The sequence below is a fragment of the Cricetulus griseus genome, chromosome 2 (genome assembly GCF_003668045.3).
Source record: "Cricetulus griseus strain 17A/GY chromosome 2, alternate assembly CriGri-PICRH-1.0, whole genome shotgun sequence".
Taxonomy (NCBI): domain Eukaryota; kingdom Metazoa; phylum Chordata; class Mammalia; order Rodentia; family Cricetidae; genus Cricetulus; species Cricetulus griseus.
This window is the reverse complement of record NC_048595.1, coordinates 124138308-124210396: the sequence shown is the minus strand read 5'-3', so window position 1 is coordinate 124210396 and position 72089 is coordinate 124138308. Positions and strand designations below refer to the sequence as shown.

General features: G+C 44.1%; 1 protein-coding gene across 1 annotated transcript; it reads right to left on the bottom strand.

The window, feature by feature from the left end:
* Positions 1–25118: 25118 nt before the first annotated feature.
* Positions 25119–41936, bottom strand: LOC113834414 (growth/differentiation factor 6). Its single transcript, XM_027403492.2, has 2 exons — positions 41528–41936; positions 25119–26917 (listed from the first exon to the last, which is right to left on the bottom strand). The coding sequence occupies exons 1-2, from the start codon at positions 41934–41936 to the stop codon at positions 25968–25970; spliced, it is 1359 nt and encodes a 452-aa protein (XP_027259293.1). The 3' UTR covers positions 25119–25967.
* Positions 41937–72089: the final 30153 nt, after the last annotated feature.

Genomic DNA, 72089 nt, shown 5'->3' with positions numbered 1-72089 from the left:
TAAGAGGAGAAGGAAAGGAATGATGGAAGAGAGAAGGAAGACAAGGGAGGGAGGGATCAAAGGAAGGAGGGAGGGGGAGACGAGAGGAAAGAATGGAGGGAGGGAGGGAGGGAGAAAAGAAAGATATGAGTAATCTGAAAAATGGGAATAGCTGCAATTTTTCAAAATTAGAAGAGAGGGAAACAGTATCTGCTTGGGCAGAGCTTTCAGTTATGGAAAATAACAAGCTGCAGGCAGTTCTAGGAGAAAAGCTCATGATCATTGACAGTTTTAAAGAAAATCCATCCTTTCTCTGTGAGACAGAGTTCTCTGGAGAGATGGGGTCTTGGTAGGTCTCATGTGTAATGACATGTGGCAGCCATGTGGCAATTCAACCCTAAAGGTCATCTGAAGAGACTCTTCGTTCCATTGGGACCTTCAAGTGATCTGATAAACGCTGCCCACTTGATGGAGGCAATCTTAATTCAAAGATATTAATCTCACCTTACCTGCAGCAGATTGGCAAAATGGAGCATGTGAAGTAAATTTAGGATGCAGAGCAGCTGCTTCTTAAACTCACAAAATCCACATGAGTTAGATATTGGGGTCTCAAGTGATACTATGACCCTTTAAGTCAGTTCTCAAAACGAACAAAACAAAACAAACTCCCACCATTCCGATAGGAGTATAACTTTGGAATCACCTAGGCCAGAGCTCTGGCTGTCTCAAATAGTAAATGAACAAGTAATTTAGTCATTTGAAACAGACTTTTATCATCTGCAAAGGGCACAATGATTAATAGCACTCACCATATGCTAGATCCTACTGCAGGGCTTGCTCTGTGCCCAGGCTACAGTGAGAGCCCAATGAACGCTAATTATAAATGTTCATCCAAGTCTCTCAAACCCTGTCTGTTCTACTCCCAAGTCCTTGACTCATTGTGCATGTGTTTTCATGCATGGATATTAGTGTGAGTGTGTGCACACATAGATGTGTGAGTGTGCTTGAGCACAATGCTAAGGGAGGGCCATGTCCATAATAAAATTCCCTCCAGCAAGCCAGGGAACCAAAGTCCCCGGTCCTGTCTTGTTACATGTGCTTCTTTAGAGGAAAGTAACATGGGAGACATCCTGTGCACAATGCTTTCCCTTCTTCTTTCTCTCCTTCACATCCATCTCTTCCGGACCTTCATAACTTCTTTTCTCTAAAGGTTTCAGGAAATTCTAAAGGCCAAAACAACTGTTTTCATCACCAGAAAGCCTGGCTAACTTGACCGTCTCTATTACTGAAAGGATAGGCTGCAGCTTTCTCTGACAGCTCTGCAGAAAAGCTGAGATGCGAAGAACAGCTTTCTAAATATTTTTATCTAATCTCTAAAACGCAGTTAGTAAATAGTAATTCAATCTCGCTGCTATATATACACATATGTGTTTTATAGGCAGTCTCATTGTGTGTAACCTGACCACAACATACTCATAAAACCAATATCTTGCTGTTAAAATATTACCATAAACATGATAAGTTAAACCGTTCTTGTTACCTGAGACACTGAAGAAGAGAGGGGCACAGGTCTCTCCCCTCCGGGTCAGTGCATACTTTTCAGTAGCCGGTACCTTGAAAGAGAAAAGAAGGCTCTGAATGTGATGAGTCAATGCACCCTTGCAAGTCAGGTCAAGTTGGGTCAGACAGGGAGCATTACCTGATCTAGCCTTGAAGCCAAAAGCGCCCACACACTGCAAGAATTGGACATAATTGGCCTGGTTTGCTTTGTTGAAGGCAAGGCAGTTTATTCAGAAGCTGTTGCACTAAATGGGACAGCTTTCTAAACAGGCCACCCCATAAGAAAGTGAAAGGAAAGGGCAATTACTGTCCCAAATTGAGTATTTAGCAACTGCCTGTGGGTAGGGTCAATTGAAGAGGCCATGAACAGCCAACTCATCACTAAGCAAAGACAATCTGATAAGATTTTTAAAAGTACTCTAGCCCAGTTTAAAAAAAAAAAAAAAAAAAAACTGAGGGAGGAGGAAGGCATCTTGGATGAGACTGGCTTTTCAGTACTATAACTCAGAAAAACATTGTTGACTGCTAGATTAGAAGAGGTCCAGAAATGACAAGCCAGAAGGGGATGCTTTGGGAGCCATGCTTTGGCAACTGTGTCAGGTTCTGTGTGACTCTGAGAACGTGAGGTTTGTGGAGAGTAAAACCCACAAATAATCCCCCAGTGATAAAGGCAGTTCAAAACCAATGTCCTGTACTAAACCACCCTGTGAGTAATCATACTTGGATTGCTGGGATCTCCCAATTGAATCTGTCTGAGATTGATATGTGTGCCTGTTTGGGTCCGTGAATTCCTTTTTAGCATTCATTTATTACTCTTGTGTCTTGGGGTATGTGCCACAGAGAACATGTGGCGATCTGAGGATGCTTTGAAGGAGTCAATTCTCTCTTTCTACCATGTGAGTTTCCAGGGATACAACTCAGACCATCAGCCTTGGCCGCAAGCACCTTTGTCCACTGAGCCATCTCACCATGAATCTTTAGGCAAATGATGTCAGACCTAATCCAAGAGAAGCAACGTTAAACAATTGTTATGAAGCAAAAGCAATGTCTGTTTTATTGGATTGGTGGGCTGTTGCCTCACCTCTTACCATCACTAGAAATAAGCTTTAATTTGCCTTGTGTCTGTGAGATCCCCCACCCACCACTTCTTCTTTCAGCTCTGTGTAAACTACTTGATTGTTTATACTGAACATAACACATTTTTTATTGAAGAGTAAATGTATGCAATCATCATAACAGAACAGGCTGTTAAACTTAAGACTCATGGAAAGAATGGTAGTGAAAGGAAAGGACAGGTGAATTTGATTGCTGACTCTCAACCTTCTCAATATCAAGAACTTGTCGTAGTCCCTAAAAACAGCAAGCAAAGCAGCATTTGAAAGGCCCCTTTTAAGGGATTTATGCATTATTTTTTAACTTTCTTTTTTATTTATTTTTGTGTCTTTCCCATCATGCATCTCCATCCAATTCATTTCTCTGTCCCTTCGTATATGCACTCTGCCCTTGCATCCCCCCCCCCGCCAAAAAGATAATAAAATAAAATTTAAGAGAAAGAAAATTAAAAAGAAAGAAATATCAATCTTGTCAGGGAAGCTGTAGTGTGACGCGGTGTGATTATTTTAGATGTATTGGTGTTTGGCCTGCATGATGTCTAAGCACCACCTATGTGCAGTGCCCACAGAGGCCAGAAGAGGATGTCATGTCCCCTGGAAATGGAGTTACAAATGATTGTGAACTGCCATGTGGGCTCTGGGAATCGAACCCAGGTCCTCTGAAAGAATAACTACTGTTCATAACCACTGAACCATCTCTCTAGCCCCTGAAAGCAATTTATCATTTTAAATCACTCATTTGAGTAAAACCAATGGGACAATGATGTAAAATTCCGAGCAAATAAAAATGCCAATTAAAAAAAAAACTATCACATATGTATTCATATATTCATTAAGCTTTTGTTAAAAAAAAAAAAAAACTTAAAAAAAAAGAAATTGAAGATCCCCATTATGACTTCAAATTCCCCTCAGAAGACCTCAGACTGGGAATAGCCAAACTAGCAAGTTGACATCTAACATAACTTAAAGTCAGCAGGCAGTCTTCAAGTGGGCCACAGCATCCATGCCCTCTGTGTAATGTGACCACATGAAGAAAAAGAATATTTACAAACAGAAATGTACAATAATTAGCACCTCTAGGGAGTCGGTTAGTTTTGCTACTAACCAAAACCCCCAAGATTTGGGGCTGATAAATGACAGCAGTGTAGGTATTACAATACTTAACTTCTGCGTGGTTTTGAGGAAGCAGATATTCTCATGCATTCCCTGGATGATTTGAAAATACAAATTTCCTAGAGAGTAATTGTCTCGTGTCTTAGAAAAGGATCTCAGCACACCCAGGGTTTTTGTTCCTGCACTTCAACATGTGGCTGTTTTCTCCAGAAACTAACTGTGTAGAGGAAGGAGTCCGTGAAGCTCTAACTGGGCTGTTCTCACAGTTCTGTGATGATGGCAGGAAAAGGATGCGACTTGGTGACTTCATCAGCAAACTCTTAGGGAGGGGAAGGACACTGGGGAGATGGCTCTATGGTGGTTAAGAGCCCTTGCCCTTGCATAATATCCAGGTTTGGTTCCCAGCACCCAAACCAGAGAATCTGACCCCTCATGTGTAAGCAAAGCATAAAACAAATAGATCTAAAAATTTAAGTGTATAATGGAGGGGCTGGAGAGATGTCACGGTGCTAAGAATGCTTACTGCTCTTACAACGGAGCAGAGTTCACTTCCCAGCAACACATCAGGTGACTCACAGCTGCCTGTAACTCCAGCCCAAGATAATACAACACCCTCTTATGGCCTCTGCAGGTACCCCACATGCAGGTGTTGGATACACACAGAAAGACACATAAATTTGAAAAAAAAATCAATTCAGATTTTTAAAAGGAATGTAGTTTAATAAGTAAGATAATTTAAAAAAGGAAAGAAATAAGAAAACTACCACTCCAAGCCTTACTGTCTTGTAGAGATTACATCAAAATAACCAATTCACATCTCTTAGACTATAATTTTAGTGGTAACTAGGTGTGTAATACTTTCTATTCTACCTGGTGGAGTTGAAGAACTTCTTTACCATGACTGTGCAAAACACTTCCAGGTATTTGATGGGTCTGGCAATAATAGAGGGGTTTTGAGAAAATGGGAAGAGTTTAATAGTACCAAACAGAAAATACATCTGACCAAGCTGATCTCAAAGCTAACCTCAGCGCTGTTCCACTACTGTGCTAACTGTTCACCTGGCGATTAGCTGGGACCCACAGTCAGTGGCGCTTTCCTTCAGTTTTGTTTATTGTATTGTCAGTTTTACATCATGTAATGTGCTTTCTAATTACAAAGAAAGAGCTTTTCTACCTCCCCTGTGAGAATGTCCTGTTTGTGATTCCCAGATAGGCGTGTTCCTGTGAGAAGTGCTACCATATTGACTGCCTATGTGACCCAGAAAGTCACTCTCCTAGACCTGACACTGTCCTCATTTGCAAATTGTTGCTGTGGGTTGCCCATTGTACCCAGATATCTGGGCCTTTTATGTCTGTCTTCAGTTTTGTTCCTTCCTTTTCTCTAGGCCCAGAACTGGCAGTATTAGAATTCTGGGCTTATCTTTGAGCCTCTACTTGTAGCTACTTTGAAGATGACCTCTTCCAAATCTCTTCCATCTCTGCCTACTCTGTTTCTCTGCTCTCCACTCATCAATTGACTCCTCTAGGTAGAACCTCATCACCCAATTCTAGCATACGTCATGGTCATGACAGGTGGCTGTTGAATGTGCAATTGTAATATCTGACTTCATACAACTAGATCGTGTCTGCTCCCTTGTTGCTCTGCCTAGTTCAGTTGACTGACAGGAACCCTGTTCTTTGGGTTGCCTGGCACAAGCAACTTGGGATCACCCATGGTTCATTTTTTCTTCCACACATTTCTAATTCATCAAGAAACTCAATGGACTTTTTTCTTCCATGTTAAACCTGGAATCTAGCCACTTCCCCAAACTACCACTCTTCCTTGAATCCAAGGACCATTCTTTCCTTTGGAGCCTTGTGGTAGAGTCTCTGGCTTCCCAGTTTCCTCTGTTGTCACTCTGGTCCTCCCTCAGCATGGAAGATGGAGGACCCCAAGCTTTCCTGTGGCTTAGCCTTGGGGCGAGAGAAAAGCTGATCCTCAGGATGTCTCCACAGTCAGCTTAAGCCCGGGCTTCTCTGCCCTTCCTAGGTTGGCCCACTCCCCTCCTGGCCTTCAAAGATATCAAGTCACTATTAGGCACAATCCTATCTGCAACCTTGGCCTTGCACACACTTCCACTCCACTGTGAGCCCCGAGCCCTCACTCCACTGTCACTCTGCTAGTGAATCTAATCTTATTTCAGGTTGCAGCACCAAATTCATCATGGATACCTCTTCCCTGCCACTAGCTTCATTTTGTCTTCAATGCATGCATCATCTTCTAACAGTCACTGTTTACTAATTTGTTCATGTTTAATAACATGTAATAAAACTTCCTATCTTAATTCTTTTCAGTGGCTAGTTCATCAGGCTAGTTCATCAGACCTAAAATCTCTCCCTATTAAGCACCAATTTCCCAGTCACATCTTTCTTTGGCCCCTGGTAACTACTATTTTATGATTTGGATGAACAAATTTGATACTAGAGATAATTTATATAAGTGGAATTGGATTTTGTTTTGTTTTGTTTCACAGCTAGAGTTTGTCACCTAGAATAATATTTTTAAGGTCAACCCCATGTTGGATCAGAATTTTCATCTTTTTAAAAGCTGATTAATATTTCATTGTGTATATACAGCACTTTTGTTTATCCATTTGTCCACTAATAAGTACTTGTTTTGCTTCTCTGTTTTTTTGTGTTTGATTTGGTTTTATTTTGATGCACAACCCCAGCTGCAGCTGGGGCTGTCTTGGAATTCATGCTCTTCCTGCCTCAGCACTCAGGTGCTCAGATAACAGATGGTGCCACCACACCCAGGGCGGCTACTTTTGACTCATGTAAATGGGTTATTCCATTGACTTCTGTCAGTGGCTGTTGTGAACATGGAATGACAATTGTCTCTGAGACCTTACTGTAAGTTCTCCTGTGTCTCTGCCTGGGGTAGACCTGCCGAGATACTTGATCATCCTAGTTTTCCCTCTTTTTTTTTTTTTTTTTTTTTTGCCAATCTCTCTACTCTTTTCCATGGTGGCTACCCAATTTGACGGTCCTTCTACCAATATCCAAAGGTTCTAATTTCTGCATATCCTTGACAACACTTGCTACTTCTTGTATAGTAGCCATCCTAGCTGGTGTGATGTGGTATTTCATTGTGGCTTTGAATTTACCTTTCCCTAATATCATTAAGCATCTTATCTTGTGTTTGTTGTCCAACCACATATTTTTTTTGAGAAATACCTATTTTGCCCATTGCTAAATTGGGGTTTTGTTGCTCTTTACTTATTGGAGTTCTTTATATACTCTGAGTCTTAACTCCTGATCATATATATATGGTTTGTCAATATGTCCTTTAGTCCACAGGCTACCTTTCATTCTGCTGATTGTGTCACTAATACACAGAGTTCAATAACTTCTCTGTTACACTTGTTCCTTGCCTCTGCCTCTAGAATGCCAGCTCCATCTGGGTAGTCATTCTTATTTTGTTTACTGCTGTATTTGTTTGCTACTATCCTTTGAGCAGGGCTTGACACTTAATGGATTGCAATAGATACTTGCAGAATGAATGTATGTGTGATCAGACAGATTAAAGATATGCTAGCTCTCTGAGCTTCTTAAATGCATTAAACAATTCAGGAGTGAATAAAATCTGAAGTATAATTAATAGTTTTTAAAATATATAATTGCCAAGTAGATTTCCCGAATGAAGAAATTTTTTGAAATTCTTTTCTCTTGTACAGCTAGTTTCCCAGGCTAGATAGGGAGTCTGTCTGTGCCTCTCTTTGGAATCCACTAAAGTGACAAGTCTGGATAAGTACAGGCTCCCTCTTGCTCTACTGTGTTCCCCCCACACACACACTGCCAGATTATTGACTTTCCTAGCCCCCACCCTGCCCTCCAAACCTGGCCTCTCTCCCATCCTCTTCCCTGGTCTCAGCTGCTCCCCAAGGCCCTCTCTAACATTGCCCCATATCTGCTTTATGTCGAAGGTCCCCTGGCTCTGTCAGAGATTACTTTGCTCCCATTGTTCACTGGGGACCACACACCAGGGCAGGCTCAGGTGCTCTTCACACTAAGGAGGCCTGTGGGAATCTCCAAGAAAGGAATGAGAAGGCCGGTGATTGAACAGTACTTAGAGGGGGCAGTTCAATGTCAGCCCCGATTAATGATAATGCTGCTTTAGAATCTGCTTACGGTTTCCACAAAGAAGCTGTGTCAAGAAGTTTGCAATGTGCTAGTTCAAAGGGTGCAGGGCCTAGCTGATGCTGTGGACTGGCTTTTCACAGCAGAGAGATCAGCGAGCTGGGTGTGTGTGCCCCAAAAGGCAGAGACATGCCTGACAGTGTGCCCTGTCATTAATGAGGTCCTGTCTAGTCAGGTGTGCCTCTTCATTCATGTTCATGGTAGCCACCCTCCTCGGGGCAGCCAGTTAAAGAGATTTGGAACATTCTCATTACAAAGGCAGATTGTTGAATTTGCTTCTTCTCTACTCTTCTGCATGTCTATGTTTATCCAAGGCAAGAAAAAAAAACAGTAACTATTCTTCCCAACTGAGAAGACAAACCGTACTGTCCAGAGGCGAGGTATGAAGAATAGCCTTGGACTCCCAAAGTTCAGATCCCATGCAGGCTGCTTTCTCACACTGGAACTTCAGCAAACCACTTCCTCTCTTAAAGTCACCTTGTCTGAAAAATTGGATCCTTCAAAGACAGCCTTGAAATCTGTTATAAAATAAGAGAGAGAGAGAGAGAGAGAGAGAGAGAGAGAGAGAGAGAGAGCAAGAGAGAGAGAGAGACTTGGCATGTGAAACCCAAAGAACAGTGTCTGGCATGTAGTAAGTACTTGACAAATGTGTGTTGTGATTATCGTTGCACAATTAAGGCAGGGTCAAAGGTCTCTTCCTTCAGAACAGGGTTTCTCAACCCCAGCCTGTTGACACTGGGGCCTGATCCCTCTTGCTTGTCAGAGGTGGTCTGTGTGTTGAAGGATGTTTAGCAGCATCCCTAATTCCTTGCTGCTAAATGCCAGTGATGATCACCCTTCCCTAACCCTCACCCAGCCCCCATTTATGACAACCAAAAATGCCTCATGCCAAGTATTCTCAACAAAGCAGTGAGAGAAGAAGGCAAGGAGAAGAAAACTGACAGTCAAAAACCACTGGAGTGAAAACCACCACTTTCTGGTAAACATCAAAATACACATGGCCATGCCAGCTAGTAAGAAGTGAGGCAGCGTTTCAGGTAAGTGTGGAGTTTTCATCCTTCCCCCAGAGGCTCTGAAGGTGGGAGGCTAGAGAAAAGGCTCCTAACACACTTCCCAGCATCAGGGTCCTGAGTAGCCAGTTCTAGAGGGTGAGCACCGCCCTCCTAATGGGGGCCACCACTCACTGGCTTCCACCTGACTCAACAGCCACCTAGGGAAGGATCTTCTGTATCTGAGTATACACATACGCATACATACATGCCTGTATGTGTGCATCCCTGCCAAACACAGCGCCTGGCATACTTAGTGCATAAGGAAAGATCACTGAATGAAAACAAAAGGGCTGCCTTCACTCTGTTTCTTTCCAGCCTCCCCTTTTCTTTTTGTTTGCTTTGTTTTGTAAAACAGTATCATCCTTCAAAAGGAGCATATTCCACATAAAATAGAAATCTAAGTGGCTGAAGAGGGAGACAAAATAAGTGTGGGGTTGGGAGGAATTGATATGGGAAGAATGTCAAAAAAAAAAAAAGGCAACGGAGTTAGGGTGGGCTGTTCTCATCCCCAAACTCTGGGAATGTTTTTATTTTCTTTTTAGTTGCCAACACATTTCTCTCTGCACTTGAGGGTTCTAAGGAGCAGAAAGAATAGGAGGGGCGCCCGTCCTGGGGCTCCTATAGCAAGACACTTCACTGTGCCCCTGCTTCTTGGATGCCCAAGAGAGGAGTTGAAGTATGGGGGCCGCATTCACAGAGTAGGGCAGATATAAAAATGGCCATTTGGAAATGATGGTAATGGTAACAGCAGCCTGCTACAGATTACATGTTGCATCTGACTTTGGGACAGAGACCTTTCTTGAATGCTGAAGTAGTCAAAAATGAGAACCACCATTTTCCTGGCCTGGTGAGTGAAATACGATGTAGTATAAGCAGGTGAAATGAAAACTAAGGACAATGCCAATCATGGAAGTCAGCGGTGAAATGCCCAGGGAAATGGACCAGGCTGTCTAAAATAAGATGACCTGAGTCACTGTCTCTTTGTGTGCTCAGCCTGAGGTGTCAGGAACTAATACAGTGCTCCATTCTTCTACTTCTGTTTGTTTGTTTGGTTAGGTCTAGTTTGGGTTTTTTGTTTGTTTGGCTGGTTGTTTTTTTGGTGGTGGTGGAATAATATATATATATATATATATATATATATATATATATATATATATATTCATTGTGTAACCCTGATTGTCCTGAAACCTCCATATGTAGGATGGCCTTGAACCCTCAGAGATCCACCTACCTCTGCCTTCCAAGTACTGATATAAGAGGTGTGTGCCACCACTGCCTGGTAGAGTGCTTCATTTTTGATAGTCTCCATCTACAAGTAGACGCAGAAGGTGGTATTGGCAAAGATACCTAAGACTTTTGGTGAGGACACCTTGCTACAGGTTGGGATGAAATTGTCAAGATCCTGATCACAAATCTTGCCAGTGAGAAAGATGCCTTTGCCAAAGTCCATGTCCAGTGAATGAAACCTTAGGAAGCAATGAATTCTGTAACAGCTTTATTTGCTTTTTAATAATGATTCATGTTGGTTATCAGAATAATATCTCATGCCAAATCATAGCAAAGCCTCTTGGTTCTTCCTTCTTCTTTTCTGTAGCTCTAGCCTGCTCCAGACTAAAGACTAAAGATGTGTCTGGCCTGAAGATATAGCTAAAAGGATCTGAGAAATGCATCCCATAGTCTTGGTTTTAAAAGCTCTAAGTCACCCAGGACAATTCAACTACCTTTAGCTTCACTGCAACCCTGGCTATCTGGCATGGCCACAGATCCCTCCTCCAAAGCACCCATGGAGCCCATGTTAGCTCATCACAGCATCTGTCAGAATTGACACCCAATCTGTCTCCACACTTGATATCTGAGATGTGCAATATCCCAAACAGGAACAGAATTTGTTTCATTTTCCACTTAAGTCAAGGCAAAAAGAACAGTTTTTCTGTTGTGCTCCATGCACACTGTAGAGTAGATGGGACCAAGAATTGATACCCAAATGCACAATTCTAAGGTTAGTACGGCTCTGGTTCTTAGAATTATTTTCTAATTCTTTCTGCCCATTTTCATTTTGGAGCTTCTGAAACACAAAAATAAAGACTGTCTTCCACATTCTCCTCAATTGCCAGTGCATGTGGAAGAGTGTGCAAGGCTGGCCAATGATTCAACAATAAGACTGACTTAAAAGAAAAGAACTTTGTAGCTTGTCAACTTGACAGATGGCCCCCATGCTCTTCATTTCTCAGATGTGACTCATGGTGACTTGGCTGAGAGAAGAGCTCTTGCGGTATCGGGTATAGCGATTTTTCAGGACCCCTTTATTCTCTGTTGCTCACTTGTTTTTGTCAGAACTGAAGAAGCACCAGCCCCACATACATCAAGATAAGAGCCATGCATCCATTAATGCAAAGGGAGGCTTTGGCAAGAATCAAGGCAGATTTTACATTGCAGATGGTAAAAGGGAATTTGTTCCAGGACCTTATCTGGCTTCTGATCATACGGACAGACTTGCAGAAGAGACACATTGGTATTTATTTTAAAGGCAAAAATTGCTACTTCACTACATCAAATATGCATTGCAGATCCTTAGACACATTGCTGTACATAGATAGATACATTGCTATTCAGCCTGTGCACATGAGACAGGCAGTATACTGACAAGGAAACCATACGAAGGCAGTCAGTTAAAGAAAGGCAAGTCCACATCTGGCTGCTTAAGTGAACAGCATTCTACAATAACCAGAGGGAAACACAGTTAACAAGCAAGTGTCTGTTCACATTAAGAGAAACAGAACAGGAAAACATAGAGAAATGCCTTCATCTGGTTCCTCTTTTCCACTGTGAGACCAGGTCTCCAAAAGAGAACAAAGCTCACCTAGACCACTAAAGCCAAAACAGCAGCCACGTCAAGAAGCCATGCGCTGGAAACCTACAGGAACTTATTTTTTCTGTGTGCTCATCTGACACCCACCTGAACCATACACTCCCTTTCTTCTGTCTCACTGTCTACAGATTCTGACCTGGCAACACATCAGTTCCATTTCTATTTCTGGCTACTCTCTGCCTCCTTGGAAATTCCTCTTTTCCTTAATTCTCCCAATTTTTCCTGGGTTTCAGCTCATCACCACGATCTCCAGAGTACCTGCTGGTGGCAAGCCTGAAAGCAGAACTGTAACATCAGCTGGGAGCATTTGCTTTCTCTGGTGGCCAAAGAAACTCCCTCATTTTTCATCAGCTTTTTCCTTCTGTTTCTATAACCCCATCAAAACCAAATATACCCAGGCTTCCCCATCCATCTTAGGAAACAAGACAAAACCACTCTCATTTAGCCTTGGCAGCATGCCCACCCCCACCTTTCTCCTTCCCATTCCCTGTCCCCTCCCAACCATCAGATTCTCACTCCATCTCAACCCTCCCTCCAGGCTTAAGCGCTCCCAACTTGTCTCTGCTTTCTTTCACCAAACTCATTTCTTACGTCCCTGAAGTTCTGTTTCTGGGGCTGTCTCATTTCACTGCCCTCCCAAAGAGTTCCTCATAGTCAAAATATTTGAGTCCTCTCTCTCCCTCACCTTCTGTTTCCAAATTGCCATTTAATGGATCTTTTAAGTGTCCCTGAACTCTGACTACTCTCTATAGTCTGTATTTTGTCACATGAGGGATTCATACTCCTGTGTTATCCTCCTCATCATCAGCATCATCATCTCCCACCCTCCACCCCCCAACTCCTTTGTCTCCTTCACGCCATCCACTCTCCCCATATTGAGTGTTTTCCCAGGCATACTCATGCTCAGGGTACATCTGTAAAACACTTACCTTTCTGAATGGCTGTGCATAGTGAACCATGGGAGAAAACTCATGAGCTGTAGCTCTGCAGAGCAGGGCCTCAGCCACTGCCATAGTCTGGTAGGAACTCTGATTCTGGTGGTAGCTTCCTCTGTGTGCTCATACTCATTGTTCTGCCTACAGCAATGCTTTTCCTGTCCCGTTCATCATGTGTGCAACTGCAAAGTCCTTGTTCTTTCTTCTGGGCCTCCACCCACCATCTTCAACTCTTTGACACTAATTTACTTTTTATTTTATTTTATTTCATTTATTGAGATTGACTTTCATTGTGTCTCCCTGGCTGATCTCAATGATTTTCCTCCTTTAGCCTCCTGAGTGTTGGGACTTAGGATGTGTGCCTGTGTCTAGCTTTGACACCAGCTTTAGCTTCTTCAGAAGGATCCTTCTCCCCGTTTTGAAACAGAACAAATACCTTCCTGACTGTAGCTCCCTACTGCTTCCCACTCCGATTTTAAGATGCTTGTGATGAAACTGGATTGATGGCTCTACAGTTTAAAGCACACACTGCACTTACATAGGACACAGTTCAGTTTCCACCACCTATGTGCTGGCAGATTATGGCAGCTCTGCTTCCTATGCCTGTGTGTAATGCCATCCATCTACTGAGCATTCGCTGTTTATCCTGTGTCTTTATGAAGATGTAAAACATCCCAGGTGTCTTACATCTTCTTGGAGTCTGCCTCATTCATTGTGCACTGCTCTTCCTTGTTACAAGGCATATTCGTGTAGGTCATGTTTCACTATCTCCATGTCTTTGATGGTTTAATGGCCACCCATCTTAATTTATTCTTCTCCTTCTCTGTGTATTTGTTGTTTAGCACCAGCCACCTGTGAACTAAAGCTAGTGTGGCTGCAGTTCCCAATAAGGAGGACACTTGAGCAGTGAACAGGGAGTGTTCAATAGTTCACCTGGGCAGGAGATATGAACTGGTCTTTCCTGGCCAATCAGTGCATCTGTCCACCTCAATTGTTCTCTTGTCACTTGAATTCCCCGGAATGAGGATCCAGGAATCAGTGCATCTCCCTTGTCTGGTGCCCATTCTGGCTTCCATACCTCTAAGTAAGTCCGCACTGTTTCAGTTTTGGAATCATGGTATTCCCCCTGGAGTTTACACCAAGATTTCTTGATCCAAATTCTTTGTCCCCTTCTGCTGTCTCGTGGTGCTAGAGAATGTTGTTGTTGTTGTTGCTTTTAACCTGTCTCTTCCTCCATCCCATTCTCACCTATGGAGAGTAGCTACTTTCCTGAGTTCAAATTAACTTCTCTCCTCACAACCAAATCCTACTCTAAGCTCATCCTCACTAGAAATTCTTGCCAAGACTTTAAAGACTCGAAGAAGGAAATATTCCTACCCAAAGTGAAATATTAGCTCCTCAGTTTATTTTCATTCCACATTATTTAGAAGAGAATGCACCAAGGTGGATGGAAATGCCAATGGAAATGCCGGTGTTTTCCTCATTATGCCCCTCACACTGAAATCTCTAAACACCTTTGGGCCAGAATTTTCACCTTCTGTATGTTTCAAATTCTAACATATGCATTAGTACAGGGAACTTTTATTCCAAGAAAGGAGGCTCACAATTTCGGAGGTCCATGGTATCACCAAGGATAATCCGTGCCTCTGGAGGAGGTGACACACCCTGGTCACTATGTGTGGCTAAGTTTTGAACTGATTCAAAGAGGCAGAAATCCCACAATTCCTTTTATGGACACATCCTCAATGACCTACAGACCTCCCACTAGGCTCCACCCTTTAAAGGTTTGCCTTGCTCCCGGATCTACCCATCCTTGAAACCAAGCTTTTACTGGTAGACTGTTTAAGGAGCTCGTACAAACCATCGCAGGAGCTGAGAAGACACAGAGACATGGAAGCTCCTGACTGGGTGAACAGGGTGCTGTTAGGGGCAATAGCAGTACCAAGGATTCTAGAGACATTCAAGTAATTAGTGAACATTTGGTTAAAGCTTCTATCTACACGATTTAAAGGGCTTATAGCTTGCCCAACCACCGCCGCCGCCCCCCGCCCCATTGGTGTTTTCTGTTCTCGCTGATCGTTTTCAGTTTTAACAAGTGTTAGTCCTTAGAGTCAGCGGTCTGGGAGCTAAGTGTCATTCGCAGACCCCAGTGCGAACTCTATCTTCCTACCGAAGCTGCTCCCTCTTCTGGCCAACCTCGAGAGCCCTCGGAGGGACGGGCTCTGGTCTCCAGCGGCGGGGAGCCACTCGGTGAGCAAAGTCATCGCCTAGCTTTGGAAGACAAAGGCGGAGAGGTCCTGGCATTCGCTCCTCTTCAAGACAATTATCACGTTTGCTTTAATCGGCTTTGTGCGTCCCCTAGCCGGAGTATACCGCCGCCACCGCGTGCGTGGGGAGCAGCAGCAGCGTCCTCTCCCACCGGAGGAAGCCAGCGTTGTGGCTTCCTTGATCATGTCCCTCCCGCCCGCTGTCAGCCCCAAGCCCCTGAGCCCTGCCAAGCCACGGGAAGGAGGCTGTAGTTCGGGTCATTAGAAAGAGTTGCCAAAAAGCGCTCCGAAAGTGCACAATTAATTTCGGCTGTCAAAACAGATACTGGAGGAGCGCTTTTAGATTGCACGCATTTTTTCTCTTCGAGCAAATCCAAGGCTTTGTTGGTGATAAGAGATGGAGCAGATTCTGGGGATGCTTGTGAGACCATATTACACAGTGGTTAGACTGCCGTGGGCATGGGGATCGGATGGCCTACTGCGAAGCCAGCTGGGCCTTTCTCTGGCCTTTTATTTAGCTTCTCAGACTAAGGACATAGTACAGGTAGAGGAAGTTGGGGAGGGCGTGCAAGAAGAGCACTTAATGTGGTAAATCAATAAATGAGTGGCTAGGGCTGTGAAGATACCTGCTGCTCAACCTGTGTTTCATCCACAACTCAACTTAAGAACAAACAAAAATAAAAAATAAAAAACAAAAGCAACAACAGCAAAACGCCACGCGGTGACAGTGACGTTTGCTGGTGATCCCAGCCCTGCCACAGCTGACAGGATACCTAGGGCTCCCTGGCCAGCTAGCCATGGAACAGGAGAGTTCCAGGCCATGGAGAGCCCCATCTCAAAGAGGAAAATGGAAAATTGGATGATTCTGGCTGAGGAATGACATCCGAGGTTGACCTCTTTGAAACTGACTAACATACATACGTACATACATACATACATACATACATACATACATACATACATACATACCATTACTGGTAGGTAATATCATGGGTACCCTGTTTCTCTTGAAATTCAGTCCATTGTTTGTTCTGTCTTCCCAAGTGCTTAGTGCCTTGACCCCCCCACCACACACACCCCAAATTTTTCTGAGGATCAGTTCCTTTGGGGAACACTTGCTGGTAAGCAGTAATTTATGGATTCAGTAAAAGCGCTCCTTGTGTATGTAAAACCTCAGAGTAAAGAGAATTCATCCATGGTTGTTCTCCCCCTGTGAGGCTGTAGTGTAGACGACACATACATAAGTAAAATGGAATTTGGGAGAGCAAGGAACAGAGTATTTTGAAAAAATTAAAAGTTTCTTATAAATCTTTAAGAAAATGCATCTGTGTCAACACAATAAAAATTATATCCCAGCCTACTGGTTTTCATCTTCTAGCCCCAGGGAAGCCCCACACCCTTAACCCTTTCACTGACACTGCTCTTTGGAAACATAATGAGCAATGGACCTACTGCTTTACATGGATGGTAAGGACTGTCTCCTCATTTGGCGTGATTACCCAGTAATTCAAGAAAGCAGCATCTTAGAGGCATGTTGCATAGTAATAATCATTATCCAGGATAACTCATCTTCATAATTGAGAGGAATGTATATTTGTTTTGTTTGTTTTAAAGAAAATACAAGTCCCCTCCATGGTCTTCTGTGTTCCCATTGATGTGTCCCATACAGGCAGGGACAATATATGTCAACCATCTTCCGACAGACTGTCGAGCTATGCCATGGTCCAGGCCTGTTGCCTGTCATCCCAGCCACTCGGGTGCCTGAGGCAGGGGATTGGGAGTCCAAGGCATATTGAGACTATAGAGTAAGCCCAAAACTGGTCTTTGTATCTTAGGGAAACAGTATTAAAACAAAAAGGGGAGTGTTACTCACTTGCTGCACATGGGTGAGGCCCTGGATTAAAAAACCTGGAGTCTGGCAGTACATGCTAATCTTGTTGATTCTCAGACCATCAGCACCCGCCCCCCCGACACACACACCCCTCCATTTTCTTTTATTTCATGGTCACAGAACCTCCATTTATTTACAGAAATCTTGTGGACAAGAAACATGGCACTGCCCACCTTCTTCTGTAGCCAACGGAAGCCCCATGACTAAAGACTGACCAATGTGATGGGAGTGTACCTGGTGGGCTTTCCAGAAAGACTCCTCAAAGGCAGCTGACCCTGTTGGACTGGGGATGTGTTCTCTTCTTGTCTTTCATCTTTCTCTTTCTTGCTTACTCTGCCACAGATGAGATGACCAGAACTCCAGCTGCTATTTTGGACCTTGTGGCAAACTTGAAGATGGAGTCATGTCAGTTAAATGATGAAAAAGATACCGTGCTGATTCCCCAGGAAGGAAGGCCTTACTCCTTCTGAGGAGTGAATGGGAAGAGTGGGAAAGGATGGAGGCAGGATGACAAGAGAAAGGGAGGAAGGGGGAAATGGGGTTAGTATGTAAAACAAAAAATAATTTTTAAATAAAAAAAAAACGTTAGACCTGAAAAAAAAAAAGAAACCCTGGTGACTAAGAAATCACCACAGCAATAATAAAATGGCAAACTTCATGCTGTGCTCTTGATTTTTAACATAGGAATAAAGAATTTTGTTTAAGCTGCTGTTGTTTGCATGGTTTCAGTTTTAAACAGATGAACTTGATCCTATGAACTGTACCTACTTTTTTCTTCTATTTTGGTCCTAATATAAGTGTTCTGCTTTGGTTTATATGAGAATCTGTTTCCAGAGTTCATTGTGCCAATGTAATGTAGTATGACTGATTGCTATGGCATTGGCCAAACCTGTAAGACAACTTATTAAAACATTTGAGTCTAAGTGTGAGTTAGCTTTGCAGGATTAATATGATGTAAATCACAAACCAATTCTCAAAGGGAACCACTGATTTTACATGGAAAAAGATAATTTTGTGATCATACACTATAACTCAGCTTGGCAACTTGTCTTATCAATAGGAAATTAAATAATGAAGGTAAACAGGCCAGTAAAACCCTCAGAAAATGCCCTCTGTGTCCTATTGTATAAGGGAAACCTGCCTCTTCCTCTTCGGCATGCTGTTTGGGGTCAATAACATTGCTAATGTCATTGTGCAATTATATCAGCAATTTTCTTTTGGAGAGATTCTTATTTAAATTTGTATTCATTCATAGTGCTGAGCATCAAACCTGCCAAATGATAAGTGAACAAAAGATACACACAACTATTGGATAAATGGATGATGCTTTCAAATGAACACACCTATATCAGGCAACTCATAACTACCTGTAACTCCAGCTTTAGGGAATCCAATATTGTCTTCTTGCTTCCGTGGGCATTTACGTGTTGATGATTTATACTTCGGAATTATATTCACCATATAATTAATAATTGCTGAGTACTCTCTATATACTGGGTCATTGCTAATTTTTTTTTTTTGGTGTCTGTGTGTGTGTGTGTGTGTGTGTGTGTGTGTGTGTGTGTGTGTGTGTGTGTAAGTGAGATTCCACAGTATGTCAACATCTATGCTGACAGTCCTAAGTCACACAAGTCTAAAAGAACCCATTTGATCTGGTATCAGAACCTTAAAAGTGTCCCCTCTCCCCTTCCTTCCTCCCTCCTCAATCCCCCAGTCTCCATTCTCACTCCCCAAAGCCTTCTACAATGCCAGAACTATTTGCTGTAAAGACTTTCTGGATAGAGCTTTTCTATATTTCTGACATGCTCTTTTGGGAGAAACACTATGCTCTATTTCATACCTTTGGGAGATAACATATGTGGTTAATGTGCATGGTGCATGCAAAGCCTGGCCTGAGGAAGGACTCCATTGCTGATCAGGCCTTATTTGCCATTTCTGCAGGTACACCATTTTTGCCTTAGACGAAAAGGTGAAATCATAAACAATGGAGACGTTTTAAATGTGGAACAAACATGTAGCTGCTAAAGCTCCAAGACAAACACTCAAGTTCAAACCTTTAAGGTCGCCTAGAGGATGCTGAGATGCAATGGCTGCTAAGAACAGACCCACAGGGGTCTCTGACCACTGGACTGGCCCCTGAGTCATCCTCATTGCCAACTAGGGAACTGAACTAAAGACATGCTAGTTAAATTTCACTTTGTAACCAATACAAATAAACTTGCAAAAACAGACCATTGCTTCTTGTGAGAGCATTAACTGCTTATTGGAAAAATAAGTTTCTTCACTGAAGGGCAGGGGTTCCAGGTACCCAAGAACTCATCACCAACAAACTCCAAGAGTAGGTTTCTACTAAAAGATGAAACCTGAAGTGAACACACAGTTTTGTTTAAGCCTAAGCCAAAAATTCTCATAAGAATAAAGTCTGCTCATCCTGACAGAAGTTTTAAAGTGAGGAAAACAACGTTCTTTCTCATATAGCTAAAGCATGAACTGAACCATCAACCCCAAACAGCCCTGGATCGTCTTCAACTTTGGTCCGCATGTCTCAGCATCCAATGAGCATTAGTAACTAGTGAAGGGGAGCTAGAAACATATCTCAGAATAATCCTCCCTGTAGTTGTCTCCACTTCTCCCATGCTGTGGTCAAAAACCTGAAGATAAAGACATCCACAGTTGACCCTAGACCTCTAGTATTTTGAGACTATCACAACACAGACAAGAGAATATTCCCTGTGTAGATATCCAGGGTTACCTGAGTAATTTCAATGTACAGGCTTGGAGACATGGCAGCCCCAAGTGCCATTTTCTCTAGTGAACTTGACCTATCATCTTCACTGGACTTTGGAAGGAAGGAATAAAACAGGAGCCAAGTTGAACTTTGAGAGAATTTGTGAGTTAGACAGAACAAGCCATACCAGTCAGGATGCAGGTAGAGGGGGCGGCGGCTTCTAGGAGCCTGAGGAATGTTGGAAGTTCAGCTTTAGATTTGTATTTCTTTTATCTTGTCTGCTACAGGGATGTTTCCCAGAGCCTTGAACAGTGCCTGCCACACAGTGGTAACTCACAAAATAGCTGCTGAACTCCTCAAGAAAGGACCATGTTTTCATAGTTACAGCTTTAGAATGGAGACCATAGAACTAGGCAGGAGGTGAGCAGAAAGCGGACAGCTTCCATTTTAATATCTATGAGCTTTGTAGTTCTTCTCCAGAGGGAAATTATAAGGGGGAAATGGAATTCTGATTAAGAAAGTTTCGTAATACATTTAAAAGAGGCATGGGAGAATTGTATAAAAACGGGTCTAGTTCAATACAGTGAAACCCTAGAAAAGTCTGAGAAGCATAAACATCAATTGATCACTAAGGAAAATGAGTTATCCTCTTGATACTGAATGTAGAATGCTACTCAAAACAGGAAGAAAAGTGAAACTGTCTGTCTGGAACCTAGGAGAGGAACCCCTGAAAGACAGGAGCTTGGGGTTCTTGTTCTTCTAGTGACTTTTAGAGGAGACTTGATTTGCTGACTAAAGGGAAAATTCACTTCTTTTATTGACCAAATAAATCCACAAGCAGATTTGCAACCACTGTCAGCTGAATTGGGCTTTCTTGTGACATTTTAATTCTTTAGTAGTGGACTAGCTGGGCAGTCTGTGTTTGCTTGCTTGTTTGTTTGTTTGCTTGCTTGCTTGCTTGTTTACAGGGCTTTGATCTGTAGCCAAGCTAGCTTTGAACTGTGTGTGTGTGCACGCGCTTGCACACTCACGTGTGTGTGTGTGTGTGTGTGTGTGTGTCTGTGTGTGTGTGTGTGTGTGTGTGCATATGCACATGGTATATGTAAGTAAATCCATGTGCTGACCATACAGAGGCCAGAGGGGGATATTTAAGTGTCCTGCTCTGTCCCTCCCTGCTTTATTCCCTTGAGATAGTGTCTGTCATTGAACCTATAGCTCCATGTTTCTCTGGATAAACTGGATGAACAGCAAGTTCCAGAAATCCTATAGAAGCAGTGACCTCCAAGCCCCCCCAGTGCTGAGGTCGTAGGCTGGTTTTCACATGGTTGATGCTTGGGGTTGAATTTGGGTCTTCAATGCTTACACAGCAAGTACTTGGATCCACCTCTCCAGCCTCTGGCCTTGAACTCTTCCTCCTTCTTTCTCAGCCTCCAGAGTGATGGAATTACAGTCATGGACCACCATAACTAGCTGGTTAATGTTTTTAATTCAAAGAAATTTCAGACTGTAGTAAAAAAATATTAGGTAAGTGAGATCTAAATATCAATACTTTCATATTAAATTCAAAAATGGTTTTTGAAATTAATGGGAAAAACTGTGTGTATTTAGTGCTTAAAACATCTGTAGAGTACCATGTGTTTATAAGAAGCAGTGTTCTCAAAGGACCTAAGGAGTTTCCTCTCTCAACTTTAAATGAGTAATTGAGTAATTGGGTTTCTGGTATCCAGTCAAAAGTTGCAAACATAACTGGAATACTCACTGTAACTTACAAAACATCATCCTTAGAAACTGACTTTATTAGTTTTACATGAAAAATGTGAGTAAATAAAAAGGATTTGTTTAGCTTTTCTCCTGTTATAAAAAGTTGAAGTATTTTTAAGTAAAATTTGATTATATGATTTTTAAAAAACAATCTATAAGATTTGAAGGGCATTTATTAGCTAAGGTTATAACTAGATTGCTTAGTTTTTAAGATTTTTTTCAAAATTGCGTATGTGTGCCTATATGTGTGTATATGTGTGCACATGTGTATTTATGTGTGTATGTGTACCTATATGTATATATGTGTGTATATGTGTGCATACGTGTGCATGTGTGTATGTGTGTGTATGTGTGTATGTATGTGTGTGTATGTGTGTGTATATATGTGTGTATGTGTGTGTATGTGTGTGCATATGTGTGTGCACATGTGAGTACAGATGTTCCTGGAGGACATAAGAGGATGTTAGATCACATAGACTTGGAGTCACAAGAGGTTGTGAGCTGCACAATGTGGATGTGGGACTCTGAACTTTGGAAGAACAGTACATGCTCTTAAACATTGAGCCATCACTCCATCCTCTAGAATGGAAGGAAGGTTGACTCATTCAACTTGTGCTGAGACATTAGTCACACATTTCCTTGAATGTGACTGCTACAAGTAGATTGGTAAACAGAACAGAATTTGTGAACATAGTCATTTAGTGTATTTACTAAGCATTTTTTAGGTGTCAAATGTACCACTGAATGCTAGGAATATAGCCATGAATGAAAACAAGGACCAAGAAAGCCACTATTTTAAGAAAAAGGTCACTGTTGAATACTTTGCTTTTATACATTGAGAATTAATGTTAAATATATTGATCAGGAAGCCACAGGGGCATATTCCTGTCATCACACCACTTATGAGGCTGGGGAAGGAAAACCATAAATTCAGGACCAGTCTAGGCTACATAATGAGAACTTTTTCCAATGACAAGGATAAAATAAAATGTTCATAGTTCATTTTTCATTACAAAAACTCCTCTGTGACAAGTGTCTTCATCCATCCATGTACCATCAGTGACTAACCGGTTCATGCGTTGAAGCTTCTAGTGTGTTGCCTAGAATTTACTATTGTTACTATTATTGTTATTTGTTGTTGTTGTTGTTATTCAGAAGAAATCAAGTGAAGCAAGATTTTTCTTAAAATGCAAATAAATATCTCTAACATTGAGGACTAAGATATAGTTACATCTTCAGATAATCAATTAGATTGTGTTTCTCCTAAGTTAAGGCATAAAGTTTCTGATAGAAAGAAGAACAGAATCTAACCTTTGCAGAAAGGGAAAATGGAGATATGTATGTATATAGTAAGGCTTGGGGATAGAATTAGGAAGTAGAAAGAGTGGTAAAAATACAAAAAATTCTCAGCTCATTGGAAAACAACCTGCATGGACAGAGATTCCATGGGGAAAAGTTTAAGCATCCTTCTTATATATAAGTAATCTTTTGAAACATCCTATTTGCAAATTGATCATTATTTTGATAACCAGAACTCACAAAAATAACATCCAAGGCAGTGGCAAGGTCAATAAAATGCCAAATCCCAGCAATGACCTAAATTATCAATTCTTCTAGACAGTCCAAAACTAGCAACTCTGGGTTGTGTAACCCCTGCAGCATTTTCCAGCTGCCATTGTCTGAGCTGTCACCATGTACAAACCAGGTGGGGTAGCATGCTACAAGACCACAAGCATCGCTGCTGGCCCTTATGGTGGGTCCTGCTCCATCCACCAGCTGCTAATCCTTTAACACTATAGTTAATACACATTCTCATACAGGCATCTCATTCGGGCATGTGGGGACCAGTAGACAAGTCTAGAATACTGAGCTTGACAGCCACTGCTTGACTGACACTCACAGCAAGCTTCTTAAGTTCTCTTCTATAAAGAGTTTACAATGACACCTCCTTGGTGGGGTTTCTAGATGGTTTGGGTAACACAGTTTCAACAGCCCTGTGTCTGACATATGCTGAACTCTCTTAGTTGAATTTATACAAGAGTTCTCCAAAGTGCAGCAAACACAATAAAAAAAAACACATTGTATGTACTACCTGTGATAATTGTAGATGTAATCAATAATCAGTAATTAAAGGAACTCAGCAGGACTCAGGGATGCAACTAGCTGTAGACCTCCTGTAACCTGCAGGAGGTCCTGGGTTTGATTCTTGAGACCCTGTGATGAGGCATGGGTTTATTAACAGTGTGAACAGTGGGCCAGGATTTTACTTTAATTTTATGAATAAAAAAATCATTTCAACAATTATTGAACAGTTTTGAAGAAAAATAATGCTCATATCAGTGACCTTTAAAACAATAATATCTTCAAATTGTCTAGTACTGGAACAAAACACTGTGGACAATAATTCCTTTAGAAAATGATTTCTATAGATCCACATAAAACAGGCTGAGTTATTAAGGGGAAAATGAGTTTAATAAGATGGTGTTAACCATATTCTGTATCATCCAAGAAAGTATACCATAAAAATGTTTTGACTATCAATCAGCCTCTGGTAACTTTAGTGTTGTCAAAATTTGTATTATAGTGAGGTAGACAGTTTCAAAAAAAACTCTCCATTAGACAGACTTAAAATTTTGTAATAATATTTAAGAAAATGATAACATTATGAAAGAATGAAATATCTGATTAATGCTTAACTTTGTACAACTCGAATATAAACTTTAAAAATATTAGAAATTATAACATTTGAGTGCATATAACGTTTTGTACATTAAGATGATTGCATGTTTTCTCTTTGCACTTTTAGTCATCTTAAATAAACAAATATATACAGCCTCAACAGAACAACAGTGCATTCAAAGCAAATGTGCATTTAAGTTATTCTCCTGGACATGTCTTGTCTTTTCTCTCTTACCATTTTATATTAGCATGTATTAGTATTTCCACCCTTTCCTTGACAGTCTGTAGATCTCTGGACCAGACAAACAACAGATTTAGGCAGGGAGAGAACAAACCAGTCGGGGTAACCCCCAAACATTATGCAAACATTAACACACTTTCCTGGGTTTAAACTATTCCACAAGCAAGGTTGAGGAAGTTTACTTGTCAAAGAGCCTCTGCATGGATAGTATTTGAAAGTAATTCTGGTCCAGATTGAGGAAAGACTGGAGGTCTTGACCACCTGGGAACAGGTATTTCCCTGTGTGCTCCCTCCTGCTTCCTTTCCTTGATGCCTGTACCCCAGTTTCCACCCCAAGCTCAATGTAACACTTGACTCTTCACAGTATCTCATTACTACGCTTAAAAACACCACCTAACTGGTAATTACAATCTAAAACAATTCTCTAGGGGGAGCCCTGGGCTATTGCTGCCTGGTAATCTCTCAGGAATGCCAGAAAGAGGGGAGGGGTCTTAATTTTTAGAAACTTCAGAAGCAGAGGCTCCTGGCCCTTTCATCCTTTCCCTGCTTGGGGCCTGGCCCTTTATCTCCATCCTCCTGTGGGGCCATCATCTCCCCTCCTGATGGAGCCCTTCCACTTTTTAGGTCCTTTCCTCCTTCTCTTTCCTTCTTACCTTAATTATAGAGTTCCCACCCCTCATCAAAAAAAAAAAAAAAAAAAAAAAAACTTCACCTTAGAAGGAGGTGCTGGAATTTTGGCAAATTCTGCTTAAAGAAATCAATGAGAAACAGACATGATGATCTTTGGGGTGGGCTACTTGTAGCCTTGGCTACTGCACCTCACCTCCCTGTCACCCGGTCAGAGCTAGGCCTTGTGGTTTCTCATTATCCTTCACGGGGTTCCACAGGGACTAATTCCAGTCATTCCATCCATACCAACTGCTTTCCCCACCAGCAACAGTAAAGGCATCCAGAGACCTGAGTCCACAGTGGTGGCAACAACCAGTTCCCTGTGCTGGTTGAGGCCAGGACGGAGCTGATAAATGCATGGGAATGCACAAAGGAGAGAAGCTTCTCTAAGGGGAAGCAAGACCCCTCCCGACTTCCATATTCCTTTGGCCAACTCCCCTAAAACTTCCTGTGCAGAAGCCAAGGGTGTCAGCTATGATGTGGCTGGAAAGGCCCAACGACTGGCACTTTCGTATGCAGGAAGAAGCAACCAGTATGAGATGTGAACAAAAGTGACTGACTGGCTCTTTCTCTAATGGTTCCCTTCCCCCTCCCCCAATCCACGGAACACTTGTGAACTGATAGGCATCTTTCCTCCTTCCATCTCCTATCAAAACCAAGGAGACACAAGAAAGCCCAAAGCCACAATAACAAAGAAAAGAAAAAGAATCCTTGTCTAGTCTTTCCAGGGTGGCCAGGCAAAGTGTGAAAACCCTTAGCTGCTTCTGGGTTGGCGAGTGGAAGGTTCTGGGAGGGCTGGGCTGCTTCCTCTTCCACTGTTCCTACTTCTATGCTGTCTCCCCTCTTGTGGCCTCTTCCAGGCCAGCTCCTGCTCCGCCTCTCAGCAGTCAGGCCTCCCTCCATGGTCCCTGGCCCAGGCACGGATGGCGCCGCTACCTGCAGCCGCAGGACTCCACCACCATGTCCTCATACTGCTTGTAGACCACATTATTGCCCGCGTCGATGTACAGGATGCTGATGGGAGTCAATTTGGTAGGAACGCAGCAGCTGGGCGGGGTGGAGCCCGGGTCCATGGAGTTCATCAGCGTCTGGATGATGGCGTGGTTGGTGGGCTCCAGGTGCGAACGCAGCGGGAAGTCGCACACGCCCTCGCAGTGATAGGCCTCGTACTCTAGGGGCGCGATAATCCAGTCGTCCCAGCCTAACTCCTTGAAATTCACGTGCAGGGGCTTTCTGCTGCAGCGCAGCCTGGACTTCTTGCCGTGTCGCTTGCCATGTCGGCTGGCGAAGGCGGTGCGTCGCCGCCGACGGCCGGGCGAGGGCAGCCAAGGCCCGGCGTCTGGGGCGCCCGACGGCGCTGGCCATGACCCCTCGGCTCCCGCAGCCTCTGCAGAGCCCAGCTGCTCGCGCATCTCAGCGAACAGGTTCTTGCGCTGGGATCTGGTGAACACGACGAGCAGGGCACGTTCCTGGGGCGGCCGCACCCTCCGGCCGAAGCCCAGACTCCGCAGGTCCAGGGGCGGCGGATGCTGGGGACCCCTCCCTCGGCCCTCCATCTCCCCAGAGTCTAGCTCGCCCCAGGCTGCCCGCAGCTCCAAGCACAGCTGCTTCCACGGCTGAGGGCGCAGGCTCTGCCACACGTCGAAGACTTCCCAGCCGGCCTGGGCTGGCCCCTGAAGATCCAGGGTTCTGGCGTCCAGTAGCTGTGGGGACAGACAGGGGAAAAGCTGCATGCGCAGCGGTCGGGCTGGTGACCCCCAGGGCGCTGGGGGTGCCTGGCGATAAAGCCTCAGCTCTGCGCCCACCAGCTCTTCTTTGTCTGAGAGCGTGGACACATCAAACAAATACTTCTGTCTCCGGAGAGGAGTGTGTGAGAGATCGTCTGCAAGATAAAAAATAATTACAGTCAGTTTCACTTACCAGGAGATCAGCCTGGTGCTCTTCGGCAGTCCCCAAGAGGAAGTGGGAGGGAGGGGGCAGGCAGCCAGGGAGTCCAGTTCGGCACCCCCAGGCTCACCGCCTGAACCATACACTGCATGGGGAGGAACCACACCAGACCGGACCCCCTCCCCAGCTCAGCTGCTGCCTGGGACAGAAGTCTGTACTCCTGTCCAAGTAGTTCCCTGGGCTCCCCCTCAACAGGCTGTGTAACCACTAATGTGCCCTTGTGGTCACAAGCCTGGGCTGCGCTTCCCGGCCCTACTGTCCACGGGTTCTCTTCATTGACGCCTCAAATGTTACTTTTTCCAATAAGCCATCCCAGACCACCGTGATCCAAAGCAGCCTCCGTTAGTCGCCATAGCGGGACCTTGACTTATTTATTATCTTTCTGGTGCTTGAAATTATGCCGTCTATACTCATCACAAGCCCTGCCTTTCCCAAGCACCAGACACCCTTCACTGGCCTATAGAAGCGAAGACAATAACAAGCCCTCGCTTACCACAGACCCAGAGCCCTAAGTGACCTAGAGTACAGGCAGGTCAGTAGGTGGGAAACTTGTAGAACAGTGATTTTCAAATTGCCTTTGAAGTGTCAGGGTCTGCTTATCTAATTGAATCGTTTTCTAAGAACAGGACCTGAGCATGAAGCTTTTCTGTGTTTATTGCGAACCTCTTTCCTTCAGACTCCAAAGCGATTCCTACGCACATTTATTCTATAAACCCACTACTCAAGGGTCATATTGCTACCCCCAGGCAGTGTTGCTAGGACATTTTAGGTCCAGCAAGATGCAGACAGAATGAAGAATTATTGTGTCAATTCTTTCATTCTTTTCCAATCTTTTTCTTCCTTCCTTAGAACAAATGAAAGAGTGATACAGCTTTCAGAAGTGGAGAGAGAGAGATGAACAAACTAGCACACCAGAGTTATACCCTCTAAGATCTTTGATACACGGGAAATAGGCATTCCTGGAAAGAGAAACCCTCAGCCAGGGATACCTATCACAGACAGTGGCATGCCCCACCCCTTTCACCATCATCCAATCTGATATTCTGTTTGACAATGAATCCCAAAGATTGATTCCTTGGTTACAAGTGAGAAAAAGAAATGTGTGACACATACAGACTACCAGACTTTAAATTCCAAGGCAAATTCTTCAGAAGGAAAGGAAAATTAGACTTTTTTTTTTTTTGACACATGTGTGCATGCAGCCAAAATCACTTCAATGTGCAAGGCAGAATGCTAAGCAGATTCTCCTAGGCTGCCTTCCCGTAGAATGTTTACAACCCAGCAAATACAAGAATCCCCAAAGCTCCCTGCTCTCCCCAGAAGCTAGTAAAGTTTGCATCGGTTTCAATAGAAAAAGTATGACCTGGTCCAGCCCAGTCCTCGCTGTCCATCCAGATGTAGCCCAGGGACACATAACTCTGGCTCTGGAACCTCAGCCACACCCAGCCAGCACTCTGGGCTAACTGCTGGCCCCACTGCCTCTGAGGCACAGCCGCACCCCTTGCCCCAGAAAGAGCTGTGAGAGGGGTTAGAGAGGTGAAAAGGGAAAAGCTGCTGCTGCGAGTTGGTTTAGGAAAGCCAGGACCTTCAAACCAACCGCTGGGGAGCTGACACACTTTCTTCTCCTTCCTAGAAAGCTGCATCCCACAATGGTGCTTAGCCAATAGCCAGGTGTTTGCACTTGTCACCTTAGGCGTCACTTTCCTGACTTTCTCCTCAGTTCAGACTGTGAAAGACACACTGTGGACATGCTGCCCTGGCCAAATATTGTAAAGGCTGATAGAGTTCTAACCTTGTTTCTCATGTACAATTCAATAGAGTAGGCAAATATTGTTCCCATTTCTATGGTGGGAAAGTCAAGACTAGGGGGAATTAGTTATCTAAAATAAGTGATGAAGTTGGAGGCAACACTTAAATCTACTTAGTTCCAAAGCCTGCGTGACTAGCCATGGGTCCCATTGCCTTGGCAGTGTGAGCCAAATATGGAATTCTAGAAGCAACCAAGGGTCATTAGGGGCTAAAGGGAAAAGGGATTGTAACTCAAACTGTATTTGTAGAGCTTGTTGGGAATAAACCCTGACCTCCCTTGGGAAATCATTTCCATCTCTGTTTTCATAGTTTAATATACTAAGTTGCTGGGTAGAGAACATACAAAGGTACAAAGAATAATGATTTATTTCTCTGTTTCTCCTGCACCATGGAGAGGTCATCCTTCTTTTGTTCCCCCTTTCTTTTTTATTTTGCTTTTTAGATCAAGCTAATAAATGGCTAGTCTGCCTAGCTGAGGCAAACTGAGATGGGCATCTGCAGAAACCTGAAGAATCTGTAGATTGTTCAACCTTTAGTTGTCTGGTGATCTGCCTTACAAAACTATCTTACAAAGACAATTCTAGTACTCAGGAAGGAATGCAAATATGGCCTTTGGTCTCCATTGATTCCCCTTTCTTCCTGTACTAGTCTACCTCATGGTGGGAGGGGCCCTACCTAAGTAATTACATCCACTCCAGTCCATACTTCACAGCATCTCAGGGAAACACACACATGAAAGGTGTGATCATCTCTTAGACAGGCTGCTTGGGCCATTGTACTGGGTCAGAATTCTGTTGTCCAGAAACCTGGAGCTCAGTCAAGGTCAGTGGCTGTTAACACACATACACACACACACACACACACACACACACACACACACACACACACCAAATATAAAAAAAACCAACAACAACAAAAATAACCTAGCATTATGAATATCTCATAGGAACTTGTTTGAGGCAAACATCATCTCAGGCTCCAAGGTTTGGGACTGCCTTTCTAGGAACATCCAGATGCCAGATGATGCTGATTCCATTGGTTCAGGGACTTACTCTCAGAGAACCACTGACAGGTAGGGATTTGATTTCCCATCATGTGAGGGGAGGGGAGATCACTGCAGTAAAGACAAAGCAAAGTACCCAACTGCAGGTCAGGATCCAATGCACTACCATTAGACCATGTCACCATCTCTCCAGGCACCTTCTAGTCCAACCACTTTCACAGTTTTGATAATTTCATCTAAATGCCTTCTCAATAAGTCTCCAGAGCCTCTGATTCCTAAGCAGAGGACCCAAGAAGGCAGCTGCTTGCTAGAGATTCCCTCCAGACCACATTCCCCACATGTTTGAACCTGCTTTGGAGCCCTATGCAGCAAAGACATCACCAAGAAGAGGCATACCATAGGTCTGGAATGTAGAGACCACCATGCGTAGCTACTTTACGAACACCATGACCTGGCAACCCAAAGCCTGGCCCAGATGCCATTCGTCACCCGTGGCCAGGAAGATGGGCACTTGCACAGTCTTTCATATCCCTCATCTCCTAGTAAATCTTATATAAATATGGATGATGTCATCAGATGACTCCATTCCTTGTATAAATGTGTACTATTGGTTTCTAAATCTGTGACACTTTCTCATATTCTGAAAATGAGCTCTCTGCTTTATTCTCTTTAAATTGAAAACTGGCCAGTAATTCACCACAAGAAGTTCCCACTTGCATCAAACCAATTTGTAACAGCTCATCTCTCACTTTAGTTGAGTATTGGACTTATAAACCTTTTGAGATACAACTGCAGGATTTTTTTTTTCATTTTTCCCTGGAACATGAGTAGAAAAGAGGAGGAAGAAGAGGAGTCGGATTTAACTGGAGAAAATCCTTCATAAGTAGCAAGCTGGCAATAATAGAATAATAAAGCAAACCTCATACTGGTACCTCCCGTGTGGGGTGTTTGGGATTTTGTTTGTCTAACCATTTGTGAAAAGGTTTCCTATGTAGTTCAAGAGCTCCTAGTACAGAGGTTTAGAAATTAAGATAGAAGGGGAATGTTGATGAAAATATGTGTCTCAGTCAGAATAAATATAAGAAGACGAGGGTTTTAATTAAAAAAGAAGTATGGGGAGCAATTGTAGAAGAGACTTTCTTAGAAAGACAGGTGCACAAGGCTAAGGTAGGTACAGTAAGTGGATGAAGGACTCTAGAGGCAAATGCTGAAATGGAGAGGAAAAGATGGGGTGGGGAGACCGCAGGCAGCCTGAGCCTAGGTTACAAGGTAGCACACCAGTACCTGCAAGCTATTTCTTCCTAAGTGGTTGCCTCCCAGCCAGCTGTCATAGGATTTCTAAAATATCAAAAGCTTCCAGAGAGGAAGGGACCACAGCTGCCTCTCCCCAAGACAACACTGGAATCTTCTACAGCTTAGGTTCCTCTTGGGGATTCAAATAGGATTTGTTTTTTCCAGTGGCCAGAACCAAGAGTGTATGTGTGATTCTAAAAGGACCAGCAGTCCCTTCACACTTTGATTGGCTTCTCATCCTCTAACTGATACTTTGGATGGACTCCAGCAACCTCCTCCATCTGCCTGGCCATGTCTCCTGTGTCTTGCAAATCTCAGAAAGCTCAGAATATGCAGTCTTTCCCACTCATACACCCTAAGTAGGATTAGGCCCTGGAGTGCACAGATAATTAATTGTCCATCTTTGCAAAGAACACCCCAGAACTGTTTGAGACTAAGCTTCCTTTCTTATTGTAGCTCCAGCTTATTGTAGACCTGGAAGCAGTTTTGTGTGCTAACTGGGCACTGCTTTTGTGCAAGGCTTATGGAACTAAGAACTTTGATGGAGTCTCTCAGACCCCTTCACCAAGCAAGCATCCATGATCTGATACGCTGTTCTGTCCATTTACAGGGAATAAACTTCAGAACACCAAGACTTCATTTAACATCTTGCAACTGGTAACACACTACACTGGTTCCAAGAGAAACATCCAGCTATCAGTACACACTCCTCTGCAGGGGTCTTGATTGTGCAGTGGCAGGAGATGAAAGGGAGAGGCCTGACACCATTCATTTTGGTCCTTCAAACTGGGCTGCAGTTTCCCAAGGATGGGTCCCCCTTTTCTTTGTTAGATGGAAAACATCCAAACTCAGATTTCATGGATGTGATGGAGTCACTTCTAAACAGTCTTAGATCGAGCACTAACCTGAACTGTCAGAGTCTGTCATGTTAGAATCTTCCAGATGGATTCAGAAAGTCCCACCCTGTAGTGTGCGAAAGCTTGTGGGGGCAATCTATGCTTGGACTAGTCACTGTGCCCCTAGAATACAGTTACCTCCTGGGCAATTGATATCCCATCCTTGCAAACTCTGGCCCTTTGCTGAACATTTTCATTAAGAAAATGTCTTGTCAGACTCTGAAGACCCCCTATGGAAGGCCTCACCCTCCCTGGGGAGCAGAAAGGGTATGGGATAGGTAGGGTGTTAGTTGGGTGGGCAAGGGAGGAGGGGAGAGAGAGGGATGGAATTGACATGTAAAACAATTTTGTTTCTAATTCAAATAAAAACGGAGAAAAAAAGAAAAGGTTCAAATCAAATTTTGGCAGCTGCAAATTGCATTAAATTAGTATAGTATTTGATGGTTGTATTTTATGATGCTTTTCAGTATTTGAATATTTATTATAGAATATGAGTTTGAAATTTTACAGTAGAATTTCTAAAAATATATGGATATATTCATGTATTAAATTTAGTATAGTTGAGTCGCATCTATAATCAGACCAAGCTTCTAAGTTAGGCAACTTGATATCAATTTCTTGTTTGAAAATTTTCTTTCTTGACATTAAAAAAATTGTTAAAAGAAAGAAAATGTCTTGTGGGGCTGGAGAAATGGTTCAGTGGTTAAGAGCACCGGCTGCTCTTCCAGAGGCCCCGAGTTCAATTCCCAGCAACCATATGGTGGCTCGCCATCATCTACAATGGGATTGATACCCTCTTATGACATGTAGGCATCCATGCAGACAGATCACTCATACCAAAAAGGAAAAAAGAAAATTTCTTGGAAGCAACTACCACAACTCTTGCGAATGCCCTCACTTGCCCCCAGAACTGTTGTAGACCATTTAGAACATCAATGGTTGTAATAGTAAGCACTGGTATCATCCTCACTACATGTTGGGGACAATCTAAATCCTTGGCTTATGTTATCCTCATAGATACCTATGAGCTGATGATTACACAGTGTGTGTGTGTGTGTGTGTGTGTGTGTGTGTAAGTTAAGATTTCACATTGTACCCCACAAACATATGTAAATATTGTCAACTAAAAATTAAAAATGCATATTTTAGAAACCCCACCTGTGAGGGAAAGAGATAAACAAGAAAGGGTAATGCCAGGAGAATAAGATAACTATTCCATGTTTTCTCCATTTGTGAAATTTATGAAGATGTATGTGTGACATGGATGGAAGGGACCAATTGGAAATATAGGACAAGGGAGACAAGTCTGAGCAAAGTGCAGTAATACATATATGAAGATGTCATAGCAAGCCCATTATTCTGTACAGTAAACTAATAATAAATTGGCTTTCCTAAACTCATCTCTGAGAAAGGTACTGTTACAAATCAAAACCCAAGAAGCTTAACAGTAAATGGTGGGGCTGGCAGTTTAGCTCCTGTACCTGTGTTACCACCTTAAATACAACCCTTCCATCTCTGGGCATGGTGAAAACCCTGAGAGATTCTAGCTCCTCCTCATTGCTCATGCTAGGAAGGAGGGGGTGCCTAGGTACCTGCTTTCCAAGAGTCATCCATTTCCTTAGGCGTATAGCCAAGAGATGGCCAACACCATGACTTTTGGAAGACAATATACCAAAAAAATCTTGTTTCTCTTCTACAAAGTGATGGCAGCTCATGAGGCTGTGGAGGGGACAAACACAAGATGTGGGTAACTTCTGAAGATGTTATACAAATATCAGTTATGACTGACATTGTGGGATGAGTGTGATCATTTAGAGTCTGAAAGACAGTTTATTTCAATTCTTAACTGTGACTTAGTGTTTTGATCACATGACTTTCCAGCCTCAATGCCTCCACTATGAAGTGGGAGAATCATCTATAGATCTGACAGGACTATATTATAAAGGTCAGAGACAAGGCACCTAGAGTATCACATCGTACATGGAACCTTGGAGCCAACCTTACTACAGTTGCCCATCTTCTCAGCCTCCTTGAAGAGTTATGGTCCTTCCACAAGATTTCTAGGAGTAGAAGAGAAACATTGTTGGGCAACAGAGGTAAAGAAAACAGGAGGAACTTCTATCTCCTGCCCATCTGAGTTCTAATGACAATCAAGGCGTCTGCAACATTGCCTAGGAATGTATTATAGTGACCTTTTCTGCCTTTTCATATCATCTATTCCTCAATGTCAGATGACCAGTACCCTCTGTTCAACCTCATTAAAGACTGAACCATTCTTTTAAGTCTCCACCTGGCAATAAGGCAATGTTACCTAACCTGTGCATAAGCTCATTTAACTCTATCTGGCTGGGCAAGTGCAGCTCTGGGGAGCTTGCACTTCCTTTCTTTTTTTCTCTTTGGTGCATTTTGTAGGCTGTAATTAGTCCTTCGGGGATAGTATTATGTCACTCATTGATAGTAAGATGAGGATACTCCCCATTTTTGTGCCTGAAAACAAATAAACAAACAAAACGATTCCCATGTTGAGAGAAGGAGGCATAGAAAATGAATGCCTGGGTTGCAGCACTGATGGTGGTGGCATGCTGCCTCTGTCAGTAGTAAAACCACCTCGGTGGCTCTGTCAGGATATACACACTCCACACACTGTAACTAGCCCAACTACTCAGTCTCTTGACTTTCTTTGTGCCTTTACCAACAAGTTTCCCAGTGTTTTCAGCATTTCTTTCTTTTCCTTTCTTTTTTCTGGTCCCTTCCAATCCCCAGAATGATCTGGGAACCATTAATAAATTCTCTGATTTTGGATCTATGCCTTTCTTCTCATGTGAACCTGGATCTGGTAGGCTCCTTGGTTAACAGTCTGATTACTTGCCAGGATTCTACAGAGAACTCCCAATACTGGTTCCAAGGTCTTCTTCAGCAGAAAACAGTGAAGCTATGAAGGGGAGCCTTCTCTCACCTGACTGCAACTGAGCCATTGAGCCTCAGCCCAGCCTTACAGTGTAGAACTCCAAAGTCAGTCTTGCTAATTTCTGGGCAGCTAGGAAGGACAAGAATCAGCTCCCTTCTGAGTACTGAGTACAGCCAACTGAAGCCTGGTTTTGTCTTGATAGATGAAACACACACTTCAGAGCTAAGTTGCTAAAAATCTCTTCTGGTCACAGGCTTGGTTGGGGAGACAAGGACTAACCAAGGCCAAGGACACTTGTTCTGGCATTTGTCTTTTCACCCATGTCTTACCCTGAGCTTCCAACCACAGCAGTTCCAACCACGAACAGCAGAGTAAGACCAAATGGATTGCCAGACAACTCTCCTGGCCCATATCCCTCCTCTGCAAGCTTGGGGCAGCCAGTACCACAGAGACCCAAGATGCTCCTGTTCCCTGAGGAAAAAGTTGATTTGTTGAAAGGGGCTTTACCTGCATGTGAGGGAGTGAATCTACAAAAAGCTCAGTGGAAGTAATGCCACATCTCCCAGTAAGAATCCAGAACTTGACCCAGGTCCTAGGACTGTGGGCTTCTGCTCAAAAATAGAAAGATAAGCGGGTGTTTTATGCATTTTCTCTTCCCAGCTAATCCTGCAGTTATGGATGAAGGCCAAGGTTCCAAGAGGCACGATGGGGAGCAGACCTTCAAGTTCCCAGTCCCAGTGCTTTGGAGAAGCACCCTTAATATTCTTTGATGTGAGAGACAAGGTGCAGTTTCTGAAGAAAGGATTACTCCAAGTCGCTAATGTTGCTCTAACTTTCAACAATGTAGCAAAATGAGATTCTTGGTGTCAGCTGCAGGTCAGCAGGTGTCAGCAGGGGTTTTGTTGTTGTTGTTGATTTTTTTTTTTTTTTTAATTTTCCCCAGGATTCCTCTCCACCGAGCTTGCAAGCTCTGGTCTACTGGGAAGTGGGAAGCAGCTGAACCAGCACTCTCCCTTAGAGGCAAAACATGAACACACTTCTTGCTTTGTTCTCGCCTTTTGGCTCTTCTCATTCTCAGCCAGCACCAACTAGTCCCGCCCTTCTCTGCTCTTGTACTGCCCACTCTGGTCCATAACCTTACCCCACCCAGACGCCAGCCTCTAACTGAACAACCCAGAGCTTCTCTCCACAGGCAGCATCCAGTCACCTTTTACTATGCTCCTACAGTCCTTCACCCGAAAGTGGACCTGACTCTCCACCCTAAGAAGTACCAATGGATGTACCTGAAAATAGAAGGTGGAATGCATTAGAGTCACTGAGACCTATTTAATTCCAGTAATCAGAAGACAGCATTGAACCCAAATTGAATTTTTTTAAAAAAAATACAGTGCTTAGACTGGGCGTGTCAAAGGATCCACGGGAGGGGTCCTCATTCCTGATTTCCACACCAAAAGGCTCCATTCTCTTCCCTTAGCATACAAAATAGTAGTTCGTAGTTATTGAACTAATACCTTGTATTGTACTTGAAAGCACCCAGGAGATATGGATTGTTCAAGGCCACTTAATGCAAGTGGCAGTCTGTCGGGAAGCAAAATTTCCTGTATCACCATATTTCTATGATCGGCGCCCCCCAATGCACATCCCCTAGAATATACCGGAATATGGAAGAGGTGTGCCAGCACCTCAGAACTCCCAAGTGGGGGAAATGGTTACACTAAAGGGTGCCTTAGCAAGACCGGCATTCCCAGTTCCTGAGGATCCAAGGACAGGTGCTCTGGTCACAAAGGAAGGCTTTTGGGTGCTGCTTCATTAGGAACGGGACAATTCACAAAACCTACAGGGTCTGTGGCTTGGATAAATTTTGTTTTCTTAATGTGCAGAAACGAAGGTGTTTGAGCACGTTTCCCTTTCCCTCCCCCACCAACCATGGCACCCTGGGCAAAAGCCCCAAAGCCCAAGGGCTCCAGAGAGTAGGATAAATAACCCTTGATGTCCTCAGAAAAGCCTTTCTGAATAAGAATCCTACACTCTGGCTGTACAAGATTCTGGGTCTTTTTTAGCATCTTGCTTTTCCCTTATGGTGCTCTTATCCGAAGACAGTAGCAGTGTTGCACTACCAGCCAGTGGGTTGGTTTGCGCCTTTAAATGTACCTGAAACATTCCAACCAGAAGAGTAAAACAGTTTAAGACTTCCTTGTCTTCCCCGGAGCTTTCCCCAGGGCCTCTAGCTTAACCCAGCTGGGAAAGATCCTTCACCCTGAACCCCAAAGCCAGCCCTGAGCCCAGTCCTCTGCTGGCACCCCTCAAAGGCACAAATGCACACACTTGCACACTTAGCAAGTCCTTTCCAAGGCTGTTCTCTCTTTCCGGGGAAATAAAGCCTAGATTGGAACCTTCTGCCCAGCTTCCTCACTTGGCCGTCTGGTATGAATTAGTGTTTTTATAAGGGACTCAAACAAATCGAATACAAGGTCACCAAATAATTAACAGTTGTGAATTCCCTCCGTCCCCATTAAAATACTTCCCTGCTTATATTTCATTTTCCGTTTGCCAACGACAACAGGGTCCAGGCAAAAGTGCTAGCACTGTGATTACTCCACGCAGAAACCCACTGTTCTGCAAAAACACGATGTATCAGGCAAGCTTCAATAGCAGGAACCTATGAAGCTCTAGAATGCCTTTCTGTCTCTGAAGTCTGTCTGCGCCTAGCATACCCCAGCCTCCTTGTAATCTTTGAACTGAAGATAACCAGACAAACCAGTAAGCAACCCTAAGCAGACTCTCCTGGACTTGCCTGTAAGGGTTCCCAGCCCCTAAAGACACTTCCCATCTTCTCTTTGGTGTTATCTGTTCTTTGCTGACTTTTTTCTGTAAGCAGGCTTGTAATAATAGTACAACACTAGCAACTGCTCTCAATTCAAAGTCTCTGGGAAACCTAGACTACAGAAGTATTCTTGAACTCAATTGGTTCCTTTTTCTCATCTTTGAATCCTTGAGGTTCTTTCCCCCCTTTTTAATTTGGCACTTACCAAGTAAAATTGCAGGATCTCCTCTCTCTCTCTCTCTCCTCTCTCTCCCTCCCTCCCTCCTCCCTCCCTCCCTCCCTCCCTTCATCCCTCCTTCCGGCCATTTCTCTACCCTCCCTCCTAAGTTCTAACTGTCTGCCTTGCCCAAACCCAGGACACCGGAACTACTGGTCTTTGTGATTTCATGATATCTAACCATTCTGACCCCGTGGTCTAAGCTCCCCATCAATATACAGACACACTTTCTCTTCTCTAAAATACTTTTTGAGGTACAACATGAAAGCATGTTAAAAGATCATCCATAAAGTAATTTGTTCCTCTACTAAATTAATACAAGAAGAAGCCAGACGCAAGACATATTCAGATCCTTGAATGCAAAATTCCATGAGAACTACTAATTGGACCTTTAGGTACCACAGAAGAACATTAAGCCAAAAATAAAATCTCACTTTAATTTATTGTTTATGTCTGTATCTCATCACAGTTCTTAGAAGCCTCCTTGTCCTTACCCTATCCATATGGTGTCCCCCCTTTAGTATTCATTCAGTGTCTAGAATCTCACCTCTAACCAGTTGTGTGACCTTGAGCAACTAAATTTCTCTGTCTTCCTTAATTCACCTCTAAGCAATGCAGCACCGGTAGCAGAAAATTAAACGAGCTCGTTCATGTCATAGCTTTTAGCACAGTACTTGGCCCACAGTATAAGGTTAATCTAACTTGGCTACTGTTATTTACCCTTCCAGGGCGTTTTCAAAGCTTGCAATAAGGCCTCCTTCGGGACTATTGGATCAGAGAGCTGCACTCGGGACAGTGGAGAAGGCCACGGAGTTTCTGTGGAACCACCTCTCTCTTTTCTCACTTGGTGCGGCGTTTATTGCTGCCCTCCCAAACTCAAACACTAGCTTCAGGTATCACTTTTAACTTCTCAGGGAAGCCAAGACCTTTAACAATTCGGTGCGAGTTTCTCAGTATCTCGGAGCTTGTAAGGAGCTTGTAACCGACTTCGAGGCTCCTCCCCTAAAGGGACCCTGGCTCCTCAGATCCCAGCCTACCACTCCAGCGATTTAAACCTCCCCTAGGCAATGCGCCAAGTTAGCTCCTCTCCTGGCTGGCCCTTTTCTTTTTTGCCTGCCCACACAGGGGTTGGGGGAGGGGATGCAAAAGAGTTTGGCACGTTAAGAACCCCCGCGCGAAGAGGGGCGGAAGTCCTAGCCAGAAGCTGGAGATGCGCGGTTAGTGGGTCCCTTCCATCACGGGAGACTAGACACCGTTTGATGTGTTATGACATGAACCCTCAATTAGATCGCTGAGTCGAAACACTCCAATCAGGGGCCCAATGCTAAGCAAGCCCCGGAAGGTCCAACCCGAGGTCACCGCCGGTGACACATCAAATCAAAATCAGTGAAAGGGAAAGTGAGGTTTTCCCTTTATCAAGCTGGGGCTGCAGCCAGCAATACAGCCCCTCCTCCGCGCACCCCTCCAGTCCCTCTCTGCCCGCTCCCCAGCTTCTTTACACCGCGCAGTTTGCCACAAGCCTTCCAAGTGTTCTAGCTGCCTTCATATAGTTTCCTTCGAACTTAGGCGGGACGGCGAGGAAGAGACAGACCCTTTGAAGCTATGGTTCTGGGTCTTGGTGCTCCGAAATAAGGACCTCTGGTAGCCCTATGTCCAATGCATCCTGAGGTTAAATCCACAATCTCGCTGGCCTTATGTCTAGGGAACAGTGTTCCTCCACTCTTTTCACCCTATCCGGTACTCCAGGAGCCTGGGGGGGGGGGGGGACAGAAAGGTGCCTGGGCTCTAGGGTGTGCCACAGGGCACAAAAGGCTGGATGAATGCTCGAGTCTATGCAGGTCCAGGGGGCCCAGAGACAGACAACCTTTCATGCTTTCCAAAATTCCGAAATCGTCTATAGACACATGGACATAGCCTTACCCTGCCCCTTGGTCCTCTGCCAGGTATAGGAGAGAGAGAGATTGTCACTTCCCAGGAAAAGAAGAGCCCAGGCCGCTATGATTTCTTCCCTTAGAACAATATTCTCTGACCTTCCATCGCCTCTCCTTTGGAGATGGTATCAGTGACACTGGGAGGTTAACAGAGAAGTTGCAGGGGGAGAAACTGCACTGAGCTGAAGCTGCAGCGTGGTAGGAAGGAGTTGGCGCTGCCTTAGAGTGCCCAGGTCCAAAACCTAGTAGCAGCAATACGAAGAAGCCACGTGTTTTTGTAAAGGTGACTTTATTATTCCTAAAATCATCATAAAATACTGCGGCGTTAATTTGCCGTCAGGACCTTTCAGCAGCTCATAACCCAGTTGACCTCCGATTGCAGCTGCGTACCTGGCGAGGACCAGAACCTTGACTGAGAAGGAAAGCAGCTTCGAAGAAAGGCTGGCGGCTGGAGACTGAGTAAGGCTTGCGGCAGGTGGGCGAGGGGAACATTAACCTACTCTGGAGAGGTTCAAGAATGTGAGACCTTCCAGGAGATAGAGGTAGCCCAATCCCGGGGCTCTTGGATTTCTGAGTACTTTGAACCTGGACCTGCACAGCGGAAGCTAAGTTTGGGAGTGTGGGAAGCGGATGCTTGCCTAAATCTCTTAGCTCCTCTTATCTTCTCAGTACCTTCCGCTCTTTCCACCATCCTTTCCCTTTTCTCTCCTCCTTTCCTGATTTTTCTGAATTATTTTTTCCTCCCTTGGAGCCGTTGGAACTTTCCCCAATATCTGAGGTTCAATCAGAAGACATTGTGCCGTGGATCACCAATGAGAGCAAGAGGGGGAAGCTTGGGTTCCTATAGACCTGTGCATCCTGACTGGCACAGGGCATGAAGGTTGGGTCCCCTAGATGCTCAAACAGAAGAGCATTGCCTGTCTGGGAAAGGTGGATGTGTATACTCCTGCAGTATTTTAAGTCCCAAGAACCCCACACTCTCAGCTGTCCCTGTCTGGGCCTATTCCGTGGACTGTGGCTTGAGAACTACCAGGTGTTCGATGCTAGAGGAGGCGGGGGTGGGGAGAAGACGGTGGCAGAAGGTACTAGAAGTTCATGGAACTGTTGTCCCACACACAGTGCGCAGGGCTCCAGGGGAACCCACAGGACTGCTGGATCAAGGCACTGCCTGTCACTGATCCTAGACTCCAGCTGCCTTGACCAATTGACTACCTTGTGCGGGCTTTTCCTTGAGAGACTGGAGTTTCGAGCTTTCTAACGCTCTCCCAGATGCTCCAGGGCCAACATCCCTTACAAGCTTTGGTCCCAGGGTCCCTCAGTCCTTTCCCTGACCCTTCTCCATCTCCCTTAATTTGTCTACCACTTCTTTTCCTCTAGGCTTCCTCTCCTAACTACCAGTACAGTGACCACCACGATGCTTTCGGCAAAAGACGAGAAAACAAAGAAGAGAAAAGAGGGAAGAAAAGTAAGAGAAGAAGGGAGGACTGCAGAGAGGAGCAAAATCTGCAGCTGCACTCAGAATTTTGGGCTTGAGAAAAGAGAAAAGGGGAGGTGTCCAGAGTGGGAAGGGAATTCACAAAAGCGACCTCCTGCCAGAGCCGGGGCAGCGCTCTGGGTGAGGCGCTCCAGCGGGAGCGGAGTAGGGCGCTTTCTTTGCCACTTACCCAGTCCTCTGTCTACAAAGCTAGTGATCGTATTAGCTGACTTGGAAGACTGGAAAAAGCTGGCATTGATGCCCAGCTTCTCGGCAATGGAGTAAGTCCTGTAGATTGACAGCATGTACTCGTGGGGCACCACGCGTGGGCCCCTGCTCGGAGGCTCCTGTCCCTGAGACTGTCCAGGCGGCCGCCGCCGGGGCTCACTCTGCCGCGGCTGGTGCTCCTGGGACATCCGGCTCTCCACACTCTCTTGTAGCGTCCGCGGCATCTTCCCTTCTTTGCGGCTCCTCACGTCTTTGGTAGAGTCCAGTTCGGTGGAGGAGGACGAAGAGATGGAAGCCTGTTGGAAACACGGCAAATCCCAGAGGAAGCTGATGAGGAAGATTGCCGAGAGCAGGACCCTAGGAGTGTCCATGGCGAGCGAGTGGCTGAGTTTCCCGGAGAGGCGGCGGCGGCAGCGGTGGCGGCGCCCCGGGCGCGAAAGGCACAGAGCAGCTGGACAGCGGCGGGGGCCGCGTTCCTCCTGCAGACTCCGAGTGAGGGGAGCCGGGTAGCAGCTACACAAACCCAGGCCCTGCCACGCCCCCTCCCGCCCCTCGCCGGGAGGGGGAAAGAGGAGGGAGAGCAGCTCAGCGGGGAGGGGGAGGGTGACGGGTAGTGCGGGCAGGAGGTGTGGAGTGGGGGGCGGCAATGGGCTGGGGGTGGCGGTGTGGCGTAGCGCCCGGCGGGAGGCTTGCGAGGTGAGAGCACTGAGACCCCCGCGGAGTCGGGAGGGCTAGCCCGACCAGCGCGAACCGAGCGCCACTGTCCCGGGGCAGGGGAGCGTGAGCCTGCACGTAGTACCAGGGGCCGGTTGGCAAGGGCGGAGAAGCCCACCCTCCGTAGCGCCACGCCGCGGATCATCAATCCTGCCAGCTGCCCGCACTTCCCTGGGAGTCAGCGGCCCGGGGATCCCAGGACTCGGGAAGCAGCAACTGTGGTGGCCAGGGCTGGCTCGGAGCGGGTGCTTCGGTCGCAGGCTGTGCGCTGGCTCGCGGTTGTGGTACCTTCTCCCCTCCGCTTCATGATCCAAACCGGCGGTTAGCACCCCCAGGGCTCAGCCCTGAGCCGGGGAAGGCAGGCGCAGGGGCCAGTCCTTTACAGCCCCATCCTCTCGGTAGGATGCTGCTTTCCACAAAGACCCGCGTCTATTCCCGACCTTCGAGGTCAGGCAAAGGCCACCAGTCTTCAGAGTTTGGACCGGTGCTCAGAGCTGCTGAGCTCCCCTGCAGGCCCCAGCCTCTCCTTTCCCAGACCCCAACCTCTGGCGCTTGTTCCAGCTGCTTCATTTCTCTTTCGAGTGATCCCCGGCTTCTCTGGTCCCTTGGGGGCTTGCCTCCCTCTTCTGCCCGTACTTCCCCTTTTCCTCTTTCCGATTGTCTTCAGGACTTCCTTCTTCCCCAAGTTCCTTCTCTTTCGGAGTCGATACACCCCCCACCCCCACCCACGCCCTGCTCCTGCTTTTCTTCTTGTGGCCTCCCAAAGCTCCTTTTCCCACCCTTTCTTCCCCCTACCAGACCCCTCCCTTCGCAGCTCTACCCCAATCTGTTTCTTTTCAGCCCAGCCTCGCCCCATCACGAGTTTCCTTTATCTGTCCCCAGATTCCCAGTGTCTTCCCCGCCCACTGCCCCGCGGCTTCCCGGCAAAAGAGTTGCTTCTCTCGCACTTCGCTCTCTCGACAGAAGTTGTCTACCGGGTACTCAAGCAAGCACCAACCTTAAATGTCCTCCGGCAATCATCCCACTTTCGTGGATTTAATAAAGAGGAAAGAAAGAAAAAAGACTCAAAGATAAGTGACTTTTCCAAGGCCATTCAGCCTATAGGTACTTAGCCAAGGATAGACCCAGGGAGGAGTGGTTCTGCCACGCCTGCATATCGGAAAGCTGTCCTGGTTTGATCTGAGATGGCTGTTTCCCTGTGGGTTCTCCGCCCTGCCCCCTTGCCCCTTTTCTCCCTTTGGGACCCTGAAGGCCTGGCAGCGAGCTGGAAGAGGCAATATTGCTCTCCCAGTCCCTTGACTCTGACTTCCTTTAGGTCAGAGTCATGCCTCACACCCTGTACAACACCTGCCTCCACGCCTCACTGAGGCAAAGTACCCACAGAGAAGTTCAGTGTCAGGCATGGCTCTACGACATTTGCAAACAGTTTTCACCTAAACTTCATAACAAACCTGAGACAAGGGCTATATTATCTCTATTTTACAGGCAGTGAAACCGAGGCCCAACATGACACAGCTCCAGAGTCCGTACCTTTAATCGCTAGGCTATTGTCAGTAGCAGCTTTCCTCTTGACCGCCACGTATTTGGGTTCTACCCAAACCACTGTATGTTCCTTAGGGTTAGTTAGCTCATGATTGCCAACCCATGACCTGTCTTGGACTTGAAGGTGCTCTGCCCTTCCTCTTCCTGTGATTTAGATGATTTATTATGGCTTACCAGCTTAAGGACATGAGAGGAGAGGAAGGAAAATTTTAAATAATATCTGGCAGATATTAGCCACTATGATAAAAATGGTCTCCCTGCTCATGCTCCTTCATTTTTGGTGCACTTGTTCTTCTCAGATTAGCACCATCCAGACATGATGTCCTTGGCACTTAACATTAATACCAAACCCATTGCCATTAGAATATCCAACCGCCGTCCCCCCTCCTTTTCTTTCCCCCTCTCTGCAGCTTCTCCATCTTTTTTTTTTTTTTTTGGAAAGTCACCAGTCAGCCCCCCAGTCTCCATCTTTCCTTATGTCCAGCTGTATCCCTCCGTGTGTGTGCTGCCTGTTGGCCGGCATTGCCTCTTGCTCCTGCACACTGACAATGAATCCTGGAGAGTGGATGTCGTCCTCCTGTCCTATGTCTGCATCCCTGCCCTCTGGGAATCCAGTATTTGTGCTTTGGGTTGTCACTACTTTCATTTCTGGTACCACACTGTTTGTTAATGACAAGTCATGGTTTTAGATCCTTCTCGTTCAGTAACCATGCTTCCTGCTTGTGAAGGCAACCTGCCTCTTCACTCATTTGGCCCTCAGCAATTCCCTGCTGTGAGTTACCAGTAAGCAGGAAAGATGGCAATGCAGGATGGTGACCCCACTGCCCATGGCTTACAACTTCAACTGCCCAGAAAGTCCTGTGGAAAGGCAAAAGACCCAGAAGAATGTGGGTGGGGTTCCTGTCTTCAGAATACCCTAGGGCAGATGTTACTCTTTCATTGTTACCAGCCTTGGGCCTGTGTCAAGAAAGTTCTTTGCCAAAAGGGCTACAGTGATCATTTTACAGGTGAGAAAACACACTGGCAAATCAACAGGGAGGGCTGGAGGTCACCAGCAAGTCAGAAATATAACCAGAAGCCAAGCCATTCAGACTCCTAAGCCAACATTTCCTATAGTTAAAACTTCCCTTCTATGTTTAAAAGAGAAATCCACCCTGTGGTGATAGTAAAACTATCAGGAGCAAACTATTGCTAGATTTGCTTTTAGGTTTCCACACTATACACTGAGTCTTTGAAACACTGCTATGGAATTTTAAGTTTCAGCCGAGTCTTAGATTCCCTAATCATTTCTTCGGCACTTTCTTCTGGGAGGAACATTTTTACACAGTGAGGATTTCTTGACATGCACTGAGAGGGTCTGGTGAGGGCTCGGCCTTCACACCAGAGTCAGTCTTGGAAACACATCTAGCTCCAGACTCCGGTGGGACACGGTATCTTCTGCCCCCCTGTGGACTCCGGGAGTATTACTAGTCATAGGCAAAACTGCTTGAACAAGGACTAGTAATGCCAATTACTATCTTTTAAAGAAATTGTTGAAAGGAATTGGGCATCACACTTAAAATGTACATAGAATTTGGCAAGCATTCATAGGTTATAAACATGCCTACACAGAAATACAAGATCAAAAGCAAATAAAATTGCAACATATATTGCCACCTTAATTTTGTGCTCTTAGAGTTTTTAAATGATTATTTCATATTGAACCAGGGAGAAAATTTTCTCTTAACTAAAGAAAAGAGCCTTTTCACAGCAAGAATGGGGAGGAGTGATAAATGCCTCTAGTCCCATCATTCAAGGAGGTAGAGGCATAGGGTCTCTGAGAATTTGAGCCCAGCCTGATCTATACAGCAAGGCCAGCCTGGTCTATACAGCAAGGCCAGCCTTGACTATACAGCAAGGGCAGCCTGGTCTATACAGCAAGGCCAACCTGAACTATACAGCAAGGCCAGCCTGGTCTATGCAGCAAGTTCCAGGTCAGCCAGGACTACATGGTGAGACTCTCTAAAGTGTCTTTGTAAAATAGTATGTATACTATACTATTAGTGTAGTAGTGTAAGACCCACCCCCATAGGAAGGAATCCTCATTTAAGAAGCCCTGGAAATGCACCCCTGGAAGGTGTCAGAAAGTACCCACAGGGTCATGAGAATGCAATCACTTCCTTGAGGCAGTGTTCTTATGAGATCAAGATTAAAATATAAACACCTTCTGGCAGGATCTGAATTCATGTTTTACTATCATCAATAAATTGATGTGCTGGCAACTTAACAAGATCAGATACACTGTAAAGGGCCCTAAAGAAATGAGATTTAATATGGGTAAGTTTTGATTACAAGAAAGTAATTACAGAAATGATTATAAATGGGTGTGGATGTAAAACTCAATTTCTTTGTGTTCCTGTAGCTCCCAGCAGTGGGATTAACAGCTATGGCTGGTGTGTCCCATGTTCACTCCAACTTGAGAAGTCCTGCTTTACTCTGTTTTTGACCATCGTAGAAAAGGTCTTTTTAAAAAATAAAAGGGAGTGGAGAGATTGCTCAGCAATAAAGAGCACTTCCTGAGGCTGGGTGGTGTGGTGTATGCCTTTACTTGAAGCACTTGAGAGGCAGAGGCAGGTAGATCCCTGAATGTTCAAGTCCAGCCTGGTCTACATAGGTGGATCTCTGTATGTTTAAGAATAGCCATGTGACTCACAACTACCTGTCACTCCAGTTCCAGAGGATCTGATGCCCTCTGACCTTAGTTGAGCTCCTGCACACAGGATGCACATAAACTCACATAGGCCTAAACATACATTTTAAAAATCTTTTAGAAAGAATTTAAGTATAGAAAACAAGGACCTGGGAAATGACTCAGTCTGTAAAATGCTTGCCACACAAATCTAAGGACCCAAGTTTGTTCCCTAGCACTCTTGTAAAAACAATGGCACCAAAGCTGTAGATTTGGTGATAGACATTGTCTCAAGAAGTAACAAGGAGAATGATGGAAGACTCCACACAAATGTGTGAGGCCTTTGCCCCCCCCCCACACACACACAGAAAAGAATAAGGCAGAAGGCTATTGAGGTGGATGCCTGAGCTGTGCAAACACATCTCACACCCAAGAGCTATTAGTGTAGAGTGAGGACAGCATCCCTGGGGCAGGGCAAAGATGAAGTACGGTGAGGTCCAGAGCAGCTGGAGGGAATCTTCAGTCTGTGCTCACCTTAGGGAAGAGAGAAAAGAGGACAAAAAATAGATCACAAAACATCTCAACTTAAGCTGGGAAGGCATGAGGCTGCTTGATTCTCCTTGCTTCACACAATTTATATAGTCTTATTATTCCATTTCTTTTTTTAAAATTCAGGGTTCTTTTGCACATGGTAATAAATACAATGTGATTTCCTCTCTCCCTCCCTCCCTCCCTCTCTCCCTCCCTCCCTCCCGCCCTCCCTCCCTCTCCCCGCCTCTCTCTCTCTTTCTAGAAAGAATCTTTCTATGTAGCCCAGGTTGACCTCAAACTCATGGCAGCCCTTCTGCCTCAGCCTTCCAAGAGTGGATGGAGATTTTACTATGAGCCACCAAGCCCAGCTTTAGTGCATTTCTTTTGTTTGTATATTTGGCAGTTTCTTTGACAATTATTTAGAGAATTCAGATTCGATGGACTTGGGAGTTGTGCTAGATGACATATAGTCTTTGTAGCCTCTGTCCTTCTGTTAATGAGGAATCAGAACTTCTGGTGAGTACCATGTGGCAGATGGCAGCCTGAGATGGGAGGGAAGTTGGAGTGCTGCATCTGGATCCTGCACAAAAAAGACAAAGTCTCTGTGAAGGAGTCAGGTCAAGCTGTCCCTGTTCTCCTTGGTCCTGTTGCAGGTCACATGACAGCCAATCCTGCTGTAGCTTGCCCATCCCAGCCATTCTCAACACGGAGGCCTGACATGGAGGTATCAGCCTTACCACCACCTCACTAAAGATCTGCTCAGTCAGAAACCCAAGCTGAGAGCCACAATCTTCTTTTTAACAGGACCCTAGGTGGGCCTGGGAGTAGGGTGAGTAACCTGTCAAGAACTTCAAGAAATGCTTTGGTTGCTAAGGAAGACCTCTAAGAAAAAGTATAGTTGAAAATCTTATTTCCAATTAATGATTCTCATCCCTAAGGAGAAAATAATTTTTACCCTTCATGTGAACCAGGTGGATTTGTCTATACACATTCCAAGTTATAAATGGTTAACTCAGCGAGAGAGAGAGAGAGAGAGAGAGAGAGAGAGAGAGAGAGAGAGAGAGAAACTTCAGGTGCCTCCTATGCTCTGTGATGGCCGTGGAGGGCCTCCAGCTTGAGCTCTGCCACTTCTTGGTTATTGAAACTCAAAGCATTCTCACTTTGCTATGGTACTCCATAGCTGCAAGTTTTAAACATAAGTAAAAAATAAAATTTAAACACCTCATAACAAGTTTTGTCAACCCAGATGGAGGAGAAAATAATTATGTCCTCGGTCCTTTGTGCAGATGAGATAAAAAATACATCAGAAACACATACAGGGATGTCATAATGAAACCCCTCAGTACAATTCATACACAAAGTAAAAGATTAGATTCAGTAACGAGTATAAATTCACAGATATGAGTATGGTAATAATAGTTAAGTAATCAAGTATTTTGATTTTTTTAAATACCAAAAAAGTTCTCTGTTAATTTTAACCACTCTCAATCTTTATGTGTTTGTTCTGAAATTACATCTAAAATTCTTTTCATTGATCTAGTTTTCATTTTCTCTTAAAATGTTCCTTTTGGTAACTAACTTCTCTAAAATGGCTAAGTTTGTTTGACACAGGGAGTTTTACTGTATTTCACTGTGAATTTGTGGCAACACTCTCTTTCTGTAATGATTCAACATGTTTTATGTCTGTCCAAATATTCTAGATTAAAACCACATTGCCGCTTGCTAATAGGTACGGGGATACTTCAGTGGGGTGGATAAAGCGCCTTCTCAAATGAGCATACAGGGGTCTTATGAGAGTCAAAACGATTAAGTTCTAGGAATGGTTTGATTCTTGCCAAATCTTGCATTGAAAAATTACAATTACATAGGAAGTTGTCTTTCCTGTTTAGGATCAGATTTGGTTTGAGAAATTACTACCAACTTTGTAAACATTAAAATAGAAGCAATAAAGATGTGAAATTCCACACAGGGGATCTACAATGTTTGGGTAATTATAAGCACATGGCTACTTTACATGAGATTGCTGTTAAAAAGTCTGTTTACTAGGGCTCTGGGGAAACAGACCTTCTCGGGTTAAGGTTTATTTACATGCACTGAGAAGTCAGAATTTACTATCAATTCCTCACAACCTATTTTTGTTTCGGAACTCTGAATAGTATCTGCTGAATGAGCACAGCCCATGTTGTTTATGCTGTCTTGTCTTTTAACATATTGGGTTTTACTGGGGGTGGGGAGAACCCACAGAGCAACTAACTTTCAAAAGTGTGAAATGTTCTTCTAACATCAACAAAAATAACCAACCAAACAAAAAACATGTATTTTATGTTAATATTTAGAACAGAAATCTGCATTGACAAATTTTAATACATCCTATTTACCATAAATGGTTGGTACAGCATTTTAAATGCATGCACGTTTTTGTTTTAGACCACCTTCCTATGTATCCTAGGTAGCCTGAACTCAGTATGTTATCCAGGTTGGCCTCAAACTCATAGAGACCCTATTGCCTCTGCCTCCCAAACCCTGGGATTAAAGTCCTGCATCAAAGCCCTGCCCACCTGCCTTTTAAAACTGTACTTCATATATCTGTTTCCAGGCATCATTACAAATTAACTAGGAAATGTTGCAAATTTATTAACGATAAGACAAGCACTTTAAATCTGAAAAAAGGTTGAAATTTTGTATGAAATGAATAAACAAGAGATTTAGACGTTTGAAAAGTCAGTGTACACCCTACCTTGCCTCAGAAACCCTTCTGCTCACGACTTTGCTACTCAAATGCTAAGATTGCAAAACATCATAGTTAAAAACTGTAATAAATTGGTCTCAAAAAAGAAGTACAGAGATGGGAAGAGGGCTACTGGTTGCCAGAAGTCGTGGGGAGGGAGAGCATGGAATTAGTGTTTAATGGGTACAAAATTCCAATTTGGGAAGATGAAAAAAGTTCTGGAAGTGGGTGGTAGTGGCGGTGTCTGACATTGCAACACCCCTCCATGTGGCATAACTGGGCATTTTAAAATGGTTATGATGGCCAAATTGAAATTGCATGTAAACTTAGGAAGGAGAGAGAGAGAGAGAGAGAGAGAGAGAGAGAGAGAGAGAGAGAGAGAGAGAGAACACAGAGAGCACATTTTAGCTGGGCAGGAACACACCCATCATCTCAGCTTTGGAAACTGAGACAGATGTCTTCTACTCAAGGCTAGCTTGGCCTTTATGTGAGTCACTGTCTCTAATGAACAGGAAGTACAAAGGTTTAATACAACACAGCTCAAGAAATGCCCACTTGCCAGATAACAAATATGAGTTATAAAAGGTGATCTAAAGCTGATTACCTTTATAGTTCTATCTCTGTTGTAGATTTTTCAATTTTGGTGGTGGATAAGTGCATATTTGATAGTGAAAGGGTAAAATGCAATGCAGAGAACCATGGCTTCCATCTTGAATGGCTATGCTAACCGTATGTTAGCATTGTTTAACCAAAGTCTTTGTATGTGGTTACTTTTAGTATGTGATGTTTTTAATTCACAACATTCTTTTAACAATTAAGTTTAAAATAAAATAAGCAGAAATGTCCCCTTGTTAAAATAATGTGCTGAAAAGGCAAAGCATTTGATTGCTTTGTTGACTGTTTGGGTTTTCCCCTCACAGCAAACTGTTAATATGTGTGGTTTTCTGCCTAGCTACACAAATGTCAAGGGAAACTTTCATTAAACCAACCCTTCTTCACCCCTCCGTCTATTGAATGTGAAGCATCCTCAGTTGCTCATTTTGTTATTTTCTTTCAGATAAGGCCATTTTGGTAAAGATTAAAATTCACTACACCGTTTCTTTTTAGTGGAAGATTAATGTGTAGAGGAAGTTCCTAGGCCTTGTGTGAGAAGTTGACTCTATTGGTTCTGGACATGGTGTGCCCTGCTCAATGCTTAGTAGAACTCAAAGAAAGAACAAAGTCCTTCTTGTCTCCTCTAACGTTACCATTTCTGTGTCTTCTCTTGGCTGTTAATTAAAGCATAATACCTAGAAAAGAGAAAACTAATTCCAGACTTACAAGTAAAGAATCATGTGTATTTATGTGTATGTGGTACATGCCTGTGCACTGGTGTGGTTCATGTGTGGACATGCATGTGAATGCCAAAGGTCATTCCTCTCCTGGGGTATCATTTCTCAGGAGCTAAACTGATGGGGAATGTACTGTGTATGTTTATCTTATTGGTTGTTAAATAAAATACTGTTTGGCCAATGAGACAGCAAGTTAGACGGAACTAGGAGTCAAAGAGGATTCTGGGAAATGTAGTAGAGAAATGCTGATCCAGGCAGGAAGTGACATGACAAGGAGACTCATATCTAAGCGAGGAAACAGGAAGTATGCCCTTTTTCCCCCGTTCGCCTCCTCCAGCAGCAGGATGTGAGCCACCGGCAAGGAGGGATGCCAATAAGGTGTTCGATAAAATAAGTCTTATAAAATATATAGATTTATGATAATTGAGACTGAGCTCACAGATGAGGAATCCTAGTCATTGGCCAAGCAGCTTTGAACCTGTATATTCATTTGGGCCTAACTTGGGCAGATGGCTGGCGTAAAACACACACACGTGGTGGTGGGGTTCAGGCAGCTTTTGGCAGAAATATTTATCGTAACACTAAACACCTTGTTTTGGATTGGATGTCTCACTGGGACTTGGAACTTACTAATTAGGCTAGGCCAACTGTCCAAAGTGCCCCCCAACCTGCCTGTCTGCCCCTCAGAGTTGGTATTATAGGCACACAGGGAAGCACACAGCTTTTTTTTTTTTTATTGAATTGAAGGTCTCATGATCGAATGCAGGCGATTTATTGACTGAGCCATCTACCCCACCCAAACAGGCATATTTTAATTTCTCTTATATAGCACAAAGTCTCAGGCTCCAAATGACAAATTCTTGATTGGTGCTGACCTAGCCACACTGAAAGTTGCAGGGGTCACCTCAACTGTAGTCCTTGCTTTGGGATCCTTCATGTTTCCCATATAAATGTTATAGTCATAGTTGGTTAAGGCAGGACAGCCTCTTCTTTTACACATGAGGTAACTATGGTCTAAGAAACTGCAAGGGACTTGGTCAAGCTGCCATATTGAAATCTCAAGCTTAGGGTCCATTGTCCTTTTCTTGTACTACTTTCAAATGAGTGTCCTTCTGTATGCCTTCGATTTTTGATTAAATTAAGAATTCTAATGGTTAGCCGGGCATTGGTGGAGCATGCCTTTAATCCCAGCACTAGGGAGGCAGAGGCAGGTGGATCTCTGTGAGTTCGAGGCCAGCCTGGTCTCCAGAGTGAGTGCCAGGATAAGCTCTAAAGCTCACAGAGAAACCCTGTCTCGAAAAACCAAAAAAAAAAAAAAAAAAAAAAAAAAAAAAAAGAATTCCAATGGTAGTTTGCAACTTTAGGTGTTCCTCACAGTGTCAAACAAATATTATGCAGAAATTTAGATGCTTTATATTTATAGTAGTTAAATATTTGCATGCAATATTCAGTTTTAGGTGTGCCCCTCTGGGCAAGGCAGACATGATATGGTTATCAACCCATATGATTTTACCAATATCCATGTCACTGTCCCTTGCCTTCTTCATCCTGCGTGGCAAACACTCTGATTCCCTAAGAACTAAGAACTCACCCCTAATTTCCGTTTTTCCCTTCTTAGCAATCATGATTGATTTGCATGTCTCAACAGGACTCTGTCTGCCAAAAGCATGCCCCCACCCTTCAAGGAAAAGATAAAGTCCAGTCTAGATAGATGTCAGGTAGCATCCACAACCATGTGTTCCTTTCATCCGTCCTGGGGAATTTTCTGGTTCTAATCTCTGCCAGTTTTCACAGAGCACATCAGTCACTGAGGTGGAATGCAGGGCTGTCCCAATCCTCCAAAACAGGCTCTAGTCATGCTGCACACAGTGGTTATGTACCAGCCTGAAACCCAAGGAGAGTCAAGGAGCTAACAGATCACATTGCTGTAGGTGAAGCAGGGGCGGCACCTGGTTCATTTCTGGTTGTCCCCTTCTGTCCAAGGCTCCTGTCACCAGATCCCTCCATGTCACCTCTGCTCTACTCAGGGCCTGGCTCTCACAGCTTTCCTTCCTAGCCCTCCCTGTTTGAATCCTACACCCCCTAGCCTCCTCGCCTTCCCTCTTCTCTCCCTCATTCCATCTCTTTTATTTCTTTCCTTGAACCCCAGAAGCACATTTTAAAACTTTCTCTTCACCTACAGGCAACTAAGGGATGCTAAGGCTGGGAGAGTCTTCCCCAGGGAAGAGCACAGCAGTTGGTTACCCAGGGCCAGCTAATTATCCCTGAAAACATACACATATAAGCAACATCATACAGATTGAGCAGGGTGTGTTTATGCATTTAGAGTCATATACAAAAATATATGTATGAAATGATAATTTCAGAAAAAGGAGGGTGTACACTGGAGAGCTGAAGGGAGGAAAGGGAATGGGGAAATGATCCCCATTCATCTCTCCATCCGTTTGTATCTGACCTCTGCTCTTGCAACCCCCCCCAAAAAAATAAAATGAAATAAAATTTAAGAGAAAAGAAAAAAGAGGAAAAAGAAAAAATTCATCACAGAAGCTGCAGCGTCACAAAATGAGTCACAGAGTAAACCCTTGAGTTCATACATCTTTACCTGCAAGTGTTCATTGCAGAGTCATTGGTCTGGTTCCAGACCTCTGGTTTCTGCTACACTATTGATGCTGGGCCCTCACTGGGGCTCCTCTTGGATATCCTGTTGTTGTTCTGTGCTATGGAGATCCTGAAGCTTTGGATCTGTAGGTCCCACACCTTCATATGCTCCAGCAAATAATAGATGGGATGAAAATTGGGATGGGCCAACTCATAGCCCTGGTTCTGGGCCTGAGTGGTTGCAGGGTTGGTCAGCTCGCCAGCTCTTCCCTACCCTCAATACCAGGGTGAGCACTCCAGCACTGTTCCAGTTCACCATGTGTAGCAATGAGCAAGGTGTGGACCAATTCCCCTGCTCTCATGCCCTCAGGGCCAGCTCACCCACACCTACGCCATTAGGACCAACTCTACTGTGTTGCCCGGGTGAGGTGCAGTGTCCACTCTCAAGTGCTGCAATTGGTAAGGGGTAGAGACAGCTCTCCCACTCTTATGACCTCAGGGCCAGCTCTCCCAAGGGGCTTCTCTTCCTTATTCATGACACCTTATGACAGATGAAGGGTGGGGCCTGATCTCCCATGCTCACGTTCTTGGGCAAGCTAACCCACACCCCAACAACAGAGTCAGCTCTACTGTGCTGCCCAGGTGAGATGCAGGGCCCCCTTCCCCCAGTGCTACAGCTGATGAAGGGCAGAGTCAGCTCTCCCATCTGCTGCAGCTGTCAAGATGTTAGGGGGTTGCAGACTCATCTTTCTCTCACCCTAGCTACACATGAGGTGGGCAAGGCTGGCTTGCCCACTCTTACACCCCCAGGGCTGGCTTACCTGCAGCTCTGCCAACAGGGTCAGCTCTACTGTGCTGTCACAAGTGCTGCAGCCAGCCAGGGGTGGAGTCAACTCTGCATAGCCCTAGCCTCTAGGCCTTCAGTGCTAACAGGAGCCACAGACTTCAATACAGAACATGGCTCCAGCAGGGGCAAAGGACCCAGACAAGGGCCTTGCAGCAGCCCAGGCCTCAACATCATTGTGGTATGGGGTGACAAGCAGGCCACCCACCTCAGCCATCTCCTCACTGCTTCCACCTCTTTAGATCGGCACAAGACATGAACCGTTCTGTCCCATTCTCTCTCCTATATCTCACTATATATTTGCTCATCATAATAGCGCCCAACCAGGCCTGAGCAGGCACGTGGGTCTCCTTCTCCTGCTCAGTATTGATCTTAATTTAAGCTTCAAAGGGTATGAACCTTGTATTTTCAGGTAGAAAATAAGTAATTCTTACCACTTGAAACAAATCTACATTTTCTTTTATTTAAATGTAGCCATTGGTTGGAGGAAGAAGAAACAGAAGAATCCTTTTCTTCTACAAGGCTTTCATTATTTGATATTTGTTTAAAACCATGACATCGTAGAAATACCGATTGGTGCATTTCGTGGTTGAGTCCAGTCAATACTACAATTCCCATGCTTGTTTTTTTTTTTAAGATTCATATAGCAGCTATGAATTCAACTGGACACTGTCTTAAAAGTTAGCTTATATATTAGCAATATCAGGCAGCACTCACCTTGCTAAGAATATTGTTTTGGGTGTAGAATACAGTAATACTTAAATTATAAATCAAAGCATTTGGCTCCTCCTGACATTCAAGGTCTGCTACAATCCAGCCAGTGTCATCTGCCACTGGTCCCCCAACAGTCCCATGAGAACAGAGCCAGAACTTTCATGACCTCATGTGTCTTCTCTTCATCTACTGCCGGCAGACAAGTGAGCCTCGTCTGGAAGGCTTCTGACTTAGCTGCCTTCTCCGTGCAATCTGTTCTTAACTGGGGCAGACAGGTTGGTGTGACTGCCTTTTCTACAGCTCCTGGTGAATGCTGCAGGGAAGGGGGCATGGAGACATGAGGGATAAAGAAAGAGGAGCTCCTTCGGTGATTTTTCTTTCTTGCCTTTTGTGTTCCCCAAACTCCTCTCTATAGTTCCACACTTTCCTTAGATAACACATTTGTCCCACTTGAGTAGGAGTTCCACATGATAATTTAATTTATTTATTTATTTTACAAAAGAACCACGGGGAAGAAAAATTTAGGGGTGTTGGATTTGCAGAAATTCCTCACCACAAGGACAAAGAGAAGCGCAGATCTGAGAAGGGCCTAAGACACTGTCGGGTTCACTTGGGCCCAAATAGGCCAAGCAGGGTAGTGGTCCATGCTGCTCAGGCCTCCATTCTGGTTTCACCATCATTGCTTGTTGCAGGCTTCCTGGCCTTAAATCTTCACTTATAATGTGGGTCAACATTATCCCTACCTCATTCAAAATCTACATGATTTCATAGCAAGGTATATGTAAGACACTTAGAACACTGACCAGCTCATAGAAACAGCCTGTGGTCTCTTATCTGAAGAGAAGTGAGGCCCATAGTCAGGCCATGCACAGAGCTTCACAGTTCATGACCCAGCTGGGATGATAATCCAGACCTCTAGCTCCTAGTCAACCGGAGAGTAGAAGGATGGTACCCTTCCTGAAGTTCATAGTAAATTAGTCCAGGAGAACTGGACAAAACAGGAGAAAGACTGAGCAGAGAGCAGGACTTCTGAAAGATGCTCTCTCTAGTTGCTGCCCAGCTGGGCAGAGCTAAAACTATTTTCGATATCGTGGCAAATACTCTAGGTCATACTGTGGGTTGGGCTATGATGGTGGATCCTTGATGGTATAGTGATGTGTGATGACTGACAGCTCTTGACATGGAAGGACATGGATGGACATCTCCCTTGAGAGGATACAAGTGTGCTTTGTATGCAAACCAACGTTCTCTTGAAAACTAGTAAGTCAGAATTCATGTGTGTTTGGAGGGCCCTACCCCATTTTTTTTTTTTTTTGAGACAGGGTCTCACATTGTAACCCTTGTCCTGGAACTCACTGTGTAGATCAAGCTGCCCTCAAACTCACAGAGATCCACCTGCCTCTTGCCTGTCCCCACCACCCTAGAGTGCTAGGATTAGAGGTTGTGCCACCATGCCTGCCTTGTGAAATTCTTACTAATAGATGCGGTTAGTTAGTTTTAATAATTTCTTTAGCTTGATGGTCCCAGCACTTTTTAGCTTGCATATAGCTAAAAATTAAGACGCTGACAAACAAACTTGTCTTTGAAACAAACTCTTCCATCAGCAAAGGACTTTTCTGTTCATTTTTCTACCCAGATGCTGGCTCACCCAGCTCAACCAAGGATGATGTGATTCCATGGAGAAAAGAGTGAGGGCGCTATGCAGCAGAAAAAGAAGGCTGCTGGTTGCTACCAACCAATCTCTTGAGAACTAATCATGCTACCAGCTAAGCCCAATAGCCCCCACCAGAGCTTTCAAACTTCCATAGCACAGGTTGCACTGATCACATGATTGATGACCGAAAAAATATTATCGGCATCAACTTAAATGAAAGGGGGATTAAAGGCTGGAGCCGGTACCTCCGAGGACAGCGCTCACCCAAAGAAGCCTGTTAAACAAGCTGATGTTTCCTTAAAAGTTGTCTGCAAAATGTGCAGGCTGACAAAATGTTTACAGAAGCCTAGGACTCCACCAGCTAAGGTTTACCTTTAGCAAATCACCCTGATGACTATAATCACTACAGCCCTGTGGTTATCTTTCTTCCGTGGCTGGAGATGAAAGAGAAGCAACCACAGAAGCCAATTAATTCAGGCTCTGTTCTCCCCCACAAAGAGTCGGGAGACATCTTCACGGCGACTGTTAAATGCGAGTTTTTTCTTAATTCCAGACTCTTTTATAGCTCAAATATGTAGACAGAAAACTTACCTTGGTACTACTCCTAGCTCCTGTGCTCATCTATTTGCTATGTTTCAAATGTATTGGTCTAGAAGAACGCAGTTCAGATCTGGGACCTCCAGGGCAGGCTGACAGGCTCCAGGGCTACCTGACATGCTTACTCATCAGGTAGCTAGACACCTATAAATAGTTGAGGGAACAAAATCCATGAATTCCTTCCAGAGTGCCATGGAGAACTTGTGATCCAGTGGCCAACTGTCTGGGTACCGGTGACTCCTTTCTGTAATATTTATAACTTGCAAGTCTGGACTTCCGGGTAGGAAACCATCATCTGCCCTGTTTCTGGCATTTGGGGGTTTCTTGAGGATTTCCCCGAGTCTCCTCTTATTCCATCATTGTGTTCCTCCCTGTATTTTTTTCTGTGACCACCTCATCTTGCAGTCTTGCCTGAGATGAACCTGTTACCCTCTTGACCTTTGTTTTCCCCAGTATACAGGCTGCCATGTCAGACAGCTGCATTGAAGGTGGAAGGAAGTAAGTCAGCCATGTGGCTCACTGGACAAATCACAGACAATATTAGGTCTTCATTTTTAAGCAGTGCTTTCTTCAGCCGTGTCTGTGATCTCATTGTCCAGTTTCACTCTCTACCCCAGTCTCTCTCTATTTTCTCTCACCCTTTCCTCCTGACAAACATTTTTTTTTAAATTCTGGGTTTTTATTATTAATTACATCAGCTCTCAGTTTCTTCTCCTACAGACATCACAGAGACATAAAACATGAGGTAATGCCTTTTAGAATGGTGGCGTTGACCCCAATGGTCAGCCTATACTTGTGGATTCTTACAAATGTGACAAAATTTTTAAAATTATTGTTTTCCTTTGAACCAGACTAAATTCCTGGGGGAAGGCAGTTTGACCTTTATATAAAATATGGTATCTAGCCTGGTGTATAGCTCAGTGGCAGAGTGTGTGTCACATGCACAAGTCCCTTGGTTTGATCGGCAGCATCAACAAGGAAACAAAAAGGAATCTGAATATTAAGAAAGAAGCTGTTTAATCTGTAAGAGCCAAACATATTTTTCTGAGGGTTTGTTTCTACCAGCGTGTGTCCTATTCTTACTCATAAGGATATTTAATAAATATTCTGGACTCAGAAACTTGTTTTAAAAACATGCCACGTGCAACATTTTGAACATGTCACAGGAGCTTTCTGAGTGAGGAAATGTGTGCTTCAATGTGCAGGCCTCTTTGGCACACTCCTGCTTGCTGTTGATGATGCTTGTTTGCCAGTGGATGTGCTAGCCGGGTACCAGTAGCACAGCCAGTGCTTCAGGAGGAGGTCAGTGGCAATCACCTGTGTAATTTCATCATGGCTGAAGAAAACCTCTTAAACCAGCAGCTTTAGCTGAGCCCATATACTTCTAGTTGCATTCACTGAAGGTGAATTTCAGCCTCTGCTGTTCTAAGTTTTTCAGGAACAAGCCCACCCTCTCTGGTGCATGTGCCTATGTCCCCTGAGCAGACCACCAAGACGGATGCCACCATTCTTGAATTGTCCTGGCTGAATAACTCAGCAAGGATGGGTAGGATTCAAAGGTTCATCCCACCATGCAACTCCTTCAATTCCATTCCGAGAAGGCTTTCCTGAAAACAATGGCTTTAAAGGTCCATACTCCGAATCAGAGGCGAGCAATTAAGCTCTTTGCTAGTGTAAGTTTCCAAATTTGAACTCGTCCCTGTGGTTCTGGGATGAACTGCCTCTTCTATCCAGTGTCTAATGGTCTCAAGCCATTCATAATAATCAAGTAACTGGGACCAGGGGATGTAGCATACTTGCCTAGTAAGGCCCTGGGGTTTAATCCTCAGCACCAAAAAATAAATCAAAATCAAATACTCTTTGCAGTGGACTGCCCATTTTCTCTTGTTCTCTAGCCTCACCTTCTTCCCACCTCCAGTTGAATGATTCAAGGACCTGAGACTTATTGAGCTCAAGGGAGTCCATCTTTTTTCTCCCTCTTGTGTTTTACTATCCACGAAGGATGTTGCACATTTGGTTTAGTGTTTGTGCTCAGACATTGGTCTCAACTTTGCCCTTTCAAACAGGATGTCAGGGTCAAGAGTGACTCCCAGACTCACATATACACTGGGCCAAAATAAACTATCCCCTTTTGCCTTCATATTAGCTCTCCATAAGGTCTTGGGGAGTCCTCCCTGCCTGTGAACTTAGCTGAGAGCATCTCAGCCTACAGAAAGAGCTTAATTAGAAGAAAGACTGCAAGTCATATTTCTATTCCTTCAAGAAACTGCTTTAATTCTATTCACGTTCCCTGGCTTTTCTCAAACTTCTCATTAAGGAGATTAGAAAGAACATCTTTGCTGGGACACAGAGAGCTTGATATTCTTCAGTGTTCTATCACTATGACAAACAACCCAAGGGAAACGACTTAAAAGAGGAAAGAACAACTTTGCTAGGACACAGAGAACTTACTGTTACTTGGTGTTCTGTCCCTGGGACAAACAACCTGAGGGAAACAACCTAAAGGAGGAAGGATTTATTTTGGCTCATGGTTTCAGGGGTTTCAATCCATGCAGGGCTCTCTTCATCACTGTGAGCCTATGGTGAAGCAGAACATGGTGTGGACAGGTGGACACAGGACAACAAACTGTTCATTTCATTGCCATCCAGGAAGCAGAAAGAGGACCGGAAGGGGCCAGGACAAGATTATCCTCCTACACCACCTACTTTATCCAACCAGACTCCATTTCATAGCCTGTTCAGTGTGATATTTACAAAGGACCAATCCACCAACAGCCTGAGTGCTCTAACGATCCAGTTATCTCTTGGTGATTGACTCCACCAGGTAGGGACCACACTTTCAACACACGACTTATAGAGGAATAGTTCATTCACAGACCATAGCATTACTGCTCAAGGCCAATGGGTACCTGTTTGTATTTACATATGGAGGACTATCCATTTGCCTCTTCCATGGCAAAATATAGTCCTCAGAGACAGACTGAAGATGCAAAGAGAAAGCTCTCTTGGTCAATAAAACACAGTCATCATGAAACTTGAAATTTTTTCTTACCCTACTACATAAAAACAAACCACAGGGGCTGGAGAGTTGGCTCAGTGTTTAAGAGCTCTTGTTCTTGGAAAGGACCAGGTTTGACTCCCAACATCCACATGAAGGCTCTCTACCTCCTTTTCAGACACCAGGCATTCATGAGGTACACAGCCATATATGCAGGCAAAACACTCATACACACAAAATAGTAAAATAAAACATTTTTTAAAATCCATGTACATATGTATTTCCCCTGCTAAGCCTTTGTTTTTCTCTTCATTCTTCCTGTAGGATCAACTGAAACCCACATTAGGTCTTTGGAGGAGAATTACTAACAAATAACCGTTTGGTTCAAATACAGTTGTTAGCATTATAGTATGTGCATCTCCAATATTTAATACTTTGGAAATCTTATGGTTTTCTCCCCTTCATCTTAACCTCCAGTGGTACCACTAAGATTTTGTTGGCTCTGTGTTACTTATTCCCTCTGATGACAAAACTCTCTTTCCTCTCTCCTCTCTCTCTCTCTCTCTCTCTCTCTCTCTCTCTCTCTCTCTCTGTGTGTGTGTGTGTGTGTGTGTGTGTGCATGTGCATGCACACGTGGGTGGGCATGCATATGCATGTGCATGCAATATCATGGTTCAGAGGGTGGGGTCTGATCTGTTCTCCACTCTGTCACTCTCCTGCCTGACCACAGGGAGTGTCTTGTGGTTGTACCATGCCTTCTGTCCACCCTCAGTGTTGATCTAGAGGCTGGAGAAAAACAGTAAAGTCAAGGAAGACCATTTGCCAACATTTTTATAAATGGCACCAAGGAAGATGGCATTTCTCTTTTCTCTCTAATGGATCAGTTGGCAAGATGTCAGGAAAGAGCTGTCAACAGCCTTGGGTGCAGCCTCAGAGGAAGGTTGCTGTTCCATAGGATAGGATGGAGCCAGCCTTCTATGGAGAAGGGGAATCTCAAATGTTCCCAATCCTGCTGCTCACCTGTGGGTTTTACCTGACCCCTTGCGTTTGAGCAGTTTTGGTTTGATTTCAGTCACTTGGAATAAAAATACACTTGATCCTGAGATTCTGCTTCCAGTTTCTAGGGTACCCAGGTCTGCTCATATGGCATTGCTGGTCAGATAGGATGTTTTGTTTGTTTGCTGAATTATTGAAGGACAGCAATGCCTTCATCCTTCCACAAAGACTCAGCTCTCCTTTGTTTCAACCTCACTATTTACACCCCAGTCTGTTTCTTGGCACAATAACTCACTTTATGTATATTTACCTCTCACAAGACCAGGAGCAACCCCAAAGTGAGGATCATGTCTAGTTCATCTCCCAACAGGACACATATGCTCACAAAGGCAATAACCAGTGTTTGGTAACTAAATGCTGATGGGTGAACAGTCTGAATTGTGGATTTTAAAGGATGTGGTTTGAGTAGGCAGATTAAATTGGACTTGGGAAAACCCATGAGGTCTCAGCTTGACACAAAGAACTACAGGCAACTTTGGAATGTTGAAAGCAGGAGACATAGTCTCCTCTAGGGAGGAGCCCACCAATTGGGTATCCAACACCAATGCTCAGTCATGGACACACAAGTAACAGGACATAGGCAGAGCAGGTTATATTTAGGGCTACATATGTACACACATATATGCATGTAAGAACAATTAATGAAAAGCAAGGCATGAGTTTGGAAGAGAGTAAGGAGGGGTATATGGGAGAGCTCAAAAGGAAGAAAGGGAATGGTCAACACGATGTAATTACATTGTAATTTCAAAAAATAAAAGAAGTAACAGAAATAATTTTTTAAAATGAGGTTGGGGGCAACAAGATGGTTTATTGAGGAAATACACTCATAGCCAAGTTGGATGACCTGATTTGTGTGCCAAAGCCACTTGGTGAAAGGAGAGAAATAACACCTGTCAGTTGTCCTCTGACTTCCACAGGCATCTGTTGGTGAAACCTCCTCCCCCTCCACAACACACACACTAAAAATTAAAAAAATAAGCCAAGCATCGTGACACACATCTTAATCCCAGCATTCAAGGAGGCAAAGGCAGGCAGATCTTTGTGAGTTTGAGGCCAGCCTGGCTTAATAGTAAGTTTCAGGACAGCCAGAGGGAAGGAGACCCTGTCTAAAAAAAATATGGCATTGTTACTTTCAAAACAATCACTATTAATGTTTTCATGTGAATATCCTGCTGAGCCCTGATTTTATAGCTCTGTGGGCCTCATTTATGATAAGCTTAATCTATCTACACAATAAAAAGCCATTGCACAAAGATTCTCTCTCTCTCTCTCTCTCTCTCTCTCTCTCTCTCTCACACACACACACACACACACACACACACACACACACACACACACACACACCAGTCTTGTTGTAGTTTTCACTTGCTTAGTAAGTGCTTTCTCTATAGCCTGCCTCTGGCTGTGGCCAAATTCACAAAAAGGAAACCTTCTGCACACAAAGCCCCAAACCAATGCACAGCAGTCATTAAGATGGACCCTCTGGGCACAGTATTGGTCAGGAGAGATATCTCATCGCTGGTTCGAAATACATGACATAAACAACTTAAAGCAGGGAAGATTTATTTAGCTTGTGTTCCGGAGGTACTTTGTGGTAGCTTTGTCCCATGTCCTTGATACCAAGACCTTCATGGCTGCTGGAGCATGTACAAGCAGAGAGAGAGGGGACTGTGGATCAGGTGTTCATCAAAGGTACCCCCACTACCGGCACCAAGTGACTAATTCCCCGAAGCTAAGTCCTAACTCCAGAAGTCTCCACCACCTTTCAAATTAGGTCTATCAGGAGGGAACCACAGGCTAACCCACAAGCCTATGGAGAACTGTAGCCTGAGGGTGGCATTGTCTGTAGCACTTCAGAGACTAAAGATCCGACCGTAATTAGGAGATAATTCTTGTGGCAGAGTTAAAAAACAAAAAGCCATTAGTTTGACTTGCCTAACTCCTTCACGGAAGGCTTTTTTCTGCTTAGAATCCGTTACCTGCTCTTCTGCCTGGAAGGTTTAAAAACCTGGAAGGTGTTTAAAACAACCTTGCGAAGGTTCTGAGACATCTGACTGATAACGACCTGAATGTACTGCAAAGGGCCAAGTACTTCGTGTCTGGATTAAAGCATTTGGCTTTACTTCAGGATGCCAGATGTGTCAGGTTCTTGACATTGAGCAGAACTTCAGCCACGAGCCCAGAAACAGGACAGCAGCGCCCTCTGGTGTTCAGACAGCAACACGACCTTTACTCTGCGCGAAGCTACTGAAGGTGCTGGTGTTTCAGGCCGCTCTGCAAACAGCAAGCCATCAGGTCTCCTGCTTGTCCCATTCTTTTCTGGGCTGAGAAGAGTTGTAACAGCGCTGCCCCCACACTCGTTCTAGTCGTGCTAACACCAAACAAGAACGTGGTTGCTAAGCTGTTATGTTTAAAGTTCTAACCGGTCATCCTTCACCTCTCATGGAATCAGCAATGCCTCGCTGTTGCCCACCAAGCAGTCAATCATAACCAAGCTAAGAGGAGGTCGGTGAGAATTTTCAGTGAGCACAATGTGGTTAATAAAACTATGGTGACAGAGAAGCTAGAAGAAGGTGCGCTGTAGCGGTGAAGTCTGCACCCCTGGGAATCCATTATTTAGCCTGGGTGCACCTCCCTCACGGAACTGAGTTAGCTGGCCAGAAGAAATCGGAAATAATCCCCTTCAGTTCAGATGATTGAGTTTGCAAACAGTGTATCACTGAGCATGATGTGCTGACTTCCAAATGTGCCCAGGCCCCTAGGCTGTGACATGTTGTGGCCATCGCAGTGGAGCGCCCTCTGGAGGAGGATTTGTCCTCCCTATGTATTATTATATACCATATATAAATTACTTATATATATCACATATAATACATACATCATATTTTATAAAGTACATAATAGCTAGAGATATACAATGTAAAATAATTTTCTTTTTTAAAGATTTTATTTACTTATTTATTATGCATACAACATTCTGCTTCCATGTATATCTGCACATCAGAAGAGGGCACCAGATCTCATAACCGATGGCTGTGAGCCACCATGTGGTTGCTGAGAATTGAACTCAGTACCTCTGGAAGAGCAGCCAGTGCTCTTAACCTCTGAGCCATCTCTCCAGCCCCGTAAAATATTTTTTTCTAAAAATTGTTTTAAACTCTTGAAGTCCAAGGGATCAGAAGAGCCCCATTTTCTCACCAGTGCTAGAGAATGCTGTCTGGAACAGGCGTTTGACCAGGACACAACAAACAGCCGAGCCTGGTAATGGATGAGTTTGTTACTTCCATTTCATTGTACATGGCTTCAGGTATAGAAAAAAAGGGAGGGGGAGGGAGGGAAGGGTGAAGAGATGGCTCAGGGGTTAACACTGTCTGCTCTTCCAAAAGACCCAAGATTAATTCCCAGCACCCACATGGCAGCTCACAACTGTCTGTAGCTCCCGTACCAGGGATCTGACACCCTCACTCAGATACACAGGCAGGCAAGATTCCAATGTACATAAAATTTTAAAAATGAACAGATAAACTACAAAAATTCTAGTGCACAGTTATTTAGGGAACTTTCCCCACGTATCTCCTACTGTTTGAGGGCTGGGCAGCAGAACCAGCTCCCACCAGGCACCTAGAAGGCCACTCCTTCAGCACTCTACCCTGGCTGTGGGGCTGGGCTGTTGCCAGCCTTTGGCCAAGTGCATGGCTCCACTCAGGACTTAAGATCTGTAGCAGCAGAAGCTGTGTGCTCAGTTCAGAGCCCAGAGATGAGGACGCAGTGCTGCCAAATGTCCATTGGTGTCTGCCCATTTCTGAGTCAAGTATTTTTCTTCCCACTGAAGAAGAGAGACTCAATGCACTGAGGACAAAGAGAGAAAACTGCTTCGTAGCAAACGTTTCCCAGGAGCTAATTGGCCTTGAGTTTCCTGTTTGCAAAAATAGAGAAAAAAACATGGTTTGCTATCCAGCTGTTAAAGAGAAAACTACATTGTAACTTCACAAAGAAAGTGAACTTGTTTTGCCAAAGGATGATGGGGAATGTTCTTCTGTGTATGTTTCTCTTAATGGTAATGAATAAAACACTCATTGGCCAGACAGGAAGTGAAGTAGCTGGGCAGAATCAGGATATAATTAGGGACAAACAGGAAATCACTCTCGTCTCTGCAGAGACACTGAGCAGTCATCATGTAGCAGGCAAAGGAGTTGCAGATCCAGCATTCTCCAGTAAGATAAGACCACGTGGAAATACTTAGATTAATAGAAATGGGTTAATATAAGACAGAGCTAGCCAATAAGAAGCCCTAGCCAACAGCCAACAGTTTCATAAGTAATACAGTGTCTGTGTGTTCATTTGGGGCTGACGCAGCAGTGAGACCAGGCTGGCAGGAAAGAGTGCTCGTAACAAAAGGATAAACATCAGCGTGTCCCATACACTCCTTGAGGCTGTTACCTTCCACCTCCATAAGGCCATTCCAACAGTGAAGGATGCCTTACCTACGCTATACTAATACTCTACCACTAAGCCACACCCAGAGGCCCAAGTTTGTTTTGGAACTTGTCTCACCGTGCAGCAGAGGCTGACTCATGATTCTCCTTGTCTACCCCTCTCTCCTTGGTGCTTCCAACATGCACTGGGCAGATTGTCTTGAGTTTCATGTTCTTCTGGTTCTGGACTCAAACCCAGGCCTGTTCATCCATGCTTGCCAAATACTCTCCTACTGAACTGCATGCCTGACCCTTGACATTTTAAAGGCAGATTTTGTGGTATCCTCAGTGAAAACAGAGTGAAGAATACAACCCCATTTCAGTCACTCTTTGAAGGAGCAAGGAACAGTTGCAATGAAGATACAATGTTTGGACTATTTAGAAAACATTGGAGGGGCTACATAAAAACGAAATTTTAGAAGAACTGAGTAGCATGTAAATTAATGTTGTTCATAAAAATGAAACCAAGAGTTAAGAATTGTTGGGTATAAAACAAGAAAATGGTGAAAATCTCCTGGCAGGATAATCATAGTAGCATGCACACTGTTGTGTTTGGGGTGATGATTCATTAATGCACCAAGCTGATGCTCATGCCAGAATCTACCTATAGAATTCTCATGTAAACACATGAAGATGATTGCAAGCCAGGTGTGGTGACACACACACTTATAATCCCAGCACTCTAGGAGAGGTAGAGACAAGCAGATCTCTGTGAGTTTGGGGCTAGCCTGGTCCATATGGCAAGTTCCAGGCTAGCCAAAGCTACATAGTGAGACCCTGTCTCAACTTATAATTGCACTTACCAGTATTTGTTATATGGACTGTAAAATGAACTAGTGTAATGAAGATTTTAAGGTGGCCACTTTGAATGATCCTCTTCGATGAGAGGAGGACACAATGTGAGAACAAAATGCCTGTCTGAGTAATAGAAAGGAAGCTATTATCTAAGGAACAGGAGTGGTGGTGGCTCTCATGTTTACATGTCAGGAGACAAGGCAAGGAAGTACAACCGTGCCAGAGCCTGCAGCTTACAATGTAGAGCAGGCATCCTCCCTGGAAAAGGAGAAGCCATCCCCTCAACAGGGGGTCACATTGTTCTGGAGGGAGGCATCAACAGCATCACAGCATCAACATATTTGTACACCAGAACCACCTGGGTCTCTGGTTCTTTTTCTACTCTTTCATAAAATGTTCACCTTCTCTCCCAAGGCTGAAGCTCTGTTCCACAGGTCCCAAAGATGCAGGCTAAGGTCCAAGGTCCCAAAGATGCAGACTAATCTCCAAGGTCCCAAAGGTGCAGACTAAGTTCCAAGGTCCCAAAGATGGAGGCTCTACTTCACAGGTCCCAAAGACACAGGCTCTGCTCCAAGGTCCCAAAGATGCAGGCTAAGCTCTGTGTAGCACATGAGGGAAATCCGACCTTTGGAAGTATCAGGATGATGAATATTTGGGTAGAAGAAGACCACATGGCTCATGCTTCTGCCTCAAACAGCTTCATACAAAGACTTTGTCCAACAGTGGGGTTGGAGATGGACTGAGGCATTAATGCTTCTTCATAAATGAAAATTGCAGATGGTATAAGTAAGAGTTTTTAAATACTTTTTTTCCCCACAGATGCACTCAAAATGAAGTTAAAATGGGAACACAGCAAAGTGTTTAAGTTTTCTTTCCTGTTGCCATGATAAAACACCCATAACAAAATATAAATGGCTATTTGGCTCACAATTCCAGATTTCCATCCATGCCAGGGAATCAAGATGGCAGGAACATGAAGGAGCTTCTTATAGCACATCTACTGTAAAGAACAGATAGTAGTGACTTGATGCATGCATGCATGCATGCGTGCTCTTCTCAGCTTGCTTTCCACTCTTACAGTCCATCAGTGACATGACACATGCATACTTGCATGCATGCTAGTATTCAGCTCGCTCTCTCCACTCTTTGCAATCTAGCATTCTCTGTCCACTCATGGCAGTGGATCTTCCCTTCTCGATGATATGATCAAGATAATCATCAGTAGACATTTCCAAAAGCTAACCTAACTAGCCAATCCCTCACTGAGATTCTCTCTGAAGTGGCTCTAGATTGACAAACTGACAATTAAAACTAACCATCACACAAAGTGGCGTTCATAGTCAAGTAGAATCATTAGAATGTGGAAAATATCCCCAAGATCCACCTTTACCTCCTTACTCTGACTTTTTTCCTGTGTTCCGGGACATTAATTAGGATAGCAGTAGCACCAAGCAACAGATGGTGTGTTGCAAGTCAACATGACTCTGAATGCCTAATACTCACACTGGATTTTGAAACAGGTACAGTTATTATATCCCAGATACGTTTTCATTGCTTTGAGGAAGAAAACCACCATGACCAAAAGTAACTTGGGAAGAAAGGGGTTTATTTGGCTTAAATTTCTAGGCTACAAGCCATCATTTCGGGAAGTTGAGACAGACTTAAGGAGGAATGGAGGCAGAAACCTTGAGAGAAAGCTGCTTCCTAGCTGCTCCCAGGCTCAGGCTCAGCCACGTTTCTTATGTTGCCTAAACTCAGCTAAGGCTCTGCTTTCCCAGGTGTGTCCAGTTAACAACCAAAATTACCCATCACATTTGCAAACCTCTATTAACAAATTGTATTTAGTGCTTATTGGGTACCAGGTACCATTCAAGGGCTCTTCCTTTAACTCATTTGAGCCTCATAGTTACAGTGTGTGGCTTGTGGGTATTATGATTATTATTCCCATTTATGGATATGTAAAAGGGTTATGATTTGGTTTACAGAGTTACTGATTACAACGAGTACTAAAGCCTAGAAATGCCAACTTAGAGATGCTTCCCATCCAACAGACTACTGCAGGTAGAATCTTTCCCTATGAGTTGTTAGGCCTTCTGTGCCTGCAGCAACTGCACAGACTTCAGTGTCAGGAGGAGATGGGGCCAGCAACAATTTTTTTCCCTTCTCTGAAACAGGGGACAGCAGCAAAAGGTTCGCTAAGCCTAGTCCCCAGTCCCACCCATGTCTCTGGGCTTCTCCTGTTCACTTCAGAGACTAAAAAGAGCAGTGTCTCTGTGACCTTCCCACATGATGGCCACTTGTCTCCCTCCTTAGTCTGATCTCCACAACACTCCAAAGACTTCTATCTCTTGTGACACTTAGAGATTTTTTTCTCCCGTGACACCCCCAGTTCTCACTCCCTGTAAGGATGGCTTCTAGGTATTTTTAAATAGACCACACCCTAAAAGGCCCTTCAAAAAAGAATTTCCTTTCACTGTCACTCATAGGTCTAATGACAGACTGTAATTCTATTTAGTATTCCTCTTCCCTGTTGTATTTTTCTATTACAATGCCAATAATTTAAAGAGGAAATATGTACTTTTCTTTATAATTAACATATGTCATTTGTATAAAATAATGGGCTTCATTATATTTTCATACTCGTAGGCAATGTACCTCAATTATATTCAGCCCACCATTGTCTCTTGCCCCCTACCCTGTGGCTCTGTCCCCCAAGTAGTCTCCCCTTTACATCTCCCATTCTCTTTCTTCATATGAGAAAAATACATGTTATTTGTTTTTCTGAGTCTGATATTTTCCTTAACTTGACGATCTTCAGTTCCATGTGTTTGTCTGAAGATGACATAATCTCATTCTTTACAGTTGAATAATACCTTTCTGTGTACCTATACCACATTTCCCTTTATTCTAATAAACTTGTATTTATTTAAAAACATGAGAATGTCAACAAAACAGCAGCAATTTACTTTTGCCATTACACAATGGTATTCAGTCCGCAAAAGGATTGTTTTCATATAAACTACACCAGAGAATAGTAAGAGAAAGGAGACTAACTCCACATGTAACTAACAAACACGTGATGTACACTAACACCTGCCTTAAATTTCTATGCCATTTACCAGGCAAGATTAGCCAGTGGCTACTAAAAACAGCACCAGGACAGTGCTACCTGAAGACACATTTGGTAGTATGTTAACTATACAAAAAAACAAACAAACAAACACTACACACTTTATAAACAAACCTCATACAACCTTACACTTCAGTTTTTCATCGAAAGGAGGGAGTTGTGTATAAGGGGATTTTAATGCTTTACAGACAAGGAGAAAAATTGCAAGAACCCAGTCATCACCATCGTCTTATTCCTCTTCACCTTCCTCATCTCCTCCTTCCCCTACTTTGTCCTGCTCATTTCCACTTTGGCATCCCCTTTGCTGCTGCATCAGGTTTTCCTTTAGCTCTGTAGGTAGCAATATTATTTCTGTATTTTTCTTTCATCCTTCTTTTCTAAGACTGCTTGTCAGTCACAGCAAGCGGCTCTGTCTCTCCCACCCTTCTGATGGAATGGTTAGTATCAATTGTCAACATGATGGAGTCTGGAATGACTTAGGAAACAGGCCTCTGAGGACTTCTACAAAGGCCTTCGGGGCCTGTGAGGCGTTTTTGTTGATTAGCCCATTGGGATGGAAAGAGACACCACAACTATGGGTTGCACCATTGTCTGGGCTTGGATCCTGGAGTAAATAATAAGGAGAAAGTGAACTGAACACTACAACATATCACTCTTTACTTCTCAACTGTGGGCTCAATGTGACCAGCTGCCTTGAGGATCTGAAGCCGACTTCCCTACCATGATGGACTGTGTCCTCAAACTGTACACCAGAATAAACCGTTTCTCCCTTAAGTTGCCTTTGCCATGGTATTTTTTTCACAGAAGAAAGGAAAGTAACTAAAGCATACAATACTTGACTTACTCTTCATCCAGGAAAGTAAGCATTTGTTTAAAGAAGAAACTAATACCCAGAGAGTTGAAGCCAATGGTCCATGATCATAGAAGTGACACAGCCAAGATTTAAACGTAAGCTGTCAGGCTTGGAAGCCCATGTTCTTAAACACTCTTCAGTACCACCTCCCTCAATAACTTGTCTCAGTTATAGAAATAGAGAATACAAGAGTCTCATCCAGGTCTGCTCCAAAACCTCAAAGCTTATGCTTCGTCCAGCACACTCAACTCCCCATGCAGTCAACAGAAAAGTCAACTTAACGTTTTTCTTCCTGACCTCACTTTCCCAAAAGAAATACGTGTGTCAAGAGGAAAAATTCATGGCTACAGGGAGTTAAACAGTCCAACTCAGAGAGAATATCTGCAGTGAAGTACAGAGGACAGGCAAGCAAGCTCCCCATTTAAATGTTTAAGGAATCTCCATAAGTAAGAAGAAAAACACAATTCAGAACTAAGATTTAAGACCAGAAACTGCATGCAGGCTTGCAGGCTGGTAAATTTTTCTCGCACTAGGTTCCATATGGCAATAGCAAACAGAACCTCTGATTTCTTTCATTTCTTTGGAGACCATAAAAGTCTACATTTGCAAAAATCAATATGTGTTTCCCTTCCTGCCATTTCACATGATAGACAAACACAACCCCCAGCCCTCCGGTAGAAATTACACTGTTCTTTTAGATCACCCTAGAAATATGTGCATAGCAATGTCTAAAGTCATCAGGCAGTTTAATTTCAACATGTTCTTGTGTCCCGAACTAGACTCTCATGGGAATGCACTTTCAGATGGTTCCTGGGAAGCCTCGGGGACATCTAAGGCAAGGTCTGAAAGTGATTAGTGCGATATATTCCAGGAGAAAAGTTTCGCATGACCTTTCTGGAAGAGACTGTCATGAAACTCTGATGTGACCTGCAGGCCTCCAGTCATGCACACCTGACGGTGGTACCCGGTCAGCAGGCTGGGCAGCAGGCCCACAGTTACCCCAGGGGCAAGTGATGTGTGTCTCCTGTTTTTCAGTAGAAGAAACCCCCTTAAAGTCAGTGTGCACAGGTATATGATCCACAGATGTGTCTTTCCTGGGGGTGGGGCCTAGATAGAGGCAGCCATATATAACATGGAGAGAGTGAGAGGCAACAGAAGGGAGAGAGAAAAGCGGAGAGGAAATTCATGAGAATGAGAGAGGGAGAACAGGGGTTGTTTTGTATGAGTGCTTTGCTTGCTTCCATTATCAGATAAAGAAGTTGCCTAAAGTAAGGAAAAAGAAATGTTTAAAACAC

What these genes read in the sequence shown, in the direction of transcription:
- LOC113834414 (XM_027403492.2), bottom strand. Translation starts at nt 41,936, where the DNA reads ATGGACACTCCTAGGGTCCTGCTCTCGGCAATCTTCCTCATCAGCTTC. An exon ending in CTTTGTAGACAGAGGACTGG is followed by an intron (nt 26,918 to 41,527) that starts GTAAGTGGCAAA and finishes TTTATCTTGCAG; the next exon opens with ACGATCTCTCACACACTCCT.